This window comes from Camellia sinensis, chromosome 7 (assembly GCF_055761805.1).
Source record: "Camellia sinensis isolate YWXY chromosome 7, ASM5576180v1, whole genome shotgun sequence".
Classification (NCBI taxonomy): Eukaryota; Viridiplantae; Streptophyta; class Magnoliopsida; order Ericales; family Theaceae; genus Camellia; species Camellia sinensis.
Window position 1 is genome coordinate 189,990,815 of NC_138967.1, and position 67,124 is coordinate 190,057,938.

The window sequence follows — 67,124 nt, forward strand, 5'->3', positions numbered from 1 at the left end:
AAAAAAAAAAGTTTACACCAAGATTAAAATATATATTTATATATATATATACTTACCCACAGATTTGACGGAGTAGATTTAAGCCAACAATGACAAAGAAGAAGCTGAGAAATAGTGCCAACCGAGATGGAGAACCACGGCTGGAAGCAGTGGCAAGACCACAAACGTGAGACACATACACCCAAGGCCGACGCGGAGCTGAGCAGTGCTAGGCAGGCCCACACACACGTCGCGTTGAAAGGGCCAACGTGTGTGGTTGGCTCTGGATAGTCGAAGCCAGAAGCAAGAGTGGTGCCACAGAGGAGTCGGCAACCACACATATCACGTTGAGTGGGCAACGTGTGTGGTCTGCGTTGGAATAGTTAAAGCCGATGGTGGAATAGTAGCGGAGTGAAGCCAACAGTGAGCGGTGTTGGGCAGTCGGGGTAGGCGTCGCGGGTGATGTCGCGGAGACGACACCGTCAGTGGCTCTCGAAAGTCAGAAGCAGCAGTGGTGTTACGAAGACGCTGGCGTTGGTGCTATTCAGCAAAACCAAGCTCCAGAGAGTCTGGGTCTCTGAGGAAGTTATATTGTTTGGCTCTGTAATAGCAATCAATGTACACACAGCTTTAGCCTCTGATCTGTTTAAAAAAAAAATGTGTCATTAGAATCATAGATGTTGAAATAAGACTTTCTATAAAAGCTGCCACAAAATAAATATATATATATATATACAAGAGGAAGAGGTTCAAAAATGGTGGAAATATAAGCTGAAATCAGAGAGGTTTTACAGACTGTGGTCAATAAGAATGGTGGCACGAGCAATAGCTGAGATCGAAAGTAGGCAAACCGATGTCACGTTGAATCGGCGACGCGTTCCGCATTGATTAATTATGGATGGAACCAGCAGGTATAACACAAAACCGAGAGCTATGAGATCCGAGCTCTGGAAGATATCGCCGGACCAAGAAGACGTTGAGTTGAATGGTGTTTGGTGAGACCACGCATGCCGCGTTGAGAGGGCGGCGTGTGTGGTCGGTGCTTGGCAGTCAAGGCTACCAGCAGCGACGTGAGTGGGTATAACTGGACAGCCGAGGCCGGCAGCAAAATTGCAGTAGGAAGAGGACAATAGTGACTGGTGCTGGACAGTCACGGCTTACAGTAGCAATGGCGTCTCTGAGGAGTCGACGTCAGCAGTGGTTAGCAGAACTGGGCTCCGGCAGTTGCGTCGGTAGACTGAAGTGAAACACCAGTAGTGAGTAGCAGCTTGGATCGCACGCCAGCAGTAGTCGCAACGTTGGGACAAGTCGGTGGTGTTGCTCGGCGCTGTGATAGCAGTCGGTATGCAAACAACAGTGGTCTTCAAAGCAAGAAGCAGCGCTGGTTTGTTGAAGATGAAGTCTGGGCCTCTAGAGAGAGAGAGGTGAGTGAGAAGTGGGTGTGGCGGCTGTGCAAAAGTTGGTGAGCTAATTAGGGTTTTGCCATTTCTTTAAATAGAAAGAAAGAGATATAATTGTGCAAAAGACACGTGTGAGGTTAAAAATAAAAAAAAAATTAAAAAAATGGGTGTGGCGGCTGTGCAAAAGTTGGTGAGCTAATTAGGGTTTTGCCATTTCTTTAAATAGAAAGAAAGAGGTATAATTGTGCAAAAGACACGTGTGAGTTAAAAAAAAAAAAAAAAAGTACAAAAAATTAAAAATTTTGCTTGTCAATTTTTTCTATAAATTGAAGTGCGTCATTAACTTTATCCATAGGCTCTGTCGTGACAAAATGTTTTTTTTTTTGGGGAACGTGATGCGAAACAGGGTCGAAGAAATGACAGTATGCATGTCTGAGAAATTTAAAATTTCTCATACACGCAAGGGGCAAATGTAAGAGGGGCTAATTTGAGCCCACTAAATTATTTAGGCCCAATAGCCCAAGATTAGTGGGCCCGAATTTATCGCAAGTCCAAGAATCGGTGGGCCCAGATTTATCGCCATCAAACGGATTGAATCGCTCTAAGCCTCGAAAGGGTTCGGATCCACGAACCTAGAGACTTACTCGGGCCCGGACTCGAAAGGGTATTAAGCAAGCCTAGAGATCCGAGGCACTCGGACTCGAAAGGATTCGGATCCACGAATTTAGAGATCCGAAGTACTTGGCTTCGAACGGATTCAGACGCAATCTAGAAGTCGCTCCGTTAATGAGTCTCAGAACACTTGCGGGCTCGGAGCTTTCCGGGATCTACGCACCAAAACCATGGGCGTAATGGAGTTCGAACAAAGGACCCGATCCCGAGGACGGTGAGTGGAGATAAATTCACTCTTCGGTTAAACTAGCCTATACCCGGGTCGAGGTGGCACGACCCCGGGGGGTCCATGAGACTCGGCAATATTTTTGCGGCAGGACGTCCTCTGGGACTACCCCTGACCCTTTGGGATGATTGGGGATCATTGGTTAGGTGTGGCTAAGAAGAAGGGTTCGCCGAGGGACTGATCTCCTCTTCGGGGTTTTCTCATCCTCGGAGAAGTCACCTCCTCGGAGAGGTCACCTCCTCGGACAAGGTGGTTAGAGAGAATATCCCCCATGTGCCTTGCACATGGGCTCCATCCTACATCATGAGGTGCCTATAAATAGCACCCACCCATAGCTTTACAAGGGATGGATTTTGGAGATTTTTAACTCTTGGGAAAGAACTAATTTCCCTTCTCCATTATCAACCTTGAGAGTGAAAGTGGGAGATCAATGGGAGAGCCTTGCCATTATTCTATTCTCTAGCCATTTTGCCTTCTTCTTCACCCAATCTCTTATCTCCATCATCTCCTTTGTTGTTATGTTCCTAAGTTGAGATTATTGAAGAATCTAAGCCTCTCATCATATTCTAGAGAATTCGAAGTTGTTCTTCAAGGATCTTCGAATTTTCCAACTCCTTTCTTGAACCCTCTCCTACACTCCTCAAAAAATACAAATAAATAATAGGATTTACTGTATCAATCAATAATAATTAAATTAAGATACCACCCAAATTTACCCTGAAACGATAAATAATTTCTCTTCCTTCTCCCCCTATCGTCTTTTTCTTGCTTTCTCACTCTCACTCTCTTTTTCTTTCTTAATTTTGTTTTCATTTATTTAAAAAAATTATATATAACTTTTGATATATAAAATCAATATTGTACGGGGAGGAAATAATTCTCCTCGTATAATCCTGTTGACCAAGTCCACGCTCCTCCGTACGACGTCGCTTTGTCACCTGAAAACACAAACGTGAGCTAGCCGGCGGGTGTGTGCCGGAAACCTCTCCGATGCCAAAGTCAGAAAACTTGACAAATAGACAAAGCTCTAAATTCTCAGAAAGATTGTGTTCAATTACCTCCTCCAAGGTGATGCTTGTGAGCTTTTATAAGTTTCCTGTGGCACAATCCTAGTAGGACTTGTATTTCTCCATGCAGAGTCCTCCTAGGATTCATTCTCCTAAGGATAATGCTTATCCTTTTACACCCTCCCCCACTGCTTAAACCAAGTGGGATGGTTTTCTTTATGGCCGAACTTCCATTTGACCGAAGTAAAATCGGCTATACCGAGCCACAGAGGGCCGAACTATCCTTAGCTCGGTCTTCTCCTCTAACTCCTTACTTCGGCTGCCCTGTTCAACCTTGGTGTGCTTAGATCAAACTTCCAAATAACGAGTTCTGACCGACCTAACCATTGTAAGTCACGACCGGACTAACTGAGATCGACCCAACTGTGAGTTGCCTCCAGACCGGAGTAGTTTTACTCTTCCTTGGGCCGAAGTAACTATCTCTTCTTGAGCCAGAGTAATCTCACCTCCTTGGGCCGGAGTGAGTCAACATCTCCTCAGAACCGGAGTAAATCTATCGTTCTTGACCGGAGTAACTCTAACAACTTGGGCCGGAATGCCTTCAATCTATCCTGGGCCGGAATACCCTTTACGGCCTTTTTTACTCAGTCCTTCGCGTTTCGGGCCTCAAAGCCCAACTCGCAGCTCGGCCCAATTTTTCCCAAAAATTACCCTCTCAATTGCCCCTTAATTCCATCTGCGCAGCATGATTGGGATTATCAGTCTTCTGGCCGAGCTAGGGTTTATTAAGCCTTTCCAGCCGAGCTAAAAACCCTTTAGCCTCTCCAGCCGAGCGAATTACCCTCAGGCTCTCCAACCGAGCTAATTTTACCTCGGGTATTACTATGTCCGGTCAAAACGTCCCTTCAATCACAGCGACTGTAACGCTTCCCATTCCAGTGACACGTGGCAAGCTCTGATAAGCTGCGGCCAACTGTCATGCCGCCCTTCAGAAATTTTGTACTGTTCCCGCCTCTTTTTGCTGCCTTTTTCTCTCCCTTCTTTCACAAAACAACCTTTCCACTTCTGAATCATTCACCTGCATTTACCTTCTCTCTGTCTTCAGCTTCTTTCTGTGCCTCTACTTCCATACTCAAGCTGGTGTTCTTGCTGCCACTGTTTCCGACTCCAGTCTTCTGCTTCATCTTTTCCTGGTAAGCAATCCTTTTTCCTTTCCTTTGTTTTGCTTTCATATTCTGTTTTCCATGCTCTGCTTGCTTTTGCAAAACATTTTTCTTCCAGCTCTAATTTACTTTTACGAAGAAACCAGTAGAACTCCATGTGTGTATTAACTATTTTGTAGGAAAATAGTCTTAGATCCAAAATCACCTAGCAACCGGACTAGGATACTGTTTGTGTTATGTATGTAGATAGATTCAGAAAATAACCGAACTAGAACTTGTAGGAATATCAGTAGTTTCTTCTGAACCACTCTAGCCGAGATAAGATCACCGAACAAGCTTGCACATACCGAACTAGGTACTTCGGTCTATAACCGAGCTAAGCTTTCGGGGGCAAGCCGGTTTTCTTAGTTCTTAAACCGAACTCGGAAAGCCGCCCCTAGAAGCTTAACCGAAGTAACTCTATTCACACTGCAACCGATTTTAGGCCTTGGGGCTAAACCAGCTTTCTTAGTTTCTTAGACCGAACTCAGAAAGCTGCCCCTAGACGTTAAACCGGTCTACCGAGCAAACTGCTCAAACCGAACTATAAACCCTTTTGATGAACCGAGATAGAACCAGCTTTCTGAGGCCGAAGTAGGGCTTTTATACCTTGCTTTTAAATTGTAGCACGGTCCATTGATCAGTGCTTTAACCCCCTCTGCTTTTTACTTTGCAGACTTAGGTTACCCAGGCACTCCTGCGTGCGCTCAACCGAGCTACTGAGCACGATTTTTGCACCGAAATAACTTATCCGTAATTTATTCAACAAATGGGTAAGTATAGGTATTTAGTTGAGACCCCTGGTGAGATGGCCGAATTCAGGAAGGACTATAACATACCGGATGACGTCCATTTGACTTTGGCCGAAAAAGACATCACGCCCTGGGATAACGAAGGCTTCGTTCCCTTTACTCTTCAATCCATAGTAGAAACCGGACTACGGTTTCCCGTACAACCGTTGATCTGTGAGTTCCTTAGGCAAACTAGGTTATGCCCTACCCAACTGTCCACCAATACATACCGTATCATTATGGGGATAGCCGCGCTAAACCACCATACCGGTTTAAACCTCGGCCTTGCCGAAATATTCCATCAATATTCCATCGGCTCGAAAGATGCTGGATGGGTCTATTACCTTAGGATCCGCCGCCGCCGAGAGAAGATTGTCAAGCACACACCGGACAAAGACCTTAATGATGATGACTTCTTCTGGGTCTCTGGGAATTTTGAGGATTTTCAAGCCCAAATTCCTGGCCGACCTATAAATTGGAAAATGGGAGAGCCTGGTAATTTAACTTCGGTCTTGTTCCTTGTATGTTATCTCGGTTTTTTAATCTATTGACCGAACTAACACTTCTTCTTTTTTGCAGATTTCGCCCACCTCCATTCCCTGTATAGTTATCCAAACCTTGCAATTTTGCGAGCCACACTACGGATTAAAGAAAGAAGTTGGGCAAAGCTTCTGAACTTTGAGCCGACCTACCGGTACAGCGGTCGCCGAAAAGCAAGAGTAACTGACTTTCTCCTTGAAGAAGCCCCAGAGCCGGACCCAACTTTGCCCGAAATAAGACTTGTCCCACTAACCGCTGAAGAGGAGATGGCGAAGAGGAGCAGAGTTAGGGCACTTCTCACCGAAACAACTAGGCCCGAAGTAACGTCACCAAGCCAGTCGCAGCCTGCCGTTGTGGCCCTCCCCTCTCAACAACCGTCTTCATCCCGCCGAACTAAGCGCGCCCGAACCAGCGAGTCCGAACCAAGTTTGGTTGATGAAGATGAGACCATTACTCCACCAATCTTGCCACCGAGCCCCCAACCGGAACCTACCGACCGAACTACCACCCGTTGGGTACCAAAATTGACTTTTAAAAACCGAGCTATCGAGGATGCTGATTCGGTTGTCGCCGAAAAAGATCATGAGTTGGCATTTAATCTGGCCAAGGGAGTGTGCCTCCCTAAGGATATGGAGCACCACCGAAAGCAGCTAAACACCGAATTAAAGTCCATTCGGTCTGCAACGAAGTCCATGATCCTGGTATGCTGCTCTGTCCATTTTTCTGTCCAATTTTGTAAACTTTTGTCTCGGCTTATGGGAAGTCCTCGTTTTTTGCCAGGCAATTCAAAAGAACTACAATACTCACAAGAAGGTGCTGGAACTCAGACAAACTGCAAGGGATGCTGTTGCAGAAGCCGAGATGAAGTCGGCCGAAGTAGAAGAAATCAAGAAGCAAATGGCCGAGCTTCGAGCTGAGAACAGCAGGCTGACCGGACTGGTTAGTTCGGCTGAGGCAGAAAGGCATAAGACTGCCATAGCTCTTAAGGACAAATACCTGCGCGAGCTGGTGAAGCTCAAAAGAAAGAAGGATGCCGAAATAAAGGAGAAGGTAAAAGAAGCTGACAAACAAGGCTTCAAGAGGGCAGAGGATGCTTATGCCCAACAATGCAATGCTGCCAAGGACCTTTTCTTTAAGTGCGGCTGGAGGGGGGCCGTTGAGAAGCTCGGTCATGATCCTCAGACCGAGGTTTTCGACCCTCCAGCCTACTTTATACCGAACTCCCTGATGGAATATGCCAAAGCCATGCAACAGCAGTTCCTTGAGGGCTCAGACGATGAAGACTCTGATGAAGACACTGCCCCTGAGGATACTTCGGTTGTGAATGCAGATCAGGTAGTTCGGTCGGAGCCCATGGTGGAAGATCTAACTATTGGTCAACCAAGTGAAACCGTGGCTCCGGCCGAAACCATTCTTCCTTCTGAAAACGTCCCTGCGCCCGAAACCGGTCTTCATGTTGACGCCGATGCTGCCTTTGACGCCGAGATCGAAGATCTTTTTTCTTGACTTTGTACTTTTTCTTTTTTTGCTTCGTCTTTGTAACCGAACTGATGCCCCCTTGTAATGACTTTTTTCTGAATGAAAATTTTACGCAACTCTTACTCCGGTTTTGATGTGTATGCCTGTGCTTTGTAATGTCTTCTATTACTCCAACTGTTATTTCGGTTTTAGCTTTCTAAACTATGCTTACCAGCCAACCACTCCTTAGCCGATATGATTACTTCGGCTGAGGAGTACAAAGTGTTTGGTTTTATTCCAGCCAACCACTCTTCAGCCATACACTTACTTCGGCTGAAGGGTAACAAGAGTTGGTTTATTCCAGCCAACCACTCTTCAGCCACACTCTTACTTCGGCTAAAGAGTAACTAGTGTTGGTTTATTCCAGTCAACCACTCTTCAGCCATACACTTACTTCGGCTGAAGAGTAACAAGAGTTGGTTTATTCCAGCCAACCACTCTTCAGCCATACTCTTACTTCGGCTAAAGAGTAACTAGTGTTGGTTTATTCCAGCCAACCACTCTTCAGCCATACACTTACTTCGGCTGAAGAGTAACAAGAGTTGGTTTATTCCAGCCAACCACTCTTCAGCCACACTCTTACTTCGGCTAAAGAGTAACTAGTGTTGGTTTATTCCAGCCAACCACTCTTCAGCCACACTCTTACTTCGGCTAAAGAGTAACTAGTGTTGGTTTATTCCAGCCAACCACTCTTCAGCCTTGCACTTACTTCGGCTGAAGAGTAACAAGTGTTGGTTTATTCCAGCCAACTATTGAAGTTAGTTTTTCCAGCTAACTTATAGTATTTGGTTATTCCGACCAAATGTCCTGCAGCCTGGATCCTTATCCTGGGCTTAGGAAGGGTGTTGGTTTAATCTATCCAACCTCTAAGTTAGTTTTTCCGGCTAACTTAGAATGGAATGCTTGCAAAATACTGAAGTCTTGAAAGCTAACTTTTACAAAGAGTAATTTGTGCTAAAAAGAATTTCTCATTTTATTGAAGGAGGAGAAAATTACATAATGTTTGAAAAAGAAAAGCTAAAAGTAAAATATCTTAAGATTTGCCGTATTCCATGGCCTAGGGATTGCTTTGCCATCCTTGTCTTCTAGGTGGTATGCCCCTTTGCCGGCTAATCCAACCACCTTATAAGGACCTTCCCAATTTGGGCCTAACTTGCCGTCTCCTGGGATCAAGGTGTTTCCCATTACTTTGCACAGTACCCAATCGCCAATTTTGAATTGTCTTGGATGAACCTTTTTGTTGTATTTTCTGATTAACTCTCGTTGGTATGAGGCGATGTGGACTAATGCTCTTTCTCTTCTTTCTTCTGCAAGGTTGAGTTCTAGGGCTATGGCTTCTCCATTTAAGTCTGGATCAAAATTTTCGCTTCGAATTGTGGGGAGGCCAACTTCTAGTGGGATCACTGCCTCCATTCCATAGGCTAAGGAGAATGGTGTTTCTCCAGTTGATCGCCGAGGAGTGGTGCGGTAAGCCCATAAGACGTGAGGAAGTTCATCCGCCCACTTGCCTTTTGCTTTCTCTAGCCTTTTCTTTAGTCCATCCAAGACGACTTTATTTGATGCTTCAGCCTGCCCATTTGCTTGAGGATATGCCGGTGTGGAATTGTAGAATTCTATCTTGTATTCTTCACAAAAGCTTCTAAAGATTCTGCCGTCGAACTGAGTTCCATTGTCTGAGATCAGTGCTTTTGGTATGCCGAACCGAGTGATAAAATTCTGCCAAACAAACTTCTTCACATCTTTTTCTTTGATTGACGCCAATGCTTCTGCTTCCACCCACTTTGTGAAGTAGTCTGTTGCTGCGAGGAAGAATTTTCTGCCCCCGGGTGCTGTTGGAAGTGGTCCTACTATGTCTAAGCCCCACATTGCGAAAGGCCATGGGCTAGTTAAGGGTAGGAGTTCTCTTGCTGGTTGATGTATTTGGTGTGCGAATTTCTGGCATTTTTCACACTTCTTCACATATTTCTCTGAGTCTGCTTGCATATATGGCCACCAATATCCTTGTGAAATAGCCCTGTAAGCGAGCGACCTTCCCCCTTGATGACTTCCACATACCCCTTCATGTATTTCGAACAGGAATGCTTCTACTTTGCTGGGATGAACGCACTTGAGGTAAGGCCCAGAGAACGACTTCTTGTATAATGCCAAAGATGGAGATAGCCAAAATCGCTGCGACTTTGCCCTTATTCTGTTGGCTTCTTTTTTCTCTTCTGGTAGGATGCCGTCTTTCAGGAACAGGATGATAGGATCCATCCAAGAAGGGCCTAATTCTGCGCAACATACTTCTTCTGCTTCAGGGTCTTCTATGCTTGGTCTTGGTAAGAAGTCGACGAGTAATGGATGAGGGATTGATGTATCTGCCGTTGAGGCCAGGCCTGCTAGCTCATCCGCTCGGCTGTTTTCCTCCCTGCCAATTTGTTCTATCCTTACCACATCAAACTTCTTGATCTCCGTTCTGACTAACTCTTGGTACTTGGCCATTCTGTCGTCCTTTGCTTCGTATTCGCCAGAAATTTGGTTTACCACCAGCAGAGAGTCACTGTACACCATTAGTTCGGTTGCTTTCATGAAGTGTGCCGATTTGAGTCCTGCGAGAAGCGCCTCATACTCCGCTTCATTGTTGGATGCTGGGAAGCCAAGGTTGATTGCTTGCTCTATAACCAGGCCGTCTGGAGAGATGAGGACTATGCCGAGCCCTGCACCATGTCGGTTGGATGCTCCATCCACAAAGAGCTTCCACATCTCTCCAACGAATAGTTTCCAGCAAGTGGAAGGATCGGACGAGGCCATGGGGTCAAGGATGGTGTTTTCTTCAAGGTCCATGTTGGCTGTCTGTCCTGCGTCCTCTGTTTGAACTGTTGGTGAGTCTTTGTTTGTTTCTTCCTTGTTGTCCGTAGCATGGTCTGCCTTGGTGCTTGATTGACTACCTTCTACTAGGGGTTGCGCTATTCCGGCGTCAACTTCCGTCCCTAGTTCGGTTGTGTCAGTTAGGTCGACTGGGCAGATATGATGACTTCCAGGAGTAAACTCTGCGATGAAGTCTGCCAAGGATTGGGCTTTTATCGCTGTCTTGGGTTGAAACTTGATGTCGAATTGTCCCAACTCCACTGCCCACTTCAAAATTCGCCCACTAAAGTTCGCCCTTTCAAACAGAGCTTTTAGTGGAAAGGCTGTGAGGACAACTATGGTGTGGGCGTGAAAGTAGTGCGCTAATTTTCTAGATGCCATTATTAATGCTAATGCTAGTTTCTCTAATGGCAAGTACCTTGTTTCGGCTCCCAATAATGTCTTGCTGACATAAAAGATGGGCAAGTGTTGTATTCCTTTTGCACGAACCAACACCGCGCTGACTGCGTGCTGAGAGATTGCCAGGTACAAAAAGAGTTCTTCACCAGGTACTGGAGTAACAAGTAGTGGTGGGGAAGACATGTACTCCTTCAAGCTTTCCAGAGCTTGGTCGCATTCTTCATCCCACACGAACTTGGCCTTTAAAGCTTGGAAGAACGGTCGTAGTTTGTCCGACGATCTGCTTATGAACCGGTTGAGTGCAGCCGCCATACCAGTGAGATGCTGCACTTCTTTGACTGAGTTTGGTCTCTTCAATTCCTGGATTGCTTTGATCTGAGAGGGGTCTGCTTCTATACCTCGGTTGGTCACCAGGAAGCCTAAGAATTTGCCAGATCCAACTCCGAATGCGCATTTGGACGCGTTGAGGCGCAACTTGTGTTTCTTCAGGATCTGGAACATCTCGCCCAAATCTTTCAGATGGTCATTCTCATCCTTGATTTTGACCACCATGTCGTCGATGTAAGCCTCCCTTGTTCTGCCTAACAATGGTTCAAACATCTTGGTGACCACCCTTTGGAACGTCGCCCCTGCGTTCTTTAGGCCAAAGGGCATGACCTTGTAGCAATATAACCCCCTTGGCGTTGTGAAGGATGTGATCTCCTGGTCTGGTTCATGCATGGCGATCTGGTGGTAGCCTCTGTATGCATCCAAAAAGCTAAGTCGGTTATGCCCTGCCGTTAGGTCCACCAATTGATCTATCCTTGGTAGAGGGAAGCTATCTTTGGGGCACGCCTTGTTGACTGTTTTGTAGTCGACGCAGACACGCCATTTGCCATTCTTTTTTGGCACTACGACTGTGTTGGAGATCCATCTTGGGTAGTGCACTTCCCTTATTGCTCCTGCCTCCAGCAGGTTGCCTACCTCTTCTGCCACTATTTCGGCGTGGTGGAGTGCCGATCTGCATGTGCGTTGAATGACTGGTCTGGCGGATGGATGGACGTTGAGTTGGTGACTGATGAAGTTTGGATCAATGCCTGGCATGTCGTAAGGTGTCCAGGCAAACACTTCGATATTAGAGGTGAAGAATTCCAAGACCTCTAATCTCTCAGTGCTGGACAACGATGAGCCAAGTAAGAAGAACTTATCCGGGTTCTTCTCATCTATTTTTACCTCTACCAAGTCCTCCACCGCTTTCTGATCAGCCTCTTTGCCGACGTCCGCGAATAGTTCATTACTTTCTGGTTCTTCCACCGAATGAACGTATCCTTTGGCAGCTCGGCTTCCATTCGCTATGGCAAAGCACTGTTTTGACATGATCTGATCGCCATAGACTTCTTCAATTATACCGGCGTCATTGGGGAACCGCATTACCTGATGGTAAGATGACGCTACCGAACGCATGGCATGCAGCCATGTTCTGCCCAGGATGATGTTGTAGGTGGAGGGGACCTTCAATACCCAGAACTCCACTTGTTTTGTTACACTTCCTGCTCTGACTGGAAGGATTATTTTGCCGACAGGCCACTCTGGTATGGAGTTGAATCCAATCAGGGGAGAAACTGCAGGTGCCAAGTCTTTGTCTTGCAGCTTTAGTTGCTTGAATGTGTCGTAATACATGATCTCACATGAACTGCCCTGGTCAATCAGAATCCGCTTGACGTCAAAATCCTTGACTCGGAGAGTGACAACCAGGGCATCATTATGGGGACAGCAAATTCGTTCCAAGTCTTTATCCGAAAAGGACATGACGTTCGTTGCCTCTGTCCTCCCCTTCTTGATGGCAGGTTGGGCACTTAATACTTCCCTAAAGTGCTCAGCCTTCTTGATTGTAACTCTGAGCTCGCATACGCGCTCATTTTCAAAAACTCCATGAATTACATTGATAATGCCTTGAGGTGGTGCATCGATTGGCATTCTATTGGGATGGTCATTATGATCTTGGGGGGCTGGCTGCGCTCCTCCTTCAATGTATTTGTCCAAGTGGCCTGCTGCCACCAATTCTTCCAAGTGCTGTCTTAGTGGCGTGCAATTCTCAGTTCGGTGCCCCTTTTCTTTGTGGAAGGTGCACCGGGATCTGTCGTCGTAATTCTTTTGAGCTTCCCCTAGCTTGGCTGGCCACTTCACAAATGGCTCGTCCTTTATTTCGCTCAGAATCCGATATATTGGTTTTTTGAATACTGTTGTTATGGCAGTGCGGATTCTCAACCATCTTTTGTCTGGGTCTTCTCCGTTATCTCGTCTGCCACGTCCGTTCTTGTTACTTCGGTCAACCGTGTTGACCTTGGCAGGGGTTTTCTTTTCTGGTGCTGCGGTCACACTTGATTTTGCTTTAGCACGCGCGCCATCTTCTTCTACCCTGATGTGCTGATGCACTCTTTCCATCAGGGCCTCCATGGTGAGGGGTGGCGTCATGGTGATCGAGTCCCTTAGTCGATTCCCTACTGGTAGGCCTCTTTTATATTGCGCAATGGCTAGATTGGTAGGACAGTCTCCAATATGATTGAATGTCTCCCAGTAGCGACTGTTGTAAGATCTGAGGGTCTCTTTTTCACCCATGTCGATGGAGAGTAACTGGTCTATTTCCACCGGTGTCTTAGTATTTGTCCGAAACCTTGTTACGAACGCTTCTGCCAACTGGGCCCAGGAGGCTATGCTGCCCTCTGGGAGCTTTTCGAACCAAGTCAAGCCTAGGTCGCCCAGACTTGACGGGAAGAGTATGCACATTAAGGCCTCGTTTCGCCTGTACACAGCCATGACTTGGCGAAAGTGGCTCAGGTGTGAATACGGGTCCGTCTTCCCTTCATATGTATTGAACTTCGGTTGAAGGAAGCCTGATGGTAGGAGCGCGTTTTCGATCGCTGGGACAAACGGCGAAGTCTGTAGTCTTGCCAATGCCTTGTCCGTTGGTTCGTAGGCCGGTCGCGGTATTGGCATTCCAACCTCGACGCTTCCATGCGTCCGAGGAGCCAACCGTTGTAAGGCCGAAACTCGGTGTGGATCCCTTGCCCTGGCGTCCTCCTTGCATCGTGCTTTTTCTTCTAGCACGGTTCGCAAGTCGGATGACCTGGGTAGCTCTGTTTGTCTAGATCTGGTTTGGTGTGAATGTGAAGGCCAATACGTGCTTCCTTCAGTGTATGATCTTTCGGATCTCGTCCTCTCAGACCTGGAGTGACGAGTTCTTGAAGATAAGGAGTGAGTGTCGCCTGTCCTGAGGCTTCTGCTCTCTCCTTGGGAGGGTGTAGTATTCCTACTACGATTCTCTGAGTGGCGAGGGGGCGTCTTGTGCTTGCGCCCCTCTCCTGTCGCCATATCTTGAGTCTTCATCTGGTGTTTCAAAGCCTCCATGTCCGCCGCCATCTTTCGAATTAGTTCATCTTGTTCCTTCACGCGATCTTCCAGGGCTTGAGGATCAATCCTCCTCCTTTGCCTGTCAGGACTCTGAGAGTGACGAGGGCTGCTATTCCGCCTTCCCCTGCCACTCCTCCTGGAGTTATGTTGTTGGGGCTCCAAATCCGCCATGGGAGGGACAGCAGGTAATCCTTCACGCCTTGCGCCCCCTTCTGGAGTTAGTCCGTCGACGGCGGACTGCGGCAAGTCTTCAATGTGTGCCATTGAATGAGAAAAGGAGAAGCTTAGTCAAGAGGTTTTTGTTCTTGTCTGTTCTTCCCACAGACGGCGCCAATTGTACGGGGAGGAAATAATTCTCCTCGTATAATCCTGTTGACCAAGTCCACGCTCCTCCGTACAACGTCGCTTTGTCACCTGAAAACACAAACGTGAGCTAGCCGGCGGGTGTGTGCCGGAAACCTCTCCGATGCCAAAGTCAGAAAACTTGACAAATAGACAAAGCTCTAAATTCTCAGAAAGATTGTGTTCAATTACCTCCTCCAAGGTGATGCTTGTGAGCTTTTATAAGTTTCCTGTGGCACAATCCTAGTAGGACTTGTATTTCTCCATGCAGAGTCCTCCTAGGATTCATTCTTCTAAGGATAATGCTTATCCTTTTACACCCTCCCCCACTGCTTAAACCAAGTGGGATGGTTTTCTTTATGGCCGAACTTCCATTTGACCGAAGTAAAATCGGCTATACCGAGCCACAGAGGGCCGAACTATCCTTAGCTCGGTCTTCTCCTCTAACTCCTTACTTCGGCTGCCCTGTTCAACCTTGGTGTGCTTAGATCAAACTTCCAAATAACGAGTTCTGACCGACCTAACCATTATAAGTCACGACCGGACTAACTGAGATCGACCCAACTGTGAGTTGCCTCCAGACCGGAGTAGTTTTACTCTTCCTTGGGCCGAAGTAACTATCTCTTCTTGAGCCGGAGTAATCTCACCTCCTTGGGCCGGAGTGAGTCAACATCTCCTCAGAACCGGAGTAAATCTATCGTTCTTGACCGGAGTAACTCTAACAACTTGGGCCGGAATGCCTTCAATCTATCCTGGGCCGGAATACCCTTTACGGCCTTTTTTACTCAATCCTTCGCGTTTCGGGCCTCAAAGCCCAACTCGCAGCTCGGCCCAATTTTTCCCAAAAATTACCCTCTCAAATATCGTTGAAAATATATTAATGATATCTTTAAAATGAGACTAATAATACATATATAATTTTAAAATTTAAAATAAATAAAAATGCACATAACTAAATTATAATTAAAGTTAGTATGAATAATAAGACTATCTAATATTATTTAAGTCTCTGAGTAATAATTTAAAAATTAAAACAACACAGTTATGCTATGTACAAATGTTAAAAAAAATTAAAAATAACACGCTTTGTTTTGTAATGTTTTTAATATATATATATATATATATATTAAAAATATATGTAAAGTAGTTTGACAAAAATAATAGAAAAAATATTAACTCAAATTATACAATTAAAAATAAAAACATTCAAACATACAAATATTTAAAAAATTAATTTTTGTTCAAAAGAGATAGAATCATATGAAAATGAAAATTATTTTTTGGGTGAAGTACCAATAAATCCTAAAAAGAGATCTTAAAAGAATAATACTAAGGATCATAAAAAAAATATCATGAAATTCTTCATGAAGATTTTTCATCCCTTGATTAGTGTGTGGTGTTTTTTTGTATGTGTAATCTAACGGTGGAGAATCTTTCATGATCATTTTCATGATATTTTTTTCATGATACGTTGCATTACTTATCTTAAAAACTGATTAGTCTTCCCTTTTTTCTTTTAAATCCAAAAGTCCCAATCACACTGAATTTATGTAAAAGGGTACTAAGGCCAAGTTTGGCTAACCTAAAAAAGTACATTTATTTTATCTTTTTATCTTTTTTGGGTCACATCAATTAATATCTCCTCTCTACTTTTTCTACACATAATACAAAAAAAATAAAAAAATACACTTATTTAGTCTTTCCAAACTTAGCCTAAATAAATAGTGTGTCTTTACTATTGACGAAGATAAGTGGGTTTTCACGTATGTGTGAAATTATACATTTAAGGCAAAAAAGTGCACTATATAGGTTTTTGCTTTTTCCCTCCATGCTAAATGAAATCCACACTGCAATTTTTGAAAGATTTGCGTTGCTAATGTGACATTGTTATTTTTCCCTTCTGAAATTAGTGGAGTCATAAGTGGGATTGAGGGATTGCACTTCAAATTTTGGTGTTCACGAGACGACGTTAGGATTGTAGTCACACAGCGTGGAATTTCACATAGTTTCACATACATTTTCTTTTTTTCTTTTTAAATTTCTCCCCAAATCCTCTAACCAAACACAACATTAGTAAATATAGTTTATGATGAATTAAGACATAAAATTTGAAGAAAAAAAAGTGATTTCAAGCAAGTATGAGTTGTATGACTTGTTGAGATTAATGGTAAAACTCCATGTATTACTATTGAAATAATAATAAAAATATATTAAAATTCCTTTTTGTTTGTTATTTAAAATTTTAAATTAAAAAATTAATGTAATTCTTTTTATATGAATTTTAATTAAAATTTTAAATGAATATCCTAATCAACATTTCTGAAGATAATATAATAAATAAACTTGAACGGTTCAAATCTGGTAGTGACATAAGCACTTTAAGAAATGAATAATTGCCCCTTCAAGAAACCCAGCTATCCAAGTCTAACGTACATTGGAAAAAAAAAAAAAAGTTGGTCAACATATAATGAAGTGTAATTAATGATTGTAATTGGTGGAAAGGAGGTGGAATTTTTTTAGTTTCATGACGTTCTCACTGTCCCATTATTCTAAGAATTAAAGACGACGGAGAAGGTTAGTAAATAACAAACCAAAGTAAATTTTATTATAAATTTATTAGTCGTATGTATAAAAAAAAATAATATTATAATTTATATTATGAAATTTTTTGTATTTACTATACACTTAAATTATTGTAAGGGATCTTTTATGGAAGTCGAGGCCCGAGGCCCGGCCTATTGGCTTATTGTTTCTCCGTAGTAGATGTACACATATCTTATATTTGTACTAGCGTATTCCCATGTCTAAAGGCATGGTGTAAATTTTTTTTTTCTTTTCAAAGAATAGGAAGTGAATTTTTTAAAATATTTGACACTGGAAAGATATGAATGAAGTGCAGCTAATAAAAAATTTAAAACATGAAAAAAAATTATTAAAGACAAAAATAAAAGATTCAAAAAATAAAATTTAGTTTGAAAACCAAATTTCAGCCATCATATTATTCATGTTCCACTTTAATGCATAGCCAACATGGTCATTGACCCACTGCATCTTCATAACATTGTTGCTTACACTAAAACATAAAAAGATCACACATGGTAGAGACTAAATTAGTTATATAATTTTATTTGACAACCATAACTTCCAAATTCCCTTGTTCATAAAAAAAGACTCTTCTATGCTTCAGAAATGATCTCTTATCCCGAAAAACTTATAACCCTTTTATCTTATTTGACTCACAATCGTTTGATCATACCTCGAGAAATTCACATGATTCAACGATGTATAGAACTCAGAATTGTCCGAAAAAGAAAAAAAAAAAAAAAACCTATAACAACATTTGATATATAAATTTACAGACGGCAAATATCTCTAGCATGGGGTTTCAGATGGTTGACTATTCAAAGCATAATTCTAAGGGATGAAGGAGAAAACCTCCATTTTACAGAGGCACTATTCGATCCCAATTTTGCTCTGCATCAAATGGCTCGATTACATAGACTGCACCATCGCTCATTCCAAGCGCGATTTGATTAGGTTGAGATGGATGTGCTGCAATCACCACAGGAAAGGCACAACCACTGTTTCTTCTGCAGAATTAATAGCCATCTTTAAATGATTAAATCAGCCTCTCAGTTATTAGATCATTCGGGAAATGGAACAAAGCATAATACAGATTATCTTACCTTTAACTTAACATACATACATACATACATACATACATACATACATACATACAGAGAGAGAATCACATAGCAAAGGAGAACACACAACAACAATTGTTGCCTCCAAGTTACCAATCACAAGTGAAAAAATCAAAAAAGTTTCAAGAATCCAAATCTTGTTTGAAACTCTATCCCAATATAGAAGTTTGCCAACTGATAAAGATTGGGAGTTAGCTACAGAAATATGTGGGATAAGATTTTTTACAATGTAACTGAATATCCAACTGCAAATTTGTATTTCTCCAAGGTTTGTGAGATTCAACTTATCCCAATGAGTCGAGTCTCCAAATGAGGTGGTTAAGACTATGGCATCAAAACATGGTTGAGAAATATGACAATTGGTCAACAATTCTTGGTATTTGGTATATAAGCAATAATTGTAAAAGGAATATGGTAAAACAATGAGAACTTGGGTTGAGGTAATAAAAAAGACATGACTATCTTAGCTACAACTGAGGATAAAAAAGACAATGGAACTAATTAGACAAAATGGATCCATACAACCAACCCCATGTTTGTCAAGCTCCAGTTTTTTCTCACAGTATAGAAACATTCAACTTTTTTTAAGAAAATTCAGCGAAAATTCAGAGCATTGAAATTTATAGAAACATTCACATAGATTGTCACAGTTTTTTTTTTTTTTCTTGTGAACAAAGATGAGAAGAAAAGACTTAGAGAGTGGTGCACTAATTTCATTATCTTTAATACTGATAATTATTCCATTATTCATCATCCAAACTCAAGCAGCTGGAAGATCACTACTTGTAGGATCTAAAAGTTGTTCTTCATGTGGTGAGATCCAAAATATCACCTACCCTTTTCGCTTAAAGGGCGATCCAATTATCTGTGGCGACCCTAACTACGAACTTTCTTGTGAATTATTATTATTATTTTTATATAAATAAACTAACTTAACAATATGACGTTAAGAAGAAGAGAAGATAGATATGAAGGCTCCAAAAGGTCATTTGTTTCAAGAAATTAAAAACCTGCAATACTCCCATGCCTGCATTTCCAAGAGTCCACATGGATGGCGCTGCTGCTAATGCATTAGCTAATGCTTTTCTACACATAGAGAAGAACCAAAATATCAAAAAATTCAAAACAATCATATCAAAATTCAAAAAAGAAATTAATAACCTGAAGTGGAAAAAAAATTAATAAAATCAAAATTCAGATCTACTCTTTCATAAGATACTCTTTCATATCAAAATTCAAGTTTCTTATTAATTCAAAAAATAAATGTCCTAGTTTCTTATCATCCTGAAGGCACGATGCAACTAATGATGAGATTAATAAATGAAAATAAAATTCGTTGCTAAAAACAGTGATGATAATATTAAATTTAAAAGAAAATTGTAAACTAAAAATATATTGAACAATTTAATTCCTAATAGAAGCCAAACATCATATTAAAAAATATTAATGAGTTAACATTGTGCACTGAAATACTATGAACAACTGATAAAAAATAAAAAAAAAATCAAATAACTCCAACTATCCATTTGGTTTGCTCAGATGAACACGCACCATGAAATTAGATCAAAGGACTGAAATTTAAAAAATAAAAAAAATAATTAAAAAAAAAAAACCCACCTTGCATGGAGTAATCATGATCATTAAATATTTTTTGAAAACAAAATTAATGGTCAAACAAATACAAATTCAACCCAATAAAAACAAAGAAAAATAAATAAAATAAAATCCACTACACCTAGTATATCAGAAACATAAGAAAAGGTAAAACAATAAAGCAAGGACCACAACAACATCCATCCAGCAATGTAACTGAAGAGAGTGAATATCCTCTGTCCAAAAAAAAAAAAAGCGAACAATACGGCTGTGCAAAAATAAAAAATAAAATAAGATAATTTAAAAAGTTGAGTGTACCTTTGCAGAATCCACCCCTCCTTTAGTCCCATAGGTCTGTGAGCTTTGGATCTAATGAATAAATGGAGAAAATGACCATGGAGCTTTTAGGATGTTCTCTACGCTGTTTCCACCATTGTTGTGGGTCAAGAAATTCATCAAAAAAGGAAAAAAATAGAACTTGAAAGATAAAATACATATTCTCACACACATAAATAAGCACAAACCTAGTGATTACAAACTTGGTACACTTAAAAAGTTGAGTGTACCTTTGTAGAATCCACCCCTTCTTTAGTCCCATAGGTCTGTGAGCTTTGGATCTAATGAATAAATGGAGAAGATGACCATGGAGCTTTTAGGATATTCTCTACGCTGTTTCCACCATTGTTGTGGGTCAAGAAATTCATCAAAAAAGGAAAAAAAATAGAACTTGAAAAATAAAATACATATTCTCACACACATAAATAAGCACAAACCTAGTGATTACAAACTTTCTCCCCAAGTTTTTGAATTAATTTTTATGAACACAAACACAAATGCAACATAAGTGACAAAATTGGAGCTGATATGTACAAACAAATCTGGCAATTTTATCACTTCAAACAACTCAAACGCAGATTAATAAAGCTTAACACATATCAAGATACAAAAACAGAAATGATGATAAACAAAAAAATCAATTTAAACCCACAAGACCTCAATTCCACCAACAAACAACAATTTATCCAACTAAAATTAAAAATAAAAAAACTTGAAGCATATATATATATATATATATATATATATATATCTATATACATCACATTCAAACAAATGGGTTGAGTTTGAAATGCAATAGAATCAAGATGAAATCAAACCCATTTTCAGATTTCAGATATCAAACCCATTTAAAAAAACCAATTCCATATGCACAAAATCAAAAAAATTGACCCTTCAAATGAAATGCTGAAAAAGTCAGACATGAGACTGTTGTACATACTCACCCAAAAAATGACACTGTTGTACAAAGAATAAACATTTCAAGAAATGGTGATAAAAATCTTTGGATTTGAGGCTTGTTTTGATCTCTTATCCTGATCCAAAGTATACCACTTTTCCCCTTTTTATTGTTATTGACATGTTATCTGTTTTAAGAGTCTTACACCCAAGACTACATAGCCCAATTATCATATACTATGTAGCCCAATTTGTGATCTAGCAAACCTTGGAGTATACAAAATCTAAGGTAAATTTACATGATCATTTCTGCAAACAAAACAGACCACATGGAGGATGACTCAACCAGAGCAAGTTAGCTCCATCACTTGATCTAAAATCTTTTTTGCATGTATCTATGCCCCAATCCACAGAATATACTCTATACTAACTATTATACAAAATGTGTTATTAATCAGTCAATAAAAACAAATAATCAAAAAGAGAAACAATCAGTGTTGATTATTGTCATTGTTCTCTTCAAACCCTTTGCACACAATAAAAACATCATTTGACAAATTTTTTTTTTAAAAAAAATAAATAAATAAATAAACCAATAATTTCTGCCATAGTTCTAATTAGGCAATCACCAAACAATAAACCATGAACCACAAAATAGGCAACCACTAAACAATAAACCAGAAACAGAAATGATGATACACAAAAACATCGATTTAAACCATTACCTCAATTCCACCAACAAACATGGAGGATGACTCAACCAGAGCAAGTTGGCTCCACCAATTGATCTCAAATCTTCTTTGTATGTATCTATGCCCCAATCCACAAAATTTGAAGTTAATTTCTACTGAAATGAAAATGCGTATGAGAATATAAGTTGAAGAGTTTTCCGAAGAGAGAGAATGGACAAAAATAATGCATTAGCTAATGCTTTTCTGTACATAGAGAAGAAACTAATAAAATCAAAATAAAATTAATATTTTCTAATAATTTAGAGATGTCCGTGTAAATAACTCATATATTATCATATACTATGTAGCCCAATTTGTGATCTAGCAAACCTTGAAATATACAAAAACATGATCATTTCTGCAAACAAAACAGACCACATGGAGGATGACTCAACCGGAGGATGACTCAACCAGAGCAAGTTGGCTCTACCACTTGATCTAAAATCTTCTTTGTATGTATCTATGCCCCAATCCACAGAATATAATCTATACTAACTATTATACAAAATGTGTTATTAATCAGTCAATAAAAACAAATAATTAAAAAGAGAAACAATCAGTGTTCATTGTTCTCTTCAAACCTTTTGCACACAATAAAAACATCATTTGACAAAAAAAATTTTAAAAAAATAAAAATAAATAAACCAATAATTTCTGCCATAGTTCTAATTAGGCAACCACCAAACAATAAACCATGAACCACAAAATAGGCAACCACCAAAAAATAAACCAGAAACAGAAACGATGATAAACAAAAACATCGATTTAAACCATTACCTCAATTCCACCAACAAACATCGATTTACTTGAAGCATAAAGAAGCATTGAGAGTGAGAGAGAGAGAGAGAGAGGGAGAGAGGTACTGGAGAGCTCCCATGGGGGTTCGAAGCAGAGAGAGAAAAAGAAGACAGCGGCGTCAATGTAGAATTTGAGGAAGTTGATGATGATGACGGTGGTTATGGTGGTGGAAACCCTAGCCTTCGGTGACCCAATCAAAGCACAGTGTCGCAATTCACAATCGGAAACCCTACCTTGCGAGTGGGAGGGTTGCGACTTGAAGCCACTGAGAGAGAATGGGGAGGGGGAGAGGCAGAAATCGAGCTCAAGAGGGAGGGTAGGAAAGAAGAACAAAGAGGGAGAGAGAGAGAGACAAAGAGGGAATGAAAGAAGACGTGTAACAGAGAGGAAGAGATAGAGAGAGAGAGAGAGAGAGGGAGATAAAGAGGGAATGGGGAAGGAGACATGGGTAGGTAGGAGAGGGAGAGAGTGTTTGAGCGGGAAGAAAATTGATGTCAACCGTGAGATATTAATTAGGATTGATCTGAGCCCTTAAAATGAAATGTATCTCTGATATTAATTAGAAAATATTGTTCTAATGCTATGTTCTACGAAAACTAAGATATTGAAACCATAATAGAAATATAAAATTAGAATAAATAACACAAAGAACAAAGAGATTATCATTATGTTTAGGGACCAAGTTTAAAGCATTAACCAGCTTTTAGGAAGAGTTGTCTCAATTTACGGGTGATACTACATTTTCTCCTAGCAAAGGAACAATAAGGAGGATGTACTCCGAGTAGTACTTGATCTACCCACTTGGAGTAAATGATCTTTGACAAAATCCTAGAATCCAAAAATTGACTCAACAAAAGCAACTAACTTCAAGCAACTGACTCCGTCCTATTGTTAAGCTGCCAATTGGCAGCATAAATATTATATTTAGTACAACTCTCTACATGAGAACCCCAAAATCATAAAGAAATAGCAAACATCACATGAAATAAAATGATCAAATTAGAGATTAAAATCCCTCATTTATATATGTAATGACAAATTAGATTGATAGTGCGTATGGTTGGAAATGGAGAGTTGAAAAAAAAAGGAAACAAAAATAGAAATTACTATAGAACTTATCTTAGCTTAGCGTAATCGGTTGATCTCACTCCACTTGTCTGCACACATACACTATCATACAATGGTTTCTCTTTTTAATAGACAATGGCATTGTCAAATGAGAAAAAATAACAACGAAAATGAGTAAGCTTAACAATGTATCAATCGGCGACCCGATTACCATGGGTCCATTACCGCCATGGGTCCTCTCAATTATTGTAACTAATGCTTTCCTTTCAACAAAACCAACTAAAATTTGAGTGTGAGAGTGCAATCTAACAAACAATCAAAGTAAAATACCTTTTCGGAGTCTAGTTGAAGATTGACAATGGTTGAGTACCAAGTAGGCATCACTCTAAGCCAATCTACTACCACCGATTGGTACCAAAATGTATTGATTCTAGACTTAAAAAAACAAAAACAAAAACAAAAAGAAGAAGAAGAAGCTACCAAAAGGAACAGTTAAGAAACAACATCACTACTCTAGAAGTGATAAAGAAAAGAACATGATCATAGCTTCATATTAGATACGAACCTTATTGAATACCCAAATTTCACCATTAACAGTTGATTTTGGTACACCATGTCCATTATAATGGAAGAGAACTCTATCAGAATTGGCATTCAAGCTCATAATGTGCCTACTTACATGTCATGAAGAATAAGTTAAAACATTATTTGATATTAAATTTATACATAGAAAGAATAATAAAAAAATCTCACTTTGAGTTGTCACCGTTTATATTGGAAGAAGTAAAATGACATAAATACTTTCATAACATTAAACCTTTACTCATAAGAAATAAATCTAAGTGACTCTAGCCATCATCAAATGCACAACCGATTTGACAACCGGTGCCACAACTTGAAAAGCAAATTAAACAAAGAATAAAAAGACACATGTTATGTAGTCAATTGTAGACCACAAAAAATTCAACAGGTCAAAGTAGATACACCCATACAACAAACATTTCAAACTAATATCATAAATTAAAACCCATTTCATAAATCAAAAGCTTTTCAAAACCATAGGAAATCAACACCCATTTCAAAAATCAACACCCATTTCCCATTAAAGAATCAAGCCCATTTCATAAATCAAAACCATGTCAGAAATCAAACTAAACATAAAAAATTCATTTCTGAAATCAAAATCCATTTAAAAAATGAAACCCATTTCATGAAACAAAACTTATTTCAAAAATTAAAACTCATTTCTCATTTCAAAATCAAACCCATGTCAGAAGCTAAACTATAAATAGAAATCCACACAATGACCAACCTAACCAAACACCCACAGACGTCAAAAAGGTTTATGGTTTAAACACCAATGCACAATTCACAAAAATAAATGATCTGAGATTCAACAAAATGAAAAAATTTCCAAAATCCAGATTTGACAAAAATAACCAGGTTAAAAAATATTCAGATTCAACTTTACAAACTCATAAAAGTATCTAGATTCAAGTAATCAGAAACAGCCAAACCCACAAAAATATCATGAATTGCAAAGGTTGGAAGTTCTAGATTCAAGCACAAACCAAAAAAAACCCCAATTTTAATTCATATTTCCAGCCACTTTCCTTTTCTCTCCACAAATCACTCTCCAAATCCAAGATTCAAGCACAAACCAAAAAAAAAAATCCAATTTTAATTTTTCTAATTATTCCACTACCTTCAATTTCTAAAACTCCCAAAACTTTTGCATAAATACACATATGTAAACAAAAAAAAATCCTAAATACACAATCCCCACAATACATATCTATCAATATGTATACCAAACAATCAAAATACACTAGCAGACATTCAAATACCCTATGAGAGATTGATCTGATTCAGTGGGGGAAAAAACTAAGAACTTAACTAATTAAAATACCTGTTTGGGATTTCTTTGAATATTGACAACGACGGAGTATCGATCTCTCTAGAGATGGTGGTGGTCCAACGAAATCTTCCCTTTTGCAATGGCTCCTTTCGAAATCTCTCCTATGGGCTGAAAAGGTTGTGTTGATTGTGGTGGAATATGGAGTTTGGCCTGCCACTGTTGATGAAGATTGAGATGGCAGAAAGGGGGAGGAAGGAAAAGAGAAAGAAGAAACGAATTGGAGAGAGAGAATGAAAGAGTATTGACTGATTCAGAGCGAGGGAGGAAGAAGAAACGAATAGGGATTATGGTTGAGTATCCCACACAGGATGGGCTCTAATGGAGGTATAGAGAGAGAGAGAGAGAGAGAGAGAGAGAGAGAGAGATTTTCTTCGATTTACAAAGAGTTGGTGGGAAATGAAGAAATCTCAACCGTTGAAGTTTAGATGGGACAATCTGACCCATTGATACAAAATGTGTCTCTTAGACATTTTAAGACATTTTTAAAAACTCTTGTGCCATATTATATAGATGTGTGCTTATTCTTTTTGTTATTGTTCCTTGTGTGATTAAAGCCAATTTTTTTGCATAACAATCTCTTCTTATGTTGTAATGTAGATTTTATCTTATTTATTTTTGTAATTTTATATCATTTGTATTAGTTTCAGTTTCTTTAACTTTACTAAACAAGAGTTTAATATAATTATGTCAATAGAAATTACCTAACAAATTATAAAGGGTAAACTCTATTTGGCAGATTTAGAAAAAAAAAAAAAAAACGTAAGTCTTATAATTTTAATATAATTATACTGACACTGCTGGAAAATAGACTTTTAGTGGCGTTTAAAAAACGCCGCTATAAGTGTCAAAAACGCCGCAAATTCCTTTTGCGACACTTAGCACCAAACGCCGAGGACGCGGCCGTCACTATTGCTTTGTGGCATTTTAGAAACGTCGTGATATTAGTAAACGCCGCCAAATGTCCTAAATAACAGTACCATGGCATCACTGTAATATTTAGCGACGTTTTTAAAACGCCATCGTATCTTTTTAAAAACAGATGACCGTTAGATTATTATAAATAAATGAATCATGCTATAAAATAAAATAAAAAATAAAAAGGCTCACAGTTTAATATGGATGAATTAATTGTTAGATAGAAACAATAAGGAGCAAGCACAGGATAAAAATTCAGAAGAAAATTCACTAATGAGTAACTAATATGTAATACAGACTACCGACTTCTCTAGCTTTGTACATAGAGTAGCCGTGTAGTGGATGATAGGTCTTTACGAGCCAACAGATAGCATATCAAAAGGATGCATCAAAATGTGGTTACTGATAAGAGAGTAATAATTCATGTTAACATGCAATAACACTTTTAGACAGTTCCATGAATTAATTACAGTGCAAAGGCAACATATGAACCCAGGTAGCCAAACATTTGCCTAGTAGAATAGACAATGAAATGAAGAAATTTTGAAACTCATACATCAAGAAAAGTCTCATTGCACAAGCAAATTGCCCAATCCCATTCATCAGATGTACAAAAAAACATAGCAAACTGCCAAATCCCATTCATCATCATGAAATGCAAATTTTTAAAATTTAGTATCTTTCCATCAAAAGATTGAAAGTCGGAGCTAATCATGTAAAATTCAACAGTTCATAAATCACTGACCAAAATCCCCATCATAAAAAATAAAAATAAAATAAAAAACACTCCAAAACTTCTAACAATAGAATAGGTTCTAATCTTCGTAGCAAGCAATCCTCTCACTGTCTAATTCTATGTAAGACTTGCTCTTAAACAACTATTTCTGAACTCTAAACTAAATTCCACCTTGAACTCCATTTTATCTCTACCATTATAATTGACAGCGCAAGACAAACCCCTTACACACTTTTAGCAGAGTTTCATCCATCCTTCACCTTTTTTTTATTCAAAAGCTGCTATCAGTTACATAACATCATACTTAGCATTTGCAAGAAATTTCGAGAAATTTGATGAGGGTCACAGGAAACTAATGTTGTATGAAACCATGAGATTTCCAACATCTGAAATAAGAAATGGTGTTCCAGCAAGCAATCATATTAGTTACTAGCATTGAAAGTTCTTCAACTTAAATACACCTCATATGCTAAGTTGCATTTATAACAACTTCATGAAGAATCAGAAACTAACTTACACAACAAATCTTGTTAACTGATTACCACTTATGCCACTATCTTTATGAACTAAATCAAGTTCTAGGTCAGAAGAAATAATATCCCATTAATTAAAAACCTTTTTTTACAATCTTATTACTAAATACTAAGTAATTACATAAGACAGTGGAAACAGTTTTTAAAATTGCCAATAAAATTACATCCAAAATTGGATATTGTTTAAACATTATAAATGGACAATCCAAAACTAGCAACCATCAATCATATGGAAATTCTATATCCAACATTTTCTGAAACCACTTTAGAATAGTGGTGAAACATGTATGCAATCTGAGAGGGCAATGTAGGTTAAAGATTCATAAACAAGGAGACAGACAAAAAAGATATGTAAGACATTTCTATAAAAGTTGATGACAATTGGCAAAAGTAGAATTAGGAAAAACATTGTACGCATACAAAAAACAAAAAGTCAACATCATACACTGTGTGTCAGTAAATATGTATTTTGTGCCCAATGTTCTATGTTTATACGATATCCAGGGTAAAACAAACCAAAATAAAATCATAATAAGTAATAATTTTTTTGCAAATTCTATCACTTTAACTTCAAAAATAAAAAATAAAAAACTTCATGAATTCTCTTGTATAAACTAGTTGTGAAAGCAAAAATACCTTTAACTCTGTTGAGCTCCCGACATTGGAAGATAAGTACCCAATTTGTACCTTAAAACGAAGAGAGCGAGGGCCTTATTTAAGTAAATAAATATTTTGCTTTCGTTACTGGAATCACCCATCACCCTCATTTTCAAAGATATCTACATGCTCCCATTCCACATTTGTTATCACAGCTAATATAAGAATGAGGTGTTCAAATCTTGGCTCTGCCATAGGCAGAAACAGCATCTAGTTGTTCACAAACCTTAATAGGAACACTTTATTGTTAACTACACCAACCTTCAATCCTATTCAATGATAAGTTGTGATCTTATATAAAATTGATCATACCATATGCAGAAACAACATCTAGTAATTCACAAACTTTAACAGGAACACTTTATCATTACTACCAACTTCAACCTCGAATGCCTAAAGGGTTACAACCCTACAGAAATTACCATTATGAAAAAGCTCCAGCAAAGATATGCACATTAATGATAAATACCATGGTCTAATAACCAGTTTCCAGTATTATAAAAAAATAATAAATAAAAACTAGTACATTGGAAGATATTAAACTTCAATAAGTGTCCTCAGCAACAACATATCTTTGAAACATCAAAACAAAAGTAGAAAGGATTGTTAACATTTCTCAATAGGTTTTCGTTTCCTCTAATCAATGATTCTTAACCTGTTCAAAAAAACACATTAAAAAGTGTTAGTATAGACTAAAGGCAGCTTTATAATGAAATCTTAATTGCCAAAGCAATGGAGATACCATATGAAAACTAGTCATTATGTGATTGTACATGGTTAAATTCTACTAGTTTACTAAAATAGGAGCACAGAACAAGTGGCTAGTTCAAGTAAAAATATTGTTAACTAGCACTGCAAGAAAAATATCATTAGCCAATAACAGAATTTGGTAAACATGCAGCTTTTGATAACTCAGCTTAGGAGAAGACCATAATTGGATTTGCTTTATGCACAAATAATGAAAAATATGTATATTCTTGATCACTTCAGCAAAAGAAAACCCATCCTTATAATTTATTTGACATATCATACTTGCGTGTATTGAAAACATTCATGCAATAAGTCATACAAAGTTCTAACACGATTAAAATAAATACCTCTAATACAAAGTTTTGACCACTCCCAAGGATGATTTCCTCCAAGAAACTGAAACAGACAGTTTTGAGTTATAATACATTTTTGTTTGCAGATAAAATATTTACTTCAGTACAAAAAATAAGTCAGACAATCACCATTTACCTTGTCTTTGAAATACTGAAACTATCTATTAACAGAGTTGAATTTAGTAACAAAAATGGCATAAAAGAAAGACATGTGTTTGAACAAGGAGAATTTTACCTAAAGGAGGGGGGGATTTGGAACTACATAGCAGTCTTGAAATTGAAACTGCCTCCAAAACCTTGCCTCAATTGTGACTATACGCAACACAGTTCTGAAATTAACACATGTACAATTCACATTCAACCAGAAACTGACAGATTTTATGTTTCCTATTTTTCAGAGGCATATTAGCAAACAGGTGGTATGCATAATTTACCCATAAATTAAATTAAAGAAAAAGAACAATGACAAACCAGGTTCTAGATCAACTATTTTATTATGTAATTCCTTTTCAATCAATAAATCAATGACAAACCTGTTCTAGCCAAACCTGTTCAAGCACAAACGCAAAGATTGACATCGCTGCAAAGATTGACACAGTATGGTTGTGATGGTGGTTCTGTGACTCTGTACACAAACACAATAGAGATTAGCCTCAATAGACTAACTCTAGAATTGCATACAAAGCATAAACGCAAAGATCACCACGAACGAGTCAGAAATAGAGTCGGTTTGAGAATGTTAATATGCGCATAGGGACTCAAACTTACAGATCTGAACGAAAGCAATCAATCGATCAAATCCAGAGAAGAGTGTTCGATCGCGATCAATAAATTAAAAATCAATCAATCGAGATTTGCCTAAAAATCGATCAATAGAATAAAAATCGATTGCGATCAATAGACATAAATTAGTATATATATATATCAAACAGATTTGAGATCGTAGATCTAAGTTTGTATATAAACAAAATCAAAAAATCAGAGGACTCACAAAATTAATCTTCAAATCGGACTGATCGAGAGCTTTGAGCCAAGATGGAGAGAACCAGATCGTGAATCGGAGCCTACGAAGCTCGATCTAGTGACCTTTCAACATAAGAAAGAGAAGTGATGAAGAGATAGAAAACCTAGATCTATCAATTGCTGCGTGAAATAGAATAGAAGAATGAAAAACGCGTGGGTCTTAAAAGGAAAAATATGTTCGTACACCAAAACACGCGTGTTTTTTAAAATGAGTTATTTACAAAAATATTTTGAAAACCTTTAAAACGACGTTTTTTGAAAAAACGCCATAACAAAAGCGTGGTTATAAACTAATTTTCTTGTAGTGACTTTCTTTTTAGTAAAATTAAAGAGATTAAAACTAATGTAAATAGTGAAAAATCACAAGAACAAATAAAGAACAATATACAATTTAGTGTAAAAAAAAAAAATGACAGCATCATTTTTAACAAATTATTGATAAAAATAATCTAAGTGTTATGTGCTCTAAAACCTTAAGGAACCTCAATGTAATTATGTTAAAAATTATAAGACTTCTTGTACTTTCTCTAAACAATTAACCCAATTAAAAACAAAAGTAAAATATTGGGAGTGTTTGGGAAGAAAAAAAATAGCCCAATTTAGGCTAAAATTCACAAAAAGACAAAATAGGCTAAAATAGCTAATAAGACAAAATATCACATCAAACACATAATCATTTCACTTTTTCTCTCACAAACATCACATCCAACCACAAAAAAAATCCAATCATCTTCCCAAACACAAAAATTTTAGCCTATTAAAATAACCAAAAACTAAAATAGCCTACTAAAATAGCCACTTCCCAAACGAGGCCATTATTGATTATCAATTTTTAATTTATAATATGATATATAAAACAAATAACTTGTGATTGACATATTCCACCCACTGCTGGAAATTGAGTTTTTAGTGGCGTTTAAAAAACGCCTCTGTAGCTATAAAAACGCCGCTAATTATTTTTGTGACGTTTAGTACCAAACGCTGAAGATGCGGCCGTCGCTGTAACTTTATGACGCTTTAAAAGCGTCGCTATATCAGTATATGCGGCGTTTTTAAAAACGCCGCTAAATGTGCTGCATAATTATACAATGACGTCACTACTCATTTAGCGATGTTTTAAAAACGCCGTGATAGGTCATTTTTATTTTCAAAATGTAACCGTTTGTATTCTATAGTGACGTTTAAAAACGCCGTTATAGCTTCATTTTAAAAAAAAAAAAAAAATGTGCTAATTCTGTGAGATTTAACTCCAAAAAATACCTTTTATAAAGATGAAAAATATATAATATATTGACTAAATTTAGGTAAACATAATACTAGATCAATTCATGCTCTGCTCTACATTTTTTTTTTCTTTTTTTCTGCACAAAATGATGATAAAATGACAGGACACAATCTGAAGTAGAGAGCAATGGAGAGACATGATTGAGCATTAGAAGTGGTTTTTTTTTTTTTTTTTTTTTTTTTTTTTTTTTTACATTATGAGTTCAGTAGGATAGGAATGAATATATGCAGAGTCCATTTGCCAAATCTTGAGGGAGGCTATGATGTTGGCCTCAGTAGCATTGTTGAACAAGAAAATTTTTGCATCCTCATAGATGGCCTTCGTTGGATATATCCGCGAAGTTATGCACGTCCTCCCGCGTTGAGCGAAGCTTTCTACTATCGAATGATCCACCTAAATTAAAAATGACCCCACATTTTAATAATCCAAATTTTATTTTCGATAAATTTTAGGATTTTAGGCAGCAAATTATTATTTACTAAGCAAAATGATTTTTTTAACATACCAATATTCTCATGCTGAACTTTTCTCCTTTCAGCACTGGAACTGTGGTTCCGTAAATTGGTTTCATCACATCTGTTGCCTTTGAAGACCTACACAAAAAATAGGTGTATCGGCGAGTCAAGTTGTGGTTCATGCCAAAAACAGTCCTCTGATTAGGGATAGCAAGAAAATCCCCGACCCAGCAGTTCCTAACCCTCCCCGATTCTAATAAAATGAGTTTGGGGAGGGTAACCCGACCTGATTATGCATACTATAAAAAACCTGACATATAAATTACATAATTATAAAATGATTTTAAAGATTTTTTTCTCTCTTCTATTCTCTGTTTTATTGTATATTGCATCTCTTTTCTTTCTTCCTTGACTCTGATCGCACACTTAAATCAATGTTAAATCATTGTCATCTAGAACTATCAAAACCACATTATTAATATTCAATACTAAAAATATAAGACATAACACTAAACGGGGCAAGTAGGGTCGGAGACTAGATTATATTATGTGGGGAGGGCCGAGAATGGAGAAGAGGAGAGTCTGACGGATAAGGTCCAATATTCACTAAACAAAGGTGGAGGAGGGTAGGGGTCAAAGACTGATACCTGCCTCATTGCCATCCTGACCTCTAATAATACTAAGCCAATGTTTCGGGTTGGAGAAAAAATCAGAATTATATGAAAATAATGGAGGTTCTCAGAGATGGATGGAGATTCTACCTTCAAAATGATTGTTAACAAGGGGCACTTAATATAATTTTCAAAAAAAAATTAAAAATTATAAGGATGGACTTATATAATTTGGTAATACTCATAACCAATAAAACTATAATAAACGACAAAAAATGTTAATTAATATTGAGTATGTTTCAAGTGCACAATGAAAAGAGTAACAATATTTTAGTCTGAACACAATATTTTAGTTTCTCAGATATGCAAAAAGGATAGTTCAGAAAGCTCTTACACTGTCTGCAGATTTCGTAGAGCAGCAAATGTTGAAGGTATAGCACCACTAACTCCAGAGCTACCAAAGTAACTGTCAAGGTGGATAATGTTCAAGAAACAAATGCAAAACTTTTTTGTCCTCAATACCAGATTAAATTTAAATTTTGTTCGTTGATGGTAAATCACGAGGTGACAACTCATTGCCATCCTAACCTCTAATAATACTAAGAAATTCAGTAATTGACTAGAAATGGCTCCTTTCCATTTCATCAGTAAATTCTTATTGAATGAATCTGTGAGACCTAACTCAAGAACAACAATACAGCAGAATAGGTAAAATTGGTGTTCTCCTATTCCTTCTCATGTTTCTTATACCTCTATGTTTCTTATAGAGTTCTGCAACTCTTCTCTTGGCTTTAGCATAATCTTGAGCATTTGAGTACAGGAACGATAAGTTTTCAAGTTCAGGCTGCCAGAAGGTATTAGTAGATTAGCAAAATAGTGGGTGCAAAGAAACATAACTGCAATGATAGTGTAAAATAAAATCACACATAACAGGAGCATAGTTACAAAAATGACAGAAAAATGACTGTGAAATAAAGCATCTCAGAGTAAAAGCAGTTTCCAGTTTTGGAGATCTTTAGATGGCTGATGACTTGGCAGGCTGGTATATCACAAGATTAATTTTGATAAAAGCTGGGTTCACAATCAATGATGTATCATCAAATAAAGGTCAAGGAACAAGATCAAGCATCATAAACCCAATGTTGCAACATCAGACTTCAATAAAATAAATAGAAAATAAATGAAGCACATAGGAAATGTGCCAAGTTGAGATATTTATTATCAACAGTAGACATACATCAGGGTTTCTAACTTCAACATTGTCTAGCTTGGTCATGGAGAAAACGTATGGTGAAAATTCAACCCAAAGACACAAGAATACATTATGAAACATTGAATTCAAATGTAAGCCTCAAAAACAATCATGTGGGAATATTTTCACCCTGCACACACACAACACACACACACACACAAAAAATACCAAACTGTAAAAAAAAAATTAATAAATTCTTCATAGCAAGAGGAATATTTTCATTTTGAAAATTAAAAAAACAGAGAAAAAAGAAGAAAACAGAGTAGTAGAAGGTTGGAAACTAACCTCATCATCATCCTCCATACTTGTTTTCTCGCTTCTTAAAAGCTGATTTTAGAAACAACAAACAGGCAATTACTTCCTTTCTAGATAAAGTTTTAAAGAATAGAATCGCCAACTATATGAAATTTCTAAACCATTCAATGAGCTTCATAGTTAACCCAATTGAGCAGTAAGAGACAATTATAAATCTTACGGCCATAAAAAAGTAAAGTTGCAGTCCTTCAGCAGGCCTATTAGCTTATTTCTCATGTTCTCAATGATCCAGGAGTGGTTACTATGTTTTATACTTTAAGGTTATTCACAAAATTAGAGACAAATGCGTGCAGTGACATGAAAGGGCAGTAACCAAATATGGATAGGAAGAGAAAAAAGTGGGTATAGGAGCAGACAACTTGAAACATAGAGATAAGGATATATTCATACTAGATTCAGGAGTCTAGCATGATAGGACCATTATATGACACAAGGATAAAAGAAGTAATTCAAGAATGACTATACTTTTCCTAAAATTTTTATATTACTGGCTTAAGTTGGAAAGGACAAGGCTGTTAATTGATCCATAGTACTTAACTACTAATCACTCAATTAGCTAATAAACACACAAACAAAATCAAAGTAAATTTTAATTTCCTTTACCTCTTTTTTGCATGCATCATAGGTTTTAATACTATGTTTGAAGGTATAATACTGCAATAAATTCATAATATATCTTCTCAACTCTTCTTGTGTATACATCTTTTGCGTCAAGAACAAAATAAGGAGCCAAAATCTTTTTATAGCTTATTTTCCACTGTAAAAATCACAAGAAAACTTCTTATGTCAGACTCTCACAAGAATTTATCTGCATGTACTTTACCAAAAGAAAGAATTTTTCTGCATGAAAGTCTAAAAGGTCCCAAACTATGAGATATGCTTTCTAGATAGGGCGGAGTGAAGCAGGAGGGTAAGAGAAAATGAAAATGAGCAGAGATGGTTCTAAAACAGCATGTCAAGTTTAAAAAATGAGCATACTGATAAACTAAAGTCACTTGAAAAATGATCATTCTCCAAAGAGTGACAAAATAAACAATTTATTTTCAAATTACATGAAGCACAAACAAACAATTTACCAAAACAAGTCCAATTATGTTTGTAGGATGCTCATAGTAGACTGGCACTCTTCTATGCCCTTTCTCCAAAATTAAATTCATCAGCTCCCTATTAGATATCAAGCATCATCATATATATGATCAGAACAAAGTTAAAAAAGACTTCAATTAAACCTTCTATTCAAAAGTTTTCCAAAGCATGCAACACCTGTCAAGCTTGGCATTGATATCAACAGCAAAAGTGTCAGATATGGAAGTCATGGCATCACTGGCTGTTTTCTCAGTAAGCCCAAGGGCTCCAGCAATAATTGTTGTCTCATCATGTGTGAGTTCTCCACCTTTTCCAGCCTGTTTACAAGTAATCAGAAGACTATCAAGTCACAAGATAAAACATTAGGAAAAAGAAGCTCTTTGCAATGGAGTTTGAAGTGAAAAATAAAAATGGGATAACATTAACTTCGGGAGACGTTTTTATAGACGAGAAAATTAAAATTCCTGCAAGCAGCACATTTTTGTAGGAAAAAAGGAGGAGTATTGGATGGATGTTTTAAGGATTCCTCAATTGGAGACCTTTTTTTTCTCTTGGGTGTGGGTGGGTGGGTGGGTGGCCAGGAAGGGACATGGAAGGGGGATGGACCAAATTGCATCATAAATAAAATAAAAATAATGTCGTTAGTTCATAATACTTTCACAAATGTGTCTACTTACCTCATTACCATGCAAATCAACTAGTGTTTTCACCATGCTGATTTAACCAGGAAAATTGAAACATCATGATACGAAAAATAGATTTGAGTTTTCTAAAAGCACTTCTTTAGAAAATGTATCCATGCTACAAGAACATAACTCAAGTTTTCTAATAAGCACTTTTTCTATCAGAACAAATGGGCAGACACATTCCCACCTCAATTGCCCATGTAGCAAATTGTAGGGATAAGAAATCAGTTTTAAGTACGTACAATCGGGCACGAATACCCTAATAAACCATAAATTGCACTGCAAATTCAAACAGCTATCCACCTGTTCCAAAATTTATTGCTCTCTTCTAAAGAAATGTTACCTAAGATAAATCCCTCACCTCTCCAAACAAAAGTATCAATGTAACTGAAATCAGGATGGCACCCCAAGCAGTAACCAGACTATCCAGAAATATGGGAAGTGTCTGACAAAAAGAACATCTAAAAACATCAAGTACTTCACGATACATGTTATTAAAAATAGCTTGTTTCAACATGTCATAATATATGTACCTCCATGGCAGCAGCATTGCATATAAGCAACGTGCAAAGCAATAAATGCTGTTTTCGGACAACTGGTAATATCTTTTCTGTTGTGGAAAAGTAAAAGATGTCAATTATACTGTATAGTAGTACACAATCAAAATAAAGAGAGAGCCAAAGAATGCAATACAATTCTACCAACCTCAGCTGTAACGCCCTCAAAATAATAACATTAAACCCATCAAATAAGACATTCATTGACATGTAAAAGTTCCACATTCTTCCATATATCAGAATTTCATTACATAAGTATTACATGTTAACAACAAAAGCAAATGCCCTATGGGCTTACAGCTTTCCAAGTTAACACTTGGTTACAACAAAAGAGTACTAACTCATTACACATTAAGCCCTTGACTTGAATTACATGTAATACATCAAAAAGTAAACGACAAAAGTATGTCCGCCACTAGCCTCCCAAGCTATGTCCTTGGAGGTGGCATGCTACCTGCACCTGAAAATGATATTCCCATATAGGGTGAGCCACAGCCCAGTAGAAATACACTAAACCAACCATGAACAATGACTAAAATATTAGCAATTGATAGATGGCCAACACTGATATATTCACATAAATCACATATTTATGTCATACGACTTATGAGTCCAAGTTTCCTTTTATTTTCCCTTTTTCAACAGATAGGCATATGAGCACTAACCACATGCTCGACAGATATGTATAACAACAATATCCACATTCTCAGATAAGCAAATATGCTATATCCACATTCTACAACAGATATGTATAACCACAATATCCACAGATAAGCATATAAGCTATATCCACACTTCACAAAGATAAGCATATAAGCTCTATCTTCACTTCTCTAGACAAGCATATGAGCTGTATCTACGGAGTTCATCCCCTATCTTCTCCCAACATTATCCGGTTTAGAGGTACATCCCCTATCTTCCCCTAAACCGCGGAGTACATCCCCCATCTCCTCCTCTACACATAACGTATACAAACACATTGGTTCTATATACAATCACTCAATACATATAATTAATGTATTCTATCAACCGTCAAATTCCATGACACATTCCATTGATTAGTTTTCGTTTGCCTAATCATCATGCATTGTCTACAACAATCACGACTATCCTCCACCGATAGCCCAAAGTAGTTATTTCTATACAGAAAATAAATGCACAATGGATATTCAATCAACATTTCATTTCCTCATTCCTCACAATTAATTATCCCAATTAATTAAACAATGTAATTAGGTAAATTCCTATAATTAACATTTCAACCTTTAGGTCTCATTTTCATCAATGATTTAATATTTATTCCATTTCTCTATGCCAAACATGCATTTTGGTTTATTATGAATAAAACCCCAACTTTTGTAAAATTACACAAAGCCCCAAACTTTCACACAATTACCAAACCAACCCCAACATCTCAAAATACTAAAATTTAAAGACAAAATCCATAGAGAGGAGTAGGATATCCCTACCTCGAAGTTTGAGCCAAAAAGGAGATGAAGACTCGAAGATCAACGTGCTCCAAATCCAAACTTTTTCAGATTAAAACAAAGCTCTCAATGCCCTCTATCTTTTTAACAAAGGCCCTAGGCTAGATTCACACTCTAGGGAGATCAATTCTTAGAGAGAGTGTAAGTTTAGAGAGAGAGGGTCTCGGATCTAGGGTTTGATAAAAAGAAAAGGTGAAAAAGTGATGTTCAAAAACGCTACTATCCGCTGATATAAAACACGCTCGCTCGAGCGAAGACTTGGTCGCTCGAGCGACCAGACACAGAAAACCCTCGCTCGAGCCAAGAAGCTCTCGCTCGAGCCAAAAACTCAAAAGTGCGCTCGAGCGAAAGAATGCTCGCTCGAGCCAACAACTCAAACCCTCAGGTCTGTAACCAGAAGCACGCTCGAGCGACAGACCTCTCGCTCGAGCGAAGAACAAACCAGACCGCTCGAGCCAAGAAAAGCTCGCTCGAGCCAAGAAGCACAACTCTCAGGTCCAGAACCAGACGCCATCACTCGCTCGAGCGAAGCCACTCTGGCTCGACCCACCAGACACAAACTCAACTCTCGCTCGAGCGACAAACTCCTCGCTCGAGCGAAGGTCCAAAAATCTGGGCAGCAACACTAGGCTCCCAAACACAACCAACCTGAAACAAACCTGCCCAACACATCCTATAACTCAATATACCAGTAAAAAGGATGCAAACAATATAATAAACAACTACCAACATCCACGGACACATGTCCGGATCACTGTACAACAAGGGTAAACCTGGGATCGCTATAACCTCAGCCATATGTAGTGTTTGAAGCATTACAAAAACAAAATCTAATAGTACAGCATATTTGGCATTTATAACTTGTGTCATCACCCATACATCACTAGCATCATCTCAATTATATTTATCTTGCAATATTTATTTTTCTATTTATCTAGTCCAGCTAAATACCCCCCAAATGGGAAAATGCATGCCCTATTTTCTTTGTAAGAAATGCCTTTTATTCATCAACAAGCCACTGAATGCTCTTCATATATGCTTGTCACGCTCACTCTCCTAACACAGCTGGAAAATACAAATCTGACTAATTGTAAGTTATATAGAGTTGACCAATTCAGATGAATTGAGACTAGCATTTATTTATATTAAAAAAATATATAGAATGGCAATTACACAGAAGAGAGAATACATATAGAACAGAAACTCTTCAACTGCCTTCTCTCTGAGGCTTCCCCCAATTCTCGATCCTTCTCTGCACAAACGAAAATCAACAACCAAATCAACATTGTCCTTTAATAATGAAAATGCTGAAAATGAACCAGATTTTTAGAAGAAAATTTGTCTATCACTACAACTAGATTTATCATGTTAAACCCAAACACAACACAAAAATATAAAAAATAAATTATTATTTTTAAATATTCTGGGAATAATTACCAATAAATGTAAAAGCAATGATGATCGAGGCTTCAATCAATGCATCGCCAAAGCCCTAATGCGGGAATCAGGTGGTGCTCACCTTAGTAGACGATGGTGCTTGCTCCCCTCGCCGGTGCAGATGGTGGAGGCGGTGGAGCTTCGAAATCGCGAGAGAGAGAGAGAGAGAGAGAGAGAGAGAGAACTTCGAAATCAAAATCGAAATCGCCAATCGCTCAGAGATTGGATCTGAGATGAATCCCCAACCGCTCTGAGATTGGATCTGAGATAAATCACCAATCGCTCTGAGATCGGATCAAACGAGGCTGAAGAAGGTTGATTCGATCGGTTGAGAGAGATTAGGGTTTAGAGAGGGTTGTGAGAGTGAGAGTGAGAGTGAGAGTGAGATCGATCCAGAGAGTGAGTGAGAGAGTAAGCGAGTGTTTTGGGTCCTTAGACCCAAAATAAGACATTTGAAGAGAGAGAGAGAGAGCGCGCGCGTGGGAGAGTTGTACATTTGCGCGTGGGAGAGTTGGACATTTGGAGGCGCTTTTACACGCCCTCTCTTATGAAAACGGTATCGTTTTATTTTTTAAAAAAATGTGGCGTTTATCAAACGTGGTTAAATATTGAAAAAGATGACATTTAAAAAAACGTCGTTAAATGAACGTCGTTAAATCTCATTTTTCTTGTAGTGACCTCATTATTGCATTTTAATATTTTAATTTTAATTTTAAATTTGGACATCAAACTAGAAAATGAGAGTTTAAGCATGCATTTAGTTTAATTTTAAAAATTCAAAATCTGTTTGGTTATGAGTTTTTAAACTAGTTTTTAAATTGTATATTTTAAAAATAATTTTTAGAAAATTAGATTCAAAACTTGTTTGATTATGAGTTTTCAAAATTAGTTTTTGAGTTTTTTGGGGGTCATTCAGTCAATTTTTTTGCATTATTGTAATTAAATTTGTTTACTTCCTATATGTATTTAATCTGAATTTCCTTTTTAGAAACATCTAATCTAATCCATAGGGTAAAGTTTCACGCCAAATTTTTTATTTGTTATGAACATTTAAAAATTTAACACTTCTTTTATAATTTCTTATCCATTCAATTTACATACATTTAAAGCATTTCACATTTATGATTTTTTTATTATTTACCTACAGTTGTGGTCTTATTAGATAATTTCTATTGGAAGCTTCCTGTAATTGTTATTGTTTATGTGGTTGCAGAGCAAAAAACATCCTAATGAGTTTGCAGAGGAACTTGTGAAGGATGCTGATCAGTATTAATGGGTTTAACTTGATAATAGCTGATTTGTTCTAAGACCGTGAAGAAGATAAAGTTTCAGTTATAGAAGTTTCACCTGGTATTCATGTCTAATCAAATGCAAGCCTGGACTCACCTTGGCCTAAGGTAAGAATGCACACTGTACTTGTTGATCTATTTAATTAATTGTTGTGGCATGCACAATAGAGTTGGTGTTCTGCTAACTAGTGGGTACAGAATAGGAAGCTAAATGTTTGAAAGCTGATGTGTATGAACTCTATGTAAAGTCCTACTGGGTGATGGATATATGTGTGTGTCATTTGCTAACTATGTGGATAGTTGTATTAGCTGTTGTTTGTATTTGGCTAATACATATTAGTCTCTAGCATTGGTTATTTCCCCCAATTGGTTCATAGTATGGCATTACATTGTTCAATTCCAAACTTTAAAAGCAACACCAAGAATATAATATTGTGATGAATTTGTAGTGTGGCTATTTTGATTGCATAAGCATGTGGCCTATAAATGGATTTGAATGTCATGGCTTCATTCACTCATTTTGGGTGAGTGGTAAAGATCTCAAATTCAAATGGGTTAGTGATTAGCAGTTATCTAGTTTAAGTCCATACTCACCAAAAAGAAACAAACAAGAAAGATGGCGTTCATACTTACCCAAATTAGGAAGATACTTACCCAAATTAGGAAGAGAGAGAGAAAAAAGAAAGAGAAGATGATGTTCATGATCCTAGAAAGGATGGACTATGACCTTCACCAGACTTTGATGCAGAATAACGACATCTCCTATAGAAGCAGGTAATGAGTTCAGTGAGTGTATATGGAAAATAAAGCAAATACTGTAGAATAACGGCATCTCCTATCAAGTTTCCTACCTGCTCTATTGTTGCAAAAAGACACATTGATTCGAGTATAACAATTTTAGATGTTCATGGCGTGGTATACTTTTATTTATTTTACTTACTCATCTAGATATCATTATAAAGCAATTATTGCAGAGCTTGGCTTGAATATATCACATTTTATTCTTGTTCTTTCATACCCTTTGTTGTTTAGGGTTTTAAGCACCTGACTAAACCTGCACAAGAAGTCATTATGCTGTTGCCGTGCTTAGAATCATCTCACCAAGATACACACCTGCTGTGTGGGTGATTTTTTGACCACATTGCCCGCTTAGTAACCAGCTGGAGAGCACTGGCAGAATAGATGGCACCTGACTGACCTGCAACAGAAATATAAGAATCCCGCGGTGGTTTCGACCACCCGGGGGCACTCCGACGATCAAGTCAGTATATCTCTCAAAGATAATCAAGTACTAAACTCACAAGCTTGAGTATCAAAAGCATACCTTAGACCCATGGGGGTGCTTTTCTTTTATAGCCAATACAATCCTAGTCCTAATAGGAGCCTGGCCCTAATGGACTTAGGATTACTGCTAATCTGGGACTCCTAGTGGGATTAGGATAAACTCTCTAAGAGTCTTATCTTTACCCAAACTGAAGTCTTCTCCCAATCTAGGACTCTTGTCCATATCCAAGTTGAGTTCCCTCTTCATTCTAGGACTCTTGTCCCTTATTCGCTTATCTCGGATTCCGATATCTTCGGAGGCAACCTCGGCCTAGCCGAGATGACCTTGGCACAACGACCAAGACACATGGCACCTCTGCTGACACGTTGGCGTCACCTTACCACGTATTGGTACTCAGAAACAACTGCCCCCTAGGTTCTATTACCTCGGCATTCTGAGGTGATGGAACCTACACTGTTCGTTCATCTGTGCCCCTCTGTCTGAGATCAAACTCGCTGACCTCAAAGTTCTCTGGACTTTACTGTCCACTGGTGTCAAGAATCAAGTTTCATGCTTTCCAAGCTGCTTGAAATCGCACCTCCTAGTCGAGGTTCTGGTTCCATTAATTCGTAAACTCCAAGAGCTTTGCAACTGCTCCACTCACACTCTCTGGTGAGTTCCCGATTTTCAGTCATCTATTTGACTCCGACGATTTTCATATCGACGTTCATTTCACTTTGTAGGTTCATAAACTCTTTACTTACTACTAAGCTCAATCTTTCATAACTCTTTTGAATCTGTTTACTTGCCATCTGTTGCCTTCTATTTTCGTCTGTCTTCAAGTTTTGAATTGTTTGAATGCCTGGCACTGTTCTTGTCATATCCGCTTTCTGTTGCTAGTATCGTGTCTGGGTCATTACTTTCTTGTTCTTCACATACTTACTCAGTGCCTGTGTACTTGGCTTTATTCTTTGAACTTTGTCATCTTCTTGACTCTATTTTTTCTCTTCTTGTTTTTCTTGTTGTATTTCCAGATTCTTGCATTCGTTTCTGTTTTCTGCATAGTCTTAGAACCACGTCCCTTCTTGAAATTGTTGCCGAGATAGTGGTAGAGAAGCTCTTCCAACTGATTGCTAATGCTGAACCACCGTCAACCGTTTGAAGTAGATTAGTCCGACGTTCTTGCCTTAGTCCCTAGTTCTTAGGGTCTTCATCTTTGTACTTTTGTTTTCTTTGCATATGTCACCTTTTTTGCTTCTGAAAAATGTTTGTTGTTGGCCGATGTTAACATCCCTTGCTCCTTGATTATCATTCCTTTTTCCACTATATTTGATAGCCATGTCGGGTAATTGACTTCTCGGATTTTCCTGAGCTCCAGAAGTCTGTCTACTTCTTCCTCTACTGCTTCGGCGTGCATCAACGTTGGCCCTCTTGCTCGTTAGATTACAGGTTTGGCCGACCTGTCGACGTTCAATTTGTGGCATGTGACCTCGGGGTCAATGCCAGGCATTTCATAAGGTGTTCAAGTAAATACCTCAATGTTTGCTCTCAAACAAGCTTCCAATTCTATTTCTTCTTCTTCGGCTAAGCTTGAGAAGAAAGAAGCGTTCTTCATCCCCCTCCTGGACGAGGATTTTATTCAGTGCCTCTTCACTCTTCTCGGCTGGCTCCTTGCCGACATCATCTAGGACCTCCATGTCCTCGTCTTCAATCTCTGCCTTCCCTGGTTCCCGAATGTTTGCAGGTAGTTTTCATTGCTGCCATGGAGCAATTCTTTGCCTGCAGTTGGTCTCCTCTGACTTCTTCAATCCCATGTTCTGTGGGGAACCGCAATAGTTGATGCAACGTTGAGGGAACTGCCCCCATTGCATGCAACTATGGCCTTCCCAAGATGATGTTTTAAGGTGAAGGCGTGTCAATCACGACGAATTCTGTTTTGATCTTCTTCTAACTGCTCTTGCATGATTCTATACTTAGAATATTTTGCATGTCTTTCATACTTTGCCTCCTTTGCGCGATCCCATGTTCTGTGTGTATCCAGGTGTGTATTTTGCATGATTTTCCGACCACACTGCCCGCTTAGTAACCAGCTGGAGAGCACTGGCAGAATAGATGGCACCTGACTGACCTACAACAGAAATATAAGAATTCCGCGGTGGTTTCGACCACCCGGGGGCACTCCGACAATCAAGTCAGTATATCTCTCAAAGATAATCAAGTAATAAACTCACAAGCTTGAGTATCAAAAGCATACCTTACACCCATGGGGGTGCCTTTCTTTTATAGCCAATACAATCCTAGTCCCAATAGGAGCCTGACCCTAATGGACTTAGGATTACTGCTAATCTGGAACTCATAGTGGGATTAGGATAAACTCTCTAAGAGTCTTATCTTTACCCAAACTGAAGTCTTCTCCCAATCTAGGACTCTTGTCCATATCCAAGTTGAGTTCCCTCTTCATTCTAGAACTCTTGTTCCTTATCTGCTTATCTCAGATTTCGATATCTTCGGAGGCAACCTCGGCCTAGCCGAGATGACCTCGGCACAACGACCAAGACACGTGGCACCTCGGCTGACACATCGGCGTCACCTTGTCACGTGTTGATACTCAGAAAATATATCCCCACACCTGCCATCTTTACGTTGTTCATTTGAATTTTGAATTGTATATATCCACCTGAAAGATGGATCACTTTTGGAATTACAATTCTGTAGACACTTGGTCGTATGTTTATTATAAATGCTGGTTCTGGCTTTAGGCTGCTCTAGAACATAGCGAAGGGTTTCGTTGATCCCAAAACAGCTTCGAAGATTCATGTACGTTAAAAGAGTTGACTTTTATCTATTGAAAGTGCACACATCATAACAGAATCATATGTTGGATCAATTATTTTTCATTTTTTTCTTAGGTTCTTAGCAGCAAATTTCAAAGTAAATTGCTTGAGATAATTGATGATAGGTAAATAATTAGAATTTTCAGGATTTAACTATGCTGTTTTTTCCTTGTGCAGAAGTCTAACCATTTGTAACTCTTGGTTATAATTGTGATTGTTCAGTGAGTTGCCAGAATTTCTTGGTGGTAGCCGTACATCTGCAGATGAGGGAGGTTGTATAAGGTCTGAGAAAGGGCTATGAAAAGACTCGGATATATTTTTTTGTTGGTCTCAGTAAATCTCTTTTTTTTTTTTTTTTTTTGTTATTTTTGGTAGCGCAGAATCATGATTGATGGTGGAGGACCAAAATGAGATGATTGCAACTAGGCATGCTTGATTAGCAAATGGCATGCAGTAGATTCTAAAAATAAATTTCATCCATTATTTAATTTACTGTTGATAGGAATTACCAAAAGTTGGATCCTCGGCCGCCCTTTTGGGCGGCAGTTCCCAGCAGCCCCCCCAAAACGACGTCGTTTTGGGGGTTTTTCCATATATTTTTTTTTTTTCGCAGATCGCAGAACCAGAGCAGAGCAGATGGGAGGGAAGGAGAGCTCGTCGGAGGGGAGGGGAGGGGAGGGGAGCTCGCCGGATTTTGGGGTCCGGATTCGCCGTCGCAGGTCGTCGAGCTCGCCGTCGAGCTCGCCAACCGTCCGATCGTCGCCCGATCTGCCATCGCCTCCGCGTCCGGCCCGCCTCCGCCTCCTCCTCCTCCTCCCCCGATGATTTAGGCCCCCTCCAGTCCGGTGCTCCCTCTTCTTCTCCCTTCCTCTCTCTCTCCTTCCCCTCCCCTCCCCCCCTCTCTCTCCCTCCCCTCCCCTCCCTCTGGTTCGGTCTTCCAACGAGGAAGAAGAGAGAAAAAAAAAAAAAATTCAAAATAACCCCCAAAACGACGTCGTTTTGGGGGGCTGCTGGCACGGCCGTCGGAAAGGGCGGCCGAGAATCCGGGCTCCATGAGTAGATCATATGTTTGGTTCATAAAATAAATTTTCTGACAAATTTACTTTAGAAGAGACCAAAGGCAGGTGACACTATTTATTTTGCTTCAGTCTTTTGACTAAGAGAAAGCAAGAGAAAACAATTTCAAAAAAAATTTAAAAACAAGCTATAACAGCGTTTTTACAAAGGAAAAAATTTATTACGGCATTTTTAAAACGTCGCTAAATAAAGATGACGTTATTTTATCGTTGTTTATCACATTTAGCGGGCGTTTTTAAAAACGCCGCCAATACTAATATAACGACGTTTTTCAAACGCCATAAACTATAGCGGCGGTTGCGTTGTCGGCGTTTGTTATAAACATCACAAAAAGAATTAATGACGTTTTTAATACCTATAGTGGCCGCTAAAAGTGATTTTTTCAGCAGTGCTTCTCTAAAAAAATGTTAAAATTTAATCACAAAATAATGATAAAAATTCATTTGGGGGAATGATTTTAAGCCAATGATGGTTGAAAATTGTGATGCCCAAAAAATTTGGATAATTTTGGGGCGTCACAAAAATTCTGAACGTGGAGGGCATAGTTTTAGGCCAAAGGTGGCTGAAAATTATGAACAATCCACATTTATTGGATGTGAATTTTTTGACATTGTTCAAGCTGTCAAAATTTCTACATTTTTCATGACATTCAATTGTGTGAGTTTTGAATCCAACATCCACTTTGGATATATGGATCACATCACAAGTTAGCCTTTGTGATATGGTTTGAAAAACAATAATGGTTAAAAAAATGTTATTTTAGTTGTCTAATTCATTTAAGACAAAATTTACTTTTACCTTAAATGTTTGGCATTGTTGATATCATATTTTGTTTTTTTTGTTAATTGTGGTCAATTAATTATGACCAAATCTAATTTTATTGTGGCTCGTCAATTAAATAGCTACAAGCCAGAAAAATAATCCACTACAAATGGTCGCCGGATTAGTGATCTGCCCACAAATTATTTCCAATTGCTTTTATCGTGTGCATGCTTTATATATATATAAAGCATGCATGTATACGTAATCGGCTTTGTCAGCATAGGAATATATATATATATATATAATATTTATATGTATGCATGCATGTGATATATAGATAATTGGTGATTTAGTTGGTTTTGCCAACTCAACCTTTTGTTCAAAATAAAGGTGCTCACTAGATTGACTATCATCTGATCATGTGGCCTATCGGCAGAGAAGAATTGCTCGTCTGTCGATCAGTCACAATTAATCTTACTATTATTATTTTATGGTGCAAAAAGTAGAAGTATAAAATAGCAACTACACGTATATCACAGATAATTTTTAAGGAACATCGACGTGGCCTGATGAGTGTGCTAGTGAGGTGACATAATGATATATTAAACGGAGTCATAAGAGTTAGCTATCACAGCTATTTGAAAGTTAATTTCGTAGATTAAAAAGTCAAGACTAAGTCAAACACAAAATCTACAATGTGGTTCTTATTAAACATGTGATATGGATAGTGTTGAACAAATCATGGCATATTGAGGAACCACGGGCTTGTTGAGGAAATTGTGAGCTTAGATTATCTCTCTGTCATGTGTTTAAGCCTATAAATAAACAAAGAGAGACGCAAAGATCAATCATCTCAAACCACTCACAATTTATGATATTAACTTCTAGTTAGGAGTAGTTGAATTAACAAATTTAAGAGTAGATTAGTATTAGTTTTTTCCAATCCTCATTTCTTTTCTTCTGTCGATTGTTGTATTTTCAGTTATTTGTTCTTGTTGAAGTTCATGCAACTTGTAACAAGTGACAATTTATTTGAATACTACATATTCTGTTCTATTTATTCTTTATTTAATTACCTCTATGGAAGTCCTTAATTTGTTTAAAGCATAGAACTCAATTACAAGTCTGATCTTTTTGTGTTTATGTGAAATTCATTTAAGAATCTCAATCAATCACTGTCGATTGGGTTAAAGCCAAATTTTTACCAATAGCCCCCCATGTGCTTTTGGACTAAAATCAAACCGTTAACACCATTAACTATAGATGTGAAATAACTATAATATCTTCAAATCTTATATTTTTTGTTATTTTCTGTCTCTCTCATATCTCATACACATAATTTATAATGTCTAGTATTAATTCAATTAAGTAAGAATTAATTATAAATTCTTAATTATTTATTGTAATTCTTATTTTTTATTCTAATTTTAATTTAATTATATTTTAGATCACAATTAATCCTGAATATTCAACTATTTATTGTAATTACTAACTTTTTAATCTAATTTTAATTTAATTATATTTTTATATCACAATTAATCCTAAATTCTTAATTAGTTATTATAATTTCTAACATGTTAATCTAATTTTAATTTAATTACATTTTAGAGCAATTCTTAATATTGTTTATTTTATATTTTATTTAATTATATTTTAGATCAATTCTTAATTATATTTTAATTTAATTTAATTTATTTTAATTAACATATTAATCTGCTTTTAGGTTTGAAGAAAATGGAGGTGAAATTATCTTTTTATTATATTAATTTCATGATAATTTTTCAAAAAACAAAACTCACTCTAAAAAATGGTGTATATGATACACCTTCCGTTAGTTTGGATAGAAAAACAAATAGTAACACTTGAGTCCAAAATCAAATGGGGACTTCCTAACTATATTTGAACGCTAAGGGGGTAAAATACTCCATCACCAAACCATAAAGGGGTAAAGTGAATTTAACCCTAAAAATAAACAGTCTCAAGTAGTTAGTAAGGATCTCTAGGAAACACTACCATCAAATTCTTGAAAAAATAAAAAAAAATACCCTCCTAAGGATAGTGATAACCAATAGTGTAAATGCACATCTCCAAGTTAATTTGCAAATGAATAGAAAAAAATACCACAATAACTACACAAATTGTAAAATTTCATTAGTCAAAGCTAAGGCATAGTTTAAGTTGTTCAGTGGGTAATTGACAACTGTGGCTCAAGCAATAGCACAATAGAAGTGCTGCCAAGCAATACACATATAACCTTGTAAGTCCTCATCGCAAGCTATTAAAATCAAATTGCGTTCTCGTCTTTATAATTGACACAATAGGTTCCAGCGCCTAGGTTTAGCCTTTTTGCCACTTCTTGCTACAACTCTACAAGTCTCGGCAGCAAAGACAAACGAAACTTAATTGCAATAACTTCTCCATATTTTGCTTTTATAGTCACAATATTCGCATCTTGCACCGTTGTATCATGTGGTTTGGCGTGAACAATAGTAGCCGAGGGTTAAGCAGAAGGAAGATGATCAAAATTCAATTGTGAGCTTTGTTCTAGATCAACACACGAGCCAATTCATTGAGCTGATAGTGACCAGCCTTGTTTATATTGCAAGGTGGCCACCTGTCGATACCATACTCTCTACATGCACGTTTCAATGTAGATTTGCTAGCTGTGAAAGGAAGAATCCAAATAAGAGAAATTACTTTATATTTGTTTATGCAAAAAGCTCAATATATATTCTACTAGAAGAGTCCATTTAGTTGAAATAACTACCAAGATCACAAGCAACATTATATTTTAATTTATGAAAGCATATATACCTTGGAGGTTTTCCACAGCATCTTAAGTTTCATTTTTGAAGTTTGTCGGATATCTTCCAAGGAAATTTTAATGTTAACTCCAGATTTGTTGCCTTTTCTTTTTGACGCTTTTATTGTGCCTCCAAATTTGTTGCCTTTTCTTTTTGATGCCTTTACTATGCTTTTCTCTTGCGTACAAGTAATAGAAATGTTGTTACCTTCTGTACCACCAACATTACTTCCAGTATTTACCACCAACATTACTTCCAGTATTTATGCCATTCACTGATTGTTGATTTGATGAATCCTCTTGCATTACCTCAACTTCACTTCGTAAGGGTTCTGACCGAGGCAAGGATATAGTAGTTTTGAGGCATTTGAACACGATCAAGTTTCTCACCATTTTGAATACCAATTTCTTCAATATGTAATTCTTCCCCATGTTCTTTTCCAGAGGCAACCCTAATGTTGTGTTTGGTTAAGGGATTAGGAACGGGAAACGGAAAAAAAGGGTAAAATGTAAATAAAATATACTTACATTTTACCTAATTTCACACACCTTTTCCTTTCATTTTCCAAATCTCTCCCCAAATCCCCCAACCAAACACAGCGTAAGAGTATGAAAATCTTTCCTCATTGTTTACAATATTTTCATCAATGAGGTATGTGGGTTTTCATTGGTTTCATTATAGCCAACAACTGTTGGTAGTTAAATTTGTCAATTGTTAATGTGTTTGTTAACTATGCTGAGAGGGGTTAACACACGAGCAAACACATTAACAACTAACAAATTTAACAGTGTTTTAACACTTCCGTTAAAGCATTATTTTTCTCTTTGAACAGGCAAACCCCCACCAACGTGTTACACAAACAAACACACCACTGTAGATGTTCTAAGAGAGAGAGTGTAATGAGTAATCAATACTAACAAGACATTGAAAATGCCATTTTGTGAGTGAAATGGGAGACTAACCTCAAATTCTTCATATATTTTGTAGAAGAAATAGTAGTTACAAATAAGAAATCCAGGGATTGCCATTGGGAAATACTACCATCAAATTATTGAAAGAGAAAAAATAAAAGGTAGTTAATGTGATAACGAATGGGATACATGCATATCTCCTAGTAAGTTTGCAACTGAATAAAATAAATACCACCATAACTACACAAAATGTAAAATTTCACTAGTTAAAGCTAAGGCAGTATAAGAGAAAGTGCTTATTTAACAAGATTCAAGTTGCTCAGCAGGGACTTACAAGATTGTATGTGAGTTTTGCTAGGCAGAACTTCTATTGTGGTATTTGCTTGATCCAAATTTGACACTTGCACCCAATCAAACTCTTTAGTGGGTGCACTTGGCAACTTTGGCAAAATAAATACCATAATAGAAGTTTGGCCTAGCAATCTAGATCGTTGCATATAATCCTGTAAGTCACCATCAATACTCATTAAAACCTATTCACCTTGCTCATATATATACACAACATCACAAGTCCTAGCCATTAGGTTTCACCTCTTAGCCACTTCTTCCTACAACTGTATGAAAATCGATGACAAAGACAAATAAAACCTCATTGTAATATCTCCATATTTGCTTTTACAGTCACATCTTTCACATCTTGCATCATTGTATCATGTGGCTCGATAGTGGCCAAGGCTTGAGTAGATGGCAGATGATCAGAATTCAAATGTACAAAGGTGGATGATCAGAATTCAATTGTAGGATTTGTTCCTGATCAACATACAGGGCAGATTCATTGAGCTGAGAGCAACTAGCCTCATTTATCATGCGAGGTGGCCACCTCTCGATACCAACATAGATTTGCTCACAGCAAAAGAAAGAATCCAAATAAGAGAAATTGCTTTCTATTTGTTTCTGCACAATGCTCAAATATATATTCTCTACCAAAAGAGTCTATCTAGTTGAAAAAACTACCAAGATCACAAGTAAACATTACATTTTACTTTATGAAAGTGCAAGCATACCTTCGAGTTTTTCTTGCAGCATTCTCAAGGCTCATTTTGGATGTTTTTAGGATATCCTCTATTGGAATTTTAATTTTAACTCCAGTTTTGTAGCCTTTTCTTTTTGACGTCCCTAGTAAGCCTTTTTCTTGTGTACAAGTAATCACAGTCTTGTTATGTTCTGTACCAATAACATTGCTTCCATTATTTATGGCATTCATTAATTGTCGATTAGCTGAATCCAGTTGCATTCTCTCTCCTTCACTTTGTAAGGGTCCTAATCGACGCAAAAATATAGTAGTTTGGGGCGTTTGAACAAAATCAAGTTTCCCAACATTTTGAAAATCAATTTCTTCAATACATAATTCTTCCTCAATTTCTCCAGAAGCAAGCCTAAAAGTTTGGAAACTGTTCCTCATTGTTTCTAATATTTTCCTGAATGAGGTATGTGGTTTTCACAAGCTTTGTTGCTCACTGGCATGAAGAACTCTAGCACGTAAACATCATCTCACATGAAACTACTCTGCAAACATATTGCAACGCAACCACTTTTTTTCTTTTGCTTTTTTTTTTTTTTGGCAAAGCAACCACCTAATCCAACCTCTCTCGTGGGTAGTGTGCCAAGGGGTATTTAGTTAGACTAAGTTGGGTTACATCCGTGCAGAATACCATTTTAGTAGACAAAAGTACTCTCCAAACACAATACCCAGAACTTTCTTTTAAGTGATGCACAACATTGACCATTCTAAATTCAAAGTAGTCATGTTTGATGTAATAATAACAACTTACACCAAGGATGCCACCATCAACCAGAGCCATGCACGGACAGCCTGCCCTGCATGGGACCCATGCATGAGCCAAAGGTAAACATGAACTTCACATACCACTTGCAACACCTCCCTAATGTTTCTAATTTTTCCTAGTTTCATCCAATAGCCAACACCCATACTCAATTGGATGAAGGTATGATGCGAGTAAATGAGTGGTAATATTATCAAATTGTTAGTTATGTTTGGATGGAAAAAATCAAATACAAGTAATAAAATTCTTATTGTTAGGAATTCTGTTATTAATAACAATATTTCTGTGTTAATACAATTCAAATGTTTGGTTTGGTTAACAATCCTCTATTCAAATAATAATATACTATAATTTTAAATATTATGGAACCATCTACTTGTTTTATTCTTAAATAAGTCATATTACTCCAAAAATGAGAGATTCCCATGGGGATGTGGGAATAGGATTTCCATTTACAGAGTGTTTCAGCCAACCCGCTGGGGTTACCGCAAACAATAAACATTGTTACATCATAAATTACAAATTCATAGAAAAATAAACATCAAGGAACAAAACAATAGACTTACAAGTTACGATATCGTGATGCCAGTGAATTCTAACCAACTCGAGAAAAAACAAATCCAAACATCGATTGGTTGTTTAGCAAACGTAACCAAAAAGGAAAGTGATTCATTTTCTATTCATTCCCTGAATTTTCTCACCAACGAAAAGCGCGGTTGAGCAAAAGATACCTCTCTTTGGGGGATTCGGTAGGGGCAGCGTCAGTAGAAGCGGGGCGGAGGATTCGGTCTTCGGGGGCGGCGGTGGTCGGAAACCGAGCTCGGCGGAGGCGAAAGGAGGAGGTTGATGGAAATTAGGGTTTTGGTGGAGGAGAAAGTGAATTTTTGGAGGGGGTTGGTGGTGGTGGAGGGGTGGTGGAGGAGGAGAGTGAGATTGGAGGAGGAGGAGGAGGAGGAGGTGGGATCTGGTTCTGGATGAAATCGAGCTTGGAAGTGAGGTCTAACCCTAGCTTGGACTCCAAATGGTGAGCGATGCTGTTGAAGGAGTTGAATGTGGTGGAGTTAGGGTTTGTTTGGCGAAGGAGAGACTCTAGGGCTTCAGCTATGTCCTGGTCAGACACTGTTACAGTTTTCTGAATTGAATCGAGTTTTTTTGAAAATTGAATTTTTTGATTTTGGGTATTTGTTTATTTTTAGCAAAAATGCTAGATACATAAAAATTTATCAAATGTCGTGTGAGATTCATATAGAACTTACATTGTGTGGGTCTTACAGGGTGACATTTGATAAAAATTTTGGTAAAATTTTTTAAGTCTCTAGCATTACTTTTATTTTTAGTGAATACTTTTAAAATTTTAAGTAATTTTTTTATTTTTTAGATATATTTTACTTAGATATATTTTAAAAATAAAATATTTATGAAAAAATATTTAATAAAATTAATAAATACACAAAAATATAAAAAAAAATATATTGAATTTTTGTATTTTTTTTAATATTTTTGATAGTTAGTGAATTTTTAAAAAAAAAATTATAAAAATTATATTTTTAAAATATATTTATGTTCGGTGTATTCAAAATTTAAAAAAATTATTTAAAATATTTAAAAAATATAATAAAAACAAGGAAATACAAAATTAAAAAAATAAATTTTTTAAAAATTGAACTAAACAAGTTGATTGTTGTTTCTCTCTCCCTCATTCAAATTTTATGGACTTTTCTTAAGCGTGCAACTTACGCCTTCCATTTACGCTTTTTCTGTTGCTGTCCTGTTTAATGTTTATATCTTCCATTTACGTCTTTTGTGTTAGTGGCATATGGTGTGCAACCTTAAATGGTTGCACACTATAATAGGAACCAATATTTATATATAAACTGAAATTAACGGACTCGCAAAAACTCTCTCTCTTTCTCTCTCCTCTCTGTGTTTTCACACCATCTCCCTCTTTATAGAAACTAAAATGATGAAATTACCCTTATCTAATTTAATGAGTGACAAGTGGTTAACGCAAAACTATTGTCCAATTAAAAGCTGTCACGATATGTATTTAGTTGGATAAATTATAAATACACTTTTTTAAATGTATTTAAAATATAAATTATTTTTTGTAATTTTACAAATTATATTATGTCGTTTTAAAGGGTTATTTGGGGTGTCCTAAATAAGTGTACTTTTTATCTTTTTAGACTAAAAAATTGAGGAAAAAAATATAGATGTTTGGGTTAACTTTTTGACTTTTTATGAAAAAGTGTATAATAAAAAATTGTAAAAATTGGTTTGTAGGAGAAAATTAGGATCGAGAGTTGTGCAGCCGTAATTGTTGACTTTTGGTGAATAGTGTTAACTTTTTAACTTTTTAAGTAACTTTTTAGTTTTTTTACTTTTCCTGGACATGCTAAACTTGGCCTAAATTTAAAATCACATAATGAATGACTATTTTTGTTAATAAATTATTAAGTTAATTAATAGTTTTTAATAATGTTATAAATGTATTTTAATTAATAATTCTAATAATATTGTTATTGTATAGAAAAATATCTAAGAATTTTATTTTTCTTGCTAATTTTCTTAAATTAAAAATGCTAATAATGAGATATAGCCTCAGTAAGTGGAGCCTATTTGAATGGTAGTAAGTAAGGTTTATTTTGAGTGGTAAATCAAGTCTTAAGTTGTGGTAAGTGAGGTTTATTTCAGTGATAGTCAAGTCTAATGAATTGGTAGTAAGTGGGGTTTATTTGAATGGTAAGTAAAGTGTAAAAAAGTGATAAGTGTAGTCTCATCGACTAGTAATTATGATTGAATAAAATGGTAAGTCAAAAATAATGAAGTGGTAAATGAAATCTAATATAGTAGTAAGTGCAATTTAATGAAATAGGAAAAGTTCGAAATTGGAAGAGATAAAAAATAATGGACCCCATCCATTAAATGTCCGAGGACTTACCATTTATAAACACGATACTTACCCTACGTTTTAATTCTATTTACCATAACGTGGGATACTTTTTTTGTATAGTAAGTCAAGTCAAATGAAGTGATATTTCTTTTAATACTAAATGAAGTCTAATAAATTTTTACATTTTGTTTAATAATTTAAAATTTATATTTCTAATTTATTATTTGTCAGTTATCGTGACTCTACCTACAATTTGGTTTCATTCTACTTATCAATCAATAGTAACTGAATCTTATTGAGTAGTAATCATATTTAATTGAATCGTAAGTCAAGTTTAATGGAATAGTAAGTAAAGTATGAATGAGTAGTAAGTAGAGTCTGATTGAGGAGTAACTGAGGTCTAATTAAGTAATAGAGGTCTAATTGAGTAATAAGTAAAATATCATTAAGTACTTATCATTTATAAGTAAAATACTTATCATTCGTTTTGATTCTACTTACCAAGCATTGTGACTTTACTTACCACTTAATATTTCATTATATTTACAATTTTTGTATATTTACTATTTGTCACTTCTTGTGACACAACTTTATCAATAAAATAACTTTCAGAATTAATTTAAAATTAGATTACACAACTTTAAAGTTTATTGAGTGAATAGTAAAAGTAACATTCAATCTTAAACTAAACCGTATGGTTTGATTTATTTTTTTAATACATGATTTGCTCTTAAATTTTAAAATTGGCGAACCATACTTCACGATTTGATCCGTAATTTTATAGTTCCGGTTATAATTTGGAACCAAATTGATCCATTTATATATGTATGTATGTATATATATATAATTTATTATTTACTACATACAGCCACTTGATTAGTATTACATTTTTGTACATAAGTTGTTAATCCTATATGTTTACAAGTGTGATTTTGTATAGTAGTTGAATTAGTTCTAAACAATCATCTAAAATACTTTTGTTTGCAAAATGCCAACATATATATTCAAATAAATTGAGTAATATTTTGTGATTATGTTGTGAAAAATGTGATTCCAAACCAGATCGAACTTCATTTTGGGTTCATTTAGGAAGTTGGTTGGCTTTTTGACTTTTTAATTATTTTAGCATGGGGCTAAAAAGTCTCGTTTGGGAAGGATTTTTTTGACTTTTTGTAAAAGAAAAATGTAAGCTCTGTTTGTTTGTGCTCTGAAAATAGTTTTCAACACTTGAGTTTGAGCATGATGTTTGGTAAGAGTTTTGGAATTAATTTTCCAAAACTCTGCCGGAAGCTCTGTCTATATGTCAAAGCATTCTGTTTGTTGCAGAGGGGCCGTTTGAGGGAACGGGACGTCCGGCCGGCTGTCCGAAACAGTGATTTTTTTTTTTTTTCTCAATTGATTTATATAATCGGGAAAAATATTTTCTGAAAATTTTTAAATTTTTTATATGTTTTAAAATAATTTTGAGTTGTATGTTTAGTTATGAGTTGTAAATTTTTGTATCATATATCAAATGTCACATCAATAATTCCCTACTCAAATCAAACCTCTTTTTCAAAACTATTTTCAAAACTCTTTACCAAACAAATTTTCTACACTCAAATCATAATTCTACAACACACAAACTCAAAATGTAACTCATACTCTCAAATCACATTTACAAAATACAACCAAACGCAGGCGTAATGATTATGGGTTGGATGTGATGTTTTGTCTTATTGGGCTAAAAAATCTATTTTGTTTTTTTGTGACTATTTTAGCCAAAAAATCCCAAACCTCAACTTCTCAAATGAACTCAAAGTTCAGTCTGATTTGATTATAAGATTTTTATGATTTGATTTCAAATTTCATCAATCCGTAGGTAATTTGATCGTTTGGTCATTGGTTTATTCTTAAATGAACCAAATCGAACTATGCTCACTCTTAATAGGATAACTTAAAATTTAATGTGACTATATTTACCATTTGATGTGAATTTATTTATTACTAAATGTAGTAAATCTCATAAGTTTAATATAATTATAGATCTCTCATTTAGAAAAGTTAAAAAAATTGTAATTAATGTAAACACAAGAATAAAAATAAAATAAAATAAGATAAAATAATATTTCAATATTAAAAAAATAGCATCAAATTTTTTTTATTCATATAACTAACAAAAGGTTATAAATAAATGAACTAAATATTATGTAAATTAAATTTTAAAAGAAGTCTAATTAGTGTGCTTGGTTTGAGTTTTCTGGATTAAGTTTTTTGAAAATTGAGTTTTTTGGTTTTCGTATTCTTTTGTTTTTAGTGAATATTTTTAAAATTTTAAACATTTTTTTTACTTTTTTAGATGCACCTTAGTTAGATGCATCTAAAAAGTAAAAAATTTGTGAAAAAATATTTTAAAAAATTAATAAATACATAAAATACAAAAAATGTACTGAATTCTTGTATTTTTGGTATTTAGTGAATTTTTAAAAGATTTTTTTTACGATTTTTTTACTTTTTAGGTGTATTTATGTTAGGTGTGTCTAAAAAGTAAAAAAATTGTTTAAAATATTAAAAAAATGCAGTAAAAACAAAAAAATACGGAAAATTAGAAAGTAAAATTTTCTGAAAAATATTTTCTGAAAAATGAAAATAAGCAAGCTGAATACAATTATGTCAAATTTTATAAAACTAAATCTATTTTTTAAATCCTTAAAAAGATTTGTGTAACTGTTTTTTTTTCTTTTTTTTTTTTTTATTGCATAAAAGGTGACCACATGTTCCTAAAAAAAAAAAAATCACCACCTGCAAAACCGGTGATTTTCGGTGCTAAAGTGTGTTGAGAGTGGTGTTCCACTTTTATGTATGGTACAAGAAAACCTTTTTTCTGTACTGTAATTGGACCCACTTATTACACAAACAAACACACCACGGCAGATGTTGAGAGAGAGAGAGAGAGAAATCAATATTAACAAAGAAAAATGAGGTAGACCTCTAAAAAGAGAGCTTTAATGAAGTATTAATTTGTCTTTTTCTTCTTCATATTTTATCTTTTACCTCACTATTTTTTTTTTTTATATGTGAAATTGTTATCTCATATACATATTTCAAAACTAGCCGTTCCAATAATTTACCGTTGGATAGACAGATTATTTTGAAAATTTACCGTTGATGATGTGTTTTATAAAATATATCTGTTTCGTATATCAAGCTGACAGAGTATTTCATTTTCAGAATAGCATTACGTTATATGTTGTGAATTTCGTTTCTTCTGTGTCATTAGAAATTTTTTTCCCTTGAAACTTTAATTTATATTATCTAATTAAATTATCTAATTCTGAGGTTGAGTGTATATCATTCTAATATTTTTCAGTAAGTTAGATATTGTATGTACTGTATTTTTTCCAAACTATGGAAGATTTTGAAATGTTTGAGGAATCACAAATGTTGGAGTATAACACTGATATTAATTTTATGTCGGAAACTTCACGAGAGCAGAACACGTAGAACAGTGATAATCATTTTATTTCAGAAACTTCTCATGTTTCTCGTGGTAAAGCGTTCACAATTATAGAAGATGAAATTTTATGTAGATCTTGGTTAGCAGTCTCTCAAGATCCCATTACTGGTAATAGTTAGACTATGGCTATATTTTGGGAACGAGTACTTGTTTATGTTAATTCACAATTGAGCGGTGAATCAAATCGAAACCGTATTTCTTTGTCTCACCGTTAGTCTGGCATGCAAAAGGCAATTAATAAATTCTGTGATTTTCTTGAACAAATTCAACTGAGGCAACAAAGTGGAACAACTGAGGCAAACATGGTAAAATTTATTTGTGTTATTAAATATCAATTTTCTTTTCTAAATGTATACTTGTTATTGAAATGTTTGTAATTTTTTTTTTTTTGTAGGTCGCTGAAGCGAAGCGGATGTATCATGCAATTCAGAAAAAACACTTCACATTTGATACATGTTGGGATATTTTGCGCCGAAGTTGTAAGTGGGATGAATTTCGATCACAACCCAAAAGAAGCACGCAACATGCTGATCCATGTTCGAATCCACCAACTGAACATAAGACATTTCAATCCAACCAGAATAATGCGGTGCACGGACAGCCATCTAATACATCAACACGACCGATTGGTACTAAGGCAGCGAAAGAGAAGTTGAAGAATCAAACAACGCACGATAGTAGATTTGATGAAATGGCTGCCAACCAATCCAAAATTGTTGAAGTGTTATCAACTATCTCCGCTAGAACTATTGAGCGAGATGAACAAAAGGTGATAGACCGTGAGCAGAAGGCTGCAGAGCGTCGAAGAAGGGTCGAAGATAGGGAGGAACAACTAAAACTCCTATCTATGATGAATGAAAGAGAACAACAAAATGAAGATCATAAAATAATGTCAATGGACATGACAATTTTAAATCCTATGCAAAGGGCGTACTACGAAGATCTTCAACGACAGATTTTATTTCGAACAACTAATAGATTGCCTTGAAAGGTTCTGTATTAGTGGGTTTCATCTGTTGGTTTTATTATTTAAAAATATTACATCTAACTTGTATTGGTTACTTGTATTGGAATTATTAATGTGATAAGTAATCATGTAATCACAATTTTATTAAATGGAACATAATGATTTATATTTGTTAGATAATTAACAGATAAAAATAAATTTATTAATGTATGTCATAATTTTTTATTTATTCAAAACACCACGTAAACGATGTCATAAAATTTGAAGTAATTGTTGCCGTGTATGATTAATTACATAAATTCCATATGATGTTTCTGATATATTTCCTATTCATTCCTTTTTTAACTAAACAATACATATTAAACAGCAAGAGCAAGGCATAAAAGAACCTGTAACAATAGAGCAAATCATCAGAAACATCATATTTCAAGTTCAATGTGGATTTATGGATTTTTGCCATGATTTTTGCCATATTTAAAGTTCAGATTTTATGGATTTTTATGAAACATCAGATTTTATGAACTTTTGCCATAGATTTTTGCCATATTTCAAGTTCAATGTGTAATTGTTGCCGTGTTTTTTTTTTTTTTTGGAGATCTTTGGTCTGTAATTCAATGTGGATTTTTTTTAATTAACCTTGTCCTCTTTAAAATGATATTTCAAGTCAAGGCCATTGACTACTATAGCATGATTTATACCAAAAAATCATAACTGAATAATGACTCTTTTGTAGCATTTTCAGAATGTACATAATCATGTCCTTTGTCAAATAGGCATTAAAATGAAAAACTACAATATTAAGTGATAATAGCTGAATAGGCCAATGTCATAATGAAAAGGTTTTAGTTAACCTCGTCCTCTTTAAGAAATTGACCCAACAAAAGGTTGTTAAAATAACAAAATACAAAAACAATGCAAATACATAATGTCTAACACATCAACAGTCATTATCTGGTGGTAGTGGTGGAGGAGGGAAGTAATGATGGTATATGTCATTTACGCGATACTCAATCATATCTATACGATTGTTTGCCACTTCATGACGTCTTTCAATGTCCACACGGAACTGACCAAATTGTTCAATTAATGAGTTCTGCGCAGTGGCAAATGTATCAAACTGAGTACCCAACGAATTGACCTGATTAGCCATTTGATGTTCCCATTGAACGCGTTGATTATAACGTTGTTCTTCCATGGCCAAAAACTCAGCCCAATATTGAGGTTGCTTAGTTGATGGTATCACATTGGCAGGAGGATCTTCTGGAGCATCATCTGGTGGGACTTCATCTTCTGAATCTTCTGGAGCATTAACACTTCCCATTAAATTAGAGGCAGCACCAGCACGGGTCACTGTGTACTGATTAATGGGTGAACGGATTTTGATCTCCATTTCATCTACAAGGTGAACCCTAAAATGTTTGAAAATTTTTGTCAAGAGTGCCCAAAACAGTAATGACCGGCCCGTGAATTGAGTTTGATTTGCGAACATCATTTCTTTCATAATTATGTAACACAAATCTAACTTATGGCCAACTTCAAAACAGTATAACAAATAGGCATTAAAATATAGGACTGCATCATGATGTCCTTTTTTTGGAGTGACATTTTCTACAATCCACTGGTGGAGAATCCGAAGATAAGGTTTTAAATGTCTTGCTTGTAGACTAGTCCCAATAAATCTGTTCTCACAAATAGTAGTATATACATCAGTAGAATTACCAACAATATTAGCTAACTCAGTCTCACTCTGAAAATGGATATTTTCATCACCTACCTCAACTCCAATAATGCTTGCCAAAGTAGGAATATCAAACTGTATACCCTTTCCTTTCACATATAACAAAAGAGTAAAATTTTCATCTTCTTTCTGAGTACCTCTTAGGTGAACATAAAATAAAGATACCAGCCGTGGATATACCTTTTGGGGTAAATTAATTAAATTTAGTCATCCCATTGTTTCAAGTTTACTAACTAATAGTGCATCATATTGAGTTGGCAGATTTACCCTCCTTCCTGTTAAAATAGGTCAGCTGGAGAAGTTTGGAAAGGCTAATTCATGACTTTCATTGAGAAAATCCTCAGTAGGATATGACTGATTTTGAGGCTGCTATTCTTGGCGTCATGGAGGGTTGGAACTTTCACCAACTTGTGGTCTCGCTCTTTTAGTTCTAGGCATGATGTCAATAAATGTTGAATTTTAATGAAAATGTGTTACATATGAAAGCTGCATTACAGTTGCCTTGTTGTTGTTCTGGTGTTATGCTAAATATAAATATGCAGTGTTTCTACTGTTATGCTGCATTTTAATATGCTTAATGAAAACATGAACTTAGAATTCAAATGAATGTAGTTTTAATATTAGAATGCATATTAAAATAGAAAAACATGAAAACATTCAGTATGCTTAATGGCACATTAATTAAAATGCAAACTAATTGGTTTTGCATAGAAATGAAAAATGCATACTAATAAAGTGCATACTGAAATGGAAAGCATTTTTATGCAGTGTTTTTACTTCATGTTATGCAGTAATTGGTGTATGCTTAGAATGGCACATTAATTTTTATATTAAATTGTTTTAATATTAGAATGCATATTAAAGTGTTTTTACTTCATGTCATTTTTATACTGAAGTGCATACTAATTGGTGTATGCTTAATGGCACATTAATTTTTACTTCATGTTATGTAGTGTTTGTTGTTCAGAAGTGCATACTGAAGTGGAAAAATGACATCAAGTAAAAATCATCATATGGCAGTGAATGTGTTTTGTATGCCAAGTTAATTTTTAAAATATTGAACATGAATGTAGTTTGATTAAAACATGAATTTTATGCTCTTGAGAAGGTTAAAGTTGAACAAATAAAGCATGCACACTGAAGGGCAAAAAAAAAAAAAAAAAGGAAGGGCCGGTTGACCCGTGCGATGCAGCCTACTCTGTTTTGATGCTGCCTTCTTGTTCTTGCTGATGTTGGCTTTGTTGATTCAGATGATTTGCCTTGCTGATTCTGTGGATTCACACTTGTAATATAGTGAATATGCAGAGTTTGGGAATAGAATTTGGTTAAGCCGAATTTGAAAGTGGTAGTGGAGGGAATATAGTGAATGTGTTCTTGTAGAGGCAATCCGTGGGTAGAGGTCTTCAGTGAGTAGAGTGAATTTGGTGATGCCAGGTTTGTATACAATTTTGAGCTGATATAGAGGGTGAATTATTGAGATAGGTGGTGGAGGAAATTAATACTCAACTAAATTGGTTGAATAATTTCAATGAACCCTGGTGTGTGTAAAATGAGGCATGTAGGTGGAATGAATTCAATGAATGGTAGGTGGTGTGTGTAAAATGAATGGTAGGTGGTTAAAACGTATGGCACCTCTGTAGGTTGAATGCATTTCAACTGAGGCAATAATTGAATGGCAACATCAACATCAATAATGCATGGCATCAAAAATGAATGGCACAAATAATGCATACTAATAAATTCATATATTGAATAAAATCATGTGGTTTCTTCAATAAATATGAATTGTGAATAAATTTATGTGGTATTATCATTTGTAACTGATTAAGACATGTTCATATAAATATGTGGTATTATCATTTGTGGTATTATCATTTCTGAATTGAACACAGAATACTGAATTGAATAAATTTAAGACATGATTATGAAATTATCATTTAAGACATGATTATTAAATGTGCATAAATGGATGTGGTATTATCATTTCTGGCACATCAATACTGAATTGAACACAGAATTTAAGACATGATTATTAAATTTATGTGGTATTATCATTTGTAAAATTTGATTAAGACATGATTATTATCATTTGTAATTCTCATGAATTAAACACAGAACAATTCTGAATATTAAAGATTGGATCATCACAACAACACATCATCACATGACTTCTGAACTACTTGGTTAATATAGTGCATCATAATGCAGATTACAAACAAGACAACCTTTCATTCCAAAACTATAAACAAAATTACATGTAATGATGTGGTGAATTTAGTTTTCACCATGAAGATGCCACATATGTTCTACTAAATCATTACGGAGGGCATGATATGCATCCTTATCTCTAATACCTAAATGACGAGACAAAAATGATTGGAAGTCATTGGTAGGAGTAGAGGAAAGTTGCACTGGTGTGTTGGTTGATGAAATTTCATAATCGAAATCAAGGTGCTCCTCTCTCTCACCTTCGACATCATATTATGTAATATAATGCAACTCTTCATTATGTTGGCAAGCATTTTCGGATCCCAAAAACGTACAGCACCACCTATAATTGCGAATTGAGATTGAAGGACTCCGAATGCCTGCTCTACATCTTTCCTGGCAGACTCTTGCATCATTGCAAAATGTTGTCTCTTTGCTCCTTGGGGAGAAGAAATTGTTTGAACCAGTGTTGCCCATTGAGGGTATATACCATCAGCAAGGTAATAACCCATATCGTAACTATGTCCATTAATAGTGTAATGGACAGAGGGAGCTTTACTTTGCACAAGATCAGAAAACAAAGGCGATCGGTCCAACACATTCAAGTCATTGTGTGAGCCAGGCATTCCAAAAAATGCATGCCAAATCCATAAGTCATAAGATGCTACTGCTTCAAGAATAATGGTTGGCTTTTTTGATGGCCTACGTATTGACCTTGCCATGCCTTTGGACAATTTTTCCACTCCCAATGCATACAATCTAAACTTCCCAACATACCCGGAAACCCTCGAACCTCCCCAATAGCAAGTAATCTAGCAATGTCAGTTGGTGTCGAAGATCTCAGATATTCTAGTCCAAAGATTTCAATCACTGAATTACAAAATTGTTGCAAACTTTGAATTGCAATGCTTTCCCCGATACGTATGTAATTATCAACTGCATCTATTACGACACCATATGACAATATTCTCATCGCTGAAATCATTTTTTGTAGGGGAGATAATCCAACTACATGAGCTGCATCTTGTTTTTGAACAAAATATGAATTGCGTGCTTGGATTGCATTCAAAATTCGCTGATACAAAGGACGATGCATTCGAAAACGTCTCCGAAATATTATAGGTGAATACACTGGATTTATAGCAAAATAATCTGCAAACAATCTATAATGACCCTGCTTTCTATCTCTGCGTATATACTTATGGCCTACAACAGAACTACCTATTTTCTTTAAGCTATCCCTTGATTTAAGAATCTGAAGCATACTAGCATTATTCTTCTCATAAGCCCCTAAAAGTGTGACCATATATTCATCGTCAGACTTATCAAAGGCGGAGGAGGAAGAAGAAGATGATGAAAATAAAGTCAATATCATGGATTTGAAGGTATTCATTATGCTCTGTTTTGTTTCAGCTATGATCGTGTCAGTTGTCTGGAGTCGTCTAGCATATGGATAATGTGTTTATATGAGATTTTAGAAGCAAATCATTGTTAGAGGTAAACCAAAACGACATATATGTAATGGAGGGAAAAAGAAATAGGAAAAGAATTGGGAACAGAAATGGAGGGAAACCAAAAAAAAAATAATAATAATGTTCTTACCGGTCGACCAACCGATCGCCCCTCCTCCTTTTGATGCTCACTGTTAGAGCCAGTGGTATCAAATTGAGAAAATTGACTTCTTTTAACTCAAATTTGGTGAAAATTTTGGTTAAGCGTTGGAGATGCTCTAATGTCCACTACCTCAAATACAGCAACACACCTTTGGGTAGAAGGTTCAAACACTGGAAATGTCAAAGATTCTCCAACTAGGCAATCTATAGCATGGTTGCGCCGTGGATACTCAGTGATAGAGTAAAACTCCACATTGGGAGTGGATTCGGGGAATTGATGCTTGAATACTCGGCCAGGAAGCCCAAGGTGTTGTTTAGACGTCTCCCCATCCAAATCAATGTCAAATTTATAAACCATACATATCATCCTATGCCTACAAAGTCTTTTAAAATCAAGTTCGTCATCATCATTGACACACATTAAAACGAAAGGTTGGTTTCGAGTTGTAAGGAAAAAATTGCCCCTCTTTTGTTACGGGTGCCCAAAACTGAACTAGTTTCGTACCATAAGCCTAACAGTTCCGTAAAGCAAATATCTGATTCTGACTTTAATATCTGATATAAAATAACAAACAAATTTCAGGAGAGAATTGATTTCGAAACCAAGTAACATTATTGATTTAAAATTGACTTAAAACTAAACTACAAAAAAATATATTCAAATCTTAAAAATTATTTTATATATTCAATATGAAAATAAATGTAATAAAAATTTTAAAATAATTTTAGATATTGAGGTCTTGTTTGGGAGCAGATTAATTTAGTAATTTTTTGACTATTTGGTTAAAATATGAGCTAAAAAAAATTAGTATGTTTAAGATGACTTTTTGGCTTTTTACGAAAAAGATGTGCAAAAAGTAGAGAGGAAAAGAATCTTTGACTTTTTGATATAAGTTGTTGATTTTTTAATTTTTTTAGTAACTTTTTGACTTTTAAACTAAAAGAGACCGTTCCCAAACGATGCCTTAGGCTGCATTTGGTTCACTTAGATCAATTAAATAAGATTGCAAACTAGATGAAGATATAAATCCTCCAATTAAGGTAAGATTGCAAGACCCAAAAGCCTCTGCCTTTCTTTCCCTCCAAGACATGTTCAATTGAATTCAATCAAAACAAAACTGCAGTGTAAAAAAAAAAAAAAAAAAAAACAATTCCAGACAGAGAAAAACAGAGCTCCAGAGTTTGAGAGAGAGAGAGAGAGATAAAGCATGCAATGTCACAAGATTCTCAGGAGATAAAGACGGTTGAGCAGCGGATATTGTCTGAAATGCAAGGCCTTGAACTCATGTTACCACCACTACCAACAACAACAGCAAGAGACACAGAAAGAAAAGTATTTGAAGAGAGAGAATTGGGGGGAGAGAGAGGACACAGGGGAGAAGAGAGAAGAGAAATGGAGGCAGCCCCTCAGATGAAGAAATATGGTTCTGTTCGCCCTCCTCTTCGTCTCTCTGTTCACCGTCGCCCTCAGCTTTGAAACGTTTGAAAGGGAGAAAAGAAAACGGGAAACGGGAGAATTTTTTTAATTTTAATGAATAGATCTTAGCCGTACATGAGTTAGTGGGCGACGTGACTCAATCTAAGCCATTCCCCAGCAGGAAACACCACCGTGATATCAAGTAGAGGATCCGAACTCAAGTGTTGCAGGCCATACAGTCTTGGGGAGGAGAAGTTATTAGTTGGTTATAGGGCATCACCAGGTGGTGCTCAAAGATATTGTGATTGGTAGAAGAGGTATAATTTACGATTTTATGTTAGGTGATTGGAGATATAAAAGGGCATGAAAATTTGTGATTAATGAAGAGTATCACCACGTGATGTTCCAAGAGCACCAAATAATTTTTCCTTAGAGTGAGTGATGCAGCAACATTTGAAATGTGGAACTAAATATAAAATGGACCAAACGATCCCAACAAGCCTTAACAGAA

At 36.4% G+C, this 67,124-nt stretch overlaps 1 protein-coding gene and 2 long non-coding RNA genes across 18 annotated transcripts; all 3 read right to left on the minus strand.

The window, feature by feature from the left end:
* Positions 1 to 17,642: 17,642 nt before the first annotated feature.
* LOC145795538 (uncharacterized) lies at positions 17,643 to 25,826 on the minus strand. 6 transcript variants are annotated; one of them, XR_014336619.1, is made up of 7 exons: positions 25,350 to 25,709; positions 24,006 to 24,111; positions 21,569 to 21,653; positions 20,177 to 20,279; positions 19,929 to 20,031; positions 19,028 to 19,103; positions 17,643 to 17,903 (listed from the first exon to the last, which is right to left on the minus strand). It is a non-coding gene; the product is annotated as an uncharacterized LOC145795538 (long non-coding RNA). The 6 variants fall into 6 exon arrangements; XR_014336617.1 differs by having other exon boundaries at positions 21,569 to 21,690; XR_014336620.1 differs by lacking the exon at positions 24,006 to 24,111 and having other exon boundaries at positions 25,350 to 25,826.
* A 2,154-nt stretch (positions 25,827 to 27,980) lies between these two features.
* On the minus strand, positions 27,981 to 40,166 carry LOC114320919 (DUF21 domain-containing protein At4g33700-like). 10 transcript variants are annotated; one of them, XM_082881654.1, is made up of 15 exons: positions 39,579 to 40,166; positions 39,249 to 39,311; positions 36,549 to 36,625; positions 36,377 to 36,460; positions 35,507 to 35,646; positions 35,320 to 35,407; positions 33,427 to 33,520; positions 32,116 to 33,142; positions 31,852 to 32,003; positions 30,294 to 30,388; positions 30,071 to 30,160; positions 29,851 to 29,927; positions 29,538 to 29,631; positions 29,297 to 29,345; positions 28,236 to 28,854 (listed from the first exon to the last, which is right to left on the minus strand). In XM_082881654.1, exons 3-8 carry the CDS (start codon positions 36,552 to 36,554, stop codon positions 32,976 to 32,978), a joined length of 579 nt encoding a protein of 192 aa, XP_082737780.1. In that variant the 5' UTR covers positions 36,555 to 36,625; positions 39,249 to 39,311; positions 39,579 to 40,166; the 3' UTR covers positions 28,236 to 28,854; positions 29,297 to 29,345; positions 29,538 to 29,631; positions 29,851 to 29,927; positions 30,071 to 30,160; positions 30,294 to 30,388; positions 31,852 to 32,003; positions 32,116 to 32,975. The 10 variants fall into 10 exon arrangements, with proteins under 10 accessions (XP_082737774.1, XP_082737780.1, XP_082737779.1 ...); XM_082881653.1 differs by having other exon boundaries at positions 29,836 to 29,927; XM_082881655.1 differs by lacking the exon at positions 30,071 to 30,160 and having other exon boundaries at positions 29,538 to 29,927; positions 32,116 to 32,203; positions 33,071 to 33,142.
* An 8,674-nt stretch (positions 40,167 to 48,840) lies between these two features.
* Positions 48,841 to 53,391, minus strand: LOC114284008 (uncharacterized). Of its 2 annotated transcripts, XR_014336903.1 has the most exons (3): positions 52,848 to 53,391; positions 49,537 to 49,977; positions 48,841 to 49,385 (listed from the first exon to the last, which is right to left on the minus strand). It is a non-coding gene; the product is annotated as an uncharacterized LOC114284008 (long non-coding RNA). The 2 variants fall into 2 exon arrangements; XR_003636754.2 differs by lacking the exon at positions 52,848 to 53,391 and having other exon boundaries at positions 49,537 to 52,225.
* Between the last annotated feature and the right edge of the window lie 13,733 nt (positions 53,392 to 67,124).

Excerpts from the sequence above, each read along its gene's own strand:
- LOC114320919 (XM_082881648.1), bottom strand. Across the intron at positions 35,647-36,376 it reads TGATACTTTTGTTTGGAGAG|GCTGGAAAAGGTGGAGAACT; the intron begins GTGAGGGATTTA and ends ACTTGTAAACAG. Across the intron at positions 33,143-33,426 it reads ACTCTATAAGAAACATAGAG|TTACTTTGGTAGCTCTGGAG; the intron begins GTATAAGAAACA and ends CCACCTTGACAG.